The following is a 72,089-nucleotide window of genomic DNA, read 5'->3' on the forward strand; positions in this document are numbered from 1 at the left end:
TTCCGGGCAGCATTCTGGACAAAATCAAGGCTCTCACCAAGGACCCATAAGTTCAGGGCAGCATCAAGGTCAGCACCAGGGTAGTCACCAGGGGGCTGGTCAGGGATCCCATGAAAGTCAACATCAGGGATCGCATCAAGGACCAATAAGTTCGAGTGAACATCAAAATCAGCATCAATCAAGTCATCAAGGAACATCCGGTCAGCACAGTGGACAGCATCAAGGTTCTGCTCAAGGTCCAATTAGTTCAGGCCAGCATCAAGGGCAACATCAGGGCAGTCACCAGGGTGCTGGCCAGGGATCTCACGGAAGCCAACATCAAGGATCGCACCAAGGCCCGATAAGTTCGAGTGAACATCAGAATCAACATCAATCAAGCCATCAAGGAACATCTGGTGAGCACAGTGGACAGCATCAAGGCTCCGCTCAAGGTCCAATCAGTTCGGGCCAACACCAGGGACAGCATCAGGCGAGCCACCAAGGCAACCAGGGTTCGCATGAGAGCCAGCATCAGGGATCTCACCAGGGTCCAATTAGCTCCAGTGAACATCAACATCAGCACCAGGGTAGTCATCAGGGGCTGGGTCAGGGGGAACACCAGGGGCAACATCAGGGTCAGATTCAGGGACCGATAAGTTCTGGACAGCATCAAGGGGGCCACCAGAGTAGTCATCAGGGTGGTACTGGTCAACATCAAGGACAGCATCAAGGATCACACCAAGGGCCGCTGGGGACGATTGAACACAACGTACAAATATCGTGGACTCATCAGAAACCTGGTCAAAATCAAAGTAAGTTTACTTCCAATGTAGACAAGGTAATATCCATTCTCAGACCACTGCGTTTTAGCTACAGGCCAAGGTCAGGGTCAAGGTCAAGGCCAAGCACAAGGGCAAGGCCAAGGTCAAGGACAAGGCCAGGGACAAGGTCAAGGCCACGGTCAAGAACAAGGACAAAGTCAAGGTCAAGGCCAAGGACAAGGACAAGAACAAGGTCAAGGACAAACTCAAGGACAGATTCAAGGACAAGGTCAAGGACAAAGTCAAGGACAGATTCAAGGACAAGGGCAAGGTCAAGGACAAGGCCAACAACAAGGTCAATACGAAAATAAACTATTCTTTTCTGATGTACCTAGATGTATTGTATTTCAGGACAAGGACAAGGTCAGGGTTCAGGAAGCCAACCTGGCCCCGGCGTTACCCAAGGACCGGGAAATCGTCCGGGTCAAGGTCAACAACAAGGGCAAGGTGCAGGGCAGGGTCAAAATCAGAACCAACAACAAGGTCAAGGCCAACAACAAGTGACTGTACGGCCCACAGGAGGTAAGGTCACATTGTTTCATTAGATTTTGAGTAGCAGTGGAACCAGATTGACGTATCAATCCATCGATTCGTAAGTGTTGCTAACAAAACAAAATACCTTGAGGAATGTAACATAATTTTGTCATGCTAGTTGTAAGTCAGAATTATCTAATTTGTAACACGCTGTTTATGTTTCATAAAAATGGCCATTAACCTACACGCACATCTTAAACACACAAACCCACACAAACTTATGCACATCCTCATACGCACACACACACACCCACCTCACGCACATCACGCACACCAGTACACATTGGCATTGGACCACAAGTAGCGAGCAATGGGGGCCTTGGCGCATCGATTAGTATAGGTGGACCACTTGGTAAATACCAGCTCATTGTAATATTTCCAGCGATTGCTGCATCTCTAATTCTCGCTTCCTCTCTACGCTTCGTCTCGCTGCGTTCTTTTCCTTCCTCTATGGACACTATCCAGGTGGCTTCACTGTGGGAACTGACATCTCTCAGACAGGAGTAAGTGGCATGATAACAACATCCCACAACACTTCGTCCAATACGGGATCGACGAGTATCGGTGGAACTGTTGCAACTACTGGCGTTGAAGTTAGCACCAGTCATAACTCGACTGGTGATATTTTTGGTGCTTCCTTTAATCATACATCGGTAAGCAGCGGGTCTCTTGCCGGGCAAGGAGTTCAGGGCACAAACACCGGCTCAATAAATGTCAACAGTACGTATTTGACGGCTGTTGGGGAGACAAACGTAACAGGTTCAATTCAAGGAAGCCAAATCACCGTCGAGGGTATGCTGAATCATACTGAGGTTCTCACAGCTGGATCTGCAAACGTAAGTAATACTTCGGGAGGTTCGTTAGAAGGATCCACTAATACCGGAAGCATCAACGCTGAAGTGAGTGGGATGCTTGCGACGAATGTCAGTATAAATGCGCCAACCTCCGGGACCCAACAAGGTAGTGTTACAATCGGCGGTGTCGGTAGCGTAGATATTGGTAGACCCCCTCAAGGTTGAACATTAACCAAATTATACATTATTATTCAACACTATTTATTAAAATATATTTCTAGAAACTTCAACTGAGAGTCCATATGGACCCCGACCTACGCAAGCTCCAACACCGGTGTATACCACACCTCCTCAAACATATCCAACCACTGCGAGCGGAGTACAGCCACCAACACGTCCAATCGACACCGGCTCGCCTCCTTCCAGTGGGAACAACAATCAGTACCCGTCCTATCCCAATTATGCTGTTGCGGTGTCCCAGTATCCTTACTTCTTCCTCCCATATCCATACCCTCCCCCTAATATTCCTCAGGCTCCTTGTAACTGCCCTCAGGATCAGAATCGCCCAACCCAGCCAATGGGATACCTTGGATTCATCCCGGTGATCTACGTGCCGAACTGTAACAACGTTCAACGGAGTGACCTCCCCACTCACATAAACTTCCCCGTAGCATCACCACCAACGGGCACAGGACGAGCTCTAGACGAAACATCACAGCCACTACCACTGCCACTGCAGCAACTAGTCCAGAGCGAGGACGGAAGCTGGACGCTACAGCAGCCACCGGTTCGCCAGAACCGAACACGCCGATTACGGAATCGTCGTCTGCCACTTCTGAGGAAGCAGAACGTGGGCAGAGCCGAGGTCTAGCCATTTCACATACACACACACGTACATACTTTCTGTTGATAGTTGATACGCAACCTACGAGGAAAGACTGGACTGGATGGTGATAAATGCGTCTGCTCAGAGACGATGTGGACGTGAGGAGAAGAAAAAATACTCATCGATTTTAAGTATTGCGCGCCGTGAATAATAGCTGTCAGAAACGAAAAGACAATAAAAGTATCCTTTCGACTGTGATTGTGGTGTTTTATTTAATCCTGTTGATTGACTGGCCATTGTAGTTTTTTGACTCGTAATTTATTGAAAAAAAACATGGTAGATCAAAAGAATGGAGATAATCAGAAGCACTACCATGGATGTTTTACAATTGCAAACTTTTTACAATTGCTATAGTTGGAAGAGACATTACGTCAACATTTACCTATGTAATAGTTTTAGAGATCCATACCTGAAGACACAGTGTAGTATGCAATATTGTGTTTTGTTTCACAATCGACATAATTTTCAGCAAAACGCTATAATTTCGCACCAAGCTGCGCAAAAGTTTGACGTTTTGTGTTGCCGTGTCGAACTCACCAAAATTTATGAAATTTCATTACTTTGCAATATCGTAACCATTTAAGAAAAGTAATATGAAAAATAGAATCTACATACAGTTCAACATGAAAGACTATATACAACGTTTTATCCTAGGACTAGTCGTTCTCGAGATATAGCAATTTTAAACCAAAAAATCATGTTCGTGAAATATCAGAAAACGCATACTGCTGCTGTACACTACGACTGAGATTCCGACAAATTAAAAAGTTATGTCCATTATAAGAAATTGGACGAAAAAAAAATTTGTTCGTCAAAAATCAACCATTCAGACCCAAAAACGACCATTTATTGTTGTGTTCAGGCGCGAAACATTCAAAAAATAAAAATTCCAGTGTTGCATAACTATAGAACCAGTTGGAAAAACTCTCACTCCCTTACTAAATTAACGTCAATTTCACATGAATCACATTAAGTTTCTAATTCATAGATCATCTTCAGTTCCCAATCAGTTCAAATAACCCATTCGGGGTGGTTTTGACCAAGCTGCGCCATGTTGTAGGGTGTGCCTCGTTCTACGCAGAGGATACTGATCGGTTAAGCTCTTCAAATCACTCATACTGCTTGTAAGCTGCATCTACTATTCGTACAATCACTCCTCATAAGTTCTTGATAGAGTTTTGATCAGGTAAACAAGCTGACCAGTCCAGAATCTTAGGCCCCTATTCAATAAACCATGCCTTGACTTTCCGGGTTTTATGAATTGATGCTCCCGTGGCCTAGTGGCCTCCCTAGTGCTCCCGTGGCTGAGTGGTTAGCGTCATAACTAACATGCCGGGTGTTCGGGTTCGATTCCCGTTCTGGTCGGGGGAATTTTCCGTCAAAGAAATTTCCTCCGACTTGCACTGTGATCACGCGTATTCTAGAGCTTGCCATTCAGAATGCATTCAAGGCGTGTTATTTGGCATAGAAATCTCAACTAAGTACTAATAAAAAATGGCGCAAGTAATACTACGCTGAGACGGTGAAGTTCCTCTAGGAACGTTAGTGCCATTGAAGAAGAAGAAGATGAATTGATGCTAAATTACTCAATTATCACGGTGTTTTTGATGCAAAAACAAAATAAATGATTCTGTAGTACTTCATTGCCCTTCTGACTGTACATTGGCGTTGATGAAAAGCTATCTGAACCAGGTCGTTTTGAAAATATTTTCCTCAAATCATCAAACTACCGCCTGCCAAATTACGAGTTGAAAAATTACATGACAGTTCCGTAAGTCCTACTAATATGAAGGAATTCTATTAACACTTTCGACGCCCCGTCACCCAGATATGGGTGACACTTTCCTCGCTCGAATTGGGTAGTATTTTTAGAAGGTATTTGATAGAATAGGCACCTAAATGTAACTATAGGATATGAAGAAAAATAATAAATCATAACCGTAATATTATACTGTTTATACTATACTTTTTATTAATTTATAGTACGGATGGTTTGTACTGCAGTTTTTTGCAAAACCCTCATACTATGACTTTGGCATGTGTTATTGTCATCAATTCGTCTTCAATTGAAAACAAACATTGCTAGATCATGTAAAAGTTATCTATAAACTAAGTTTGATCTTCATTTAATAACTTAATCGCAAGTTGGGCTCTGCAAGAAACTCAAAAAGGTCGCGTTGGGCGTCGAACGTGTTAAAGTTGAATTTCTTTTTATCAGAGCAGTTCTCCTGAAATAGTGAAACCCATAGGATTGGCTTCCACATTTGTTTTTGAACCCGCAGCTTTGGAGATGAGATTTTTATGGTTTGGGGAGATTTTTCTCAAAAAGACCTGTTTTAGGGAGGTTACCATCAACATGAATGAACGGTTAGAAGTGCAAAAAAGTACTTCAGAATTATTTACTGCCGTTTTTACATCAAAAACAGTGTGGTAATTGGGTAATGTGGGATCAATTCATAAAATCCAAAAAGTCATGGCATGGTTTGATGAATAAGGGCGTCAGATTCTGAATTGGTCAGCTTGTTTACCAGATTAAAACCCTATCAAGAACTTATGAGGAGTGATCGTACGAATAGTAGATGCAGCTTACAAGCAGTATGAGTGATTTGAAGAGCTTAAACGAGCAGTATCCTCTGCGTAGAACGAGGCACACCCTACAACATGGCGCAGCTAAGTCAAAACCACCCCGAATGGGTTATTTGAACTGATTAGGAACTGAAGATGATCTATGAAAATTCATGAAAAATTGACGTTAATTTAGTAAAGGAGTGAGAGTTTTTTCATCTGGTTCTATAGTTATGAAACACTGGAATTTTTATTTTTTGAATGTTTCGCGCCTGAACACAACAATTAAGTTCAAATGGCTAGTATTTTAAATGAAGATAGCTGTTATGTCCTACACTATATACTTCAATTCAACCGACTTCTTACATATCTCTGGAAACTCAGAAAAATGAGTGGTTCTCTAGTAGTGAAACGCAGTGTAGTAAATGAAGTCCGATTGAGCTGATATTTTACATAGGTTAGTTTTTCGTGGGAGTCAATATTTTTAATCAAGTTCCCTTTGAAAATTCGAAGGTCAGTTTTTTCCCATTCATCCATTGGCACTTTATTGTCCACTCTCTGCCATGACAGCTTGCAGCAAAGGCATCGATGGCTGTCTTTATTGCCGTATTATATACCGGTTCAATCGTTTTTAGCGGTTTTTCGTCGCCTCGGCTTTTCTTGCTCCATAGAGGATTTTTGGTATTAACAGGGTGGCCATAGTTGACAGGGTGGCCATCAGTCACCCATTCGGGAAAAGCGGGAAAAAGTCGGGAATCAAAATCCGTCGGGAAAAATGCGAAAAAAAGTAGCGAAGTGCTTTACGAAGTCGGGATTTTTTGACGTACGGGAACATATTGGGGTACAAATTGAAAATCGAAAATCGAGTACATCGTGAAAACTGTCTAATTTCAAACGCTCATTGCTCAGTCATTTCATGATGGATTGATGAAATTTTGGCGTCAATCGATTTCGGCACTACATAACAATTTTTCATATTGAAGAAAATAATATATGTCATGAAACTAACTATCGAACAATTGAAAAATCTCAACCCTTATTCTAACGGAAATATCCACTTTTAATTGGTCGAAATTGACGACACATGCGGCTGTTCCCTAACAGAGACTTCAAAACCAAGCTGCCTGGTGGAAATCGACATTGCAAACACATGAAAGTAGGGCGAATTTTTGTTCCTACCGAAATGTGTTCCCTAACAGAGACATCTAAACTAAGGTGCCCGAAGGAAATCGGCAAAAATGCCGGGGGCATTTTTATATTGCAAGTAGGGTGAGTGATACGAATAATTCTAGCAAATATAATGTAAAATTGGAACTTAAATGTTGGTTGCCTCGTGAAATTTCATATCAATGACCGATCGTGTATTGTAAAAAATTTAGCACAAATGTAATTGTAAAATTGTATATAGTAGCAGTTGTGTTAAAAATGATTTGATTTATGAAACGATATATTTCAATTTCCATAAATAAAAACCAAGGTGTCTCGAGCGGAAACGGGAACGGGTCGTTTGGCTTAAGCTGTCTGTTTTGTTGTGTTCATTTTCACCCAAGGAAAGTTCATGCGGCGGGAAAAAATTGGAAAAGTGAAAAAATATACGAAAAAGTGATTTCCCATATGCTCTACATAATGTATTAGATGTTGTTAGTCCAATTAACATTCGCATTGGGTTGAATAAACACTCAGAAAGGTAAAATTATAAAACAAAATTACTTTTTCCATTTCAAATATGTTTTCTCTGTATTAAAATAACATGTTTTTATTGATGAGAAAAATTTATAATTGTGTTCGGTATTGGTAATTATCTTATATTACATTGGTGAGTTTTTTTTCTTTATTTCATCCATATATAACACTGGAGGCATCTCATCTAGGGTCACAGAGGGCGGTTTTCATCATATTTCATTCCATTTCGGCATCTTCTATCTCATACGCACCACCCAATGATTGCTTACCATACTTTTGTCATAATCACTCGGTAAACACTGGTGGAGTGAACAAAGAATACCCAACAACCATACAAAATTGCCCTTTTCAGGGCCACCAAATCCTTATGAAAGACTTTAACGATGTAATTCCTCAAACATATCCAAAATCAACAGATAGCCTAACGGAATCCTACGTCAACTATGCGGTCGTGTCTCGGACACAACCCTCCTGTGACTTTTTGCTCAGTGTTTTTTCTGCACTCTAAAATGGCACTGTATGTATTTTAGCGCGTTACGACCTTCTAAGCAGGGTGTATCTGTGTTTTTCGTAAACTCCTGCTCTGTTGAAGAAAGTGATTCAATGTTCCATGGATGACCCATGGATAAACTGGAAAATGTTTAATGATTTTACAAGCGAAATTCAAGAACATACATTAAACCCGTCGTAATGCCGAAAGCGAAACCTCGGAACTTTTGCTCTGTAACTGCGGAACTCTAACTAGACGCAGACTTCAACACTTTGATAAAGCTGTTCTGGAGCCCAAGGAAATTTCGTCTGCGTTGCCGATCAGGATTATAAATTTTATCAAACAGATTATTCCTGATTGGCACCTACCTCGCTATAGCTTTCAGTCTACTCTTTCATCAATAAGTAGTAGATAAGCTGAAAGTGTAATATAAAAAGGGGTATACCACAATAGTTCAAAATAATGGACACAGTGGTTCACACCCAACAGGGGGAGGAAAAACCGTCGTACGAAATTCTCAACATTGGTAGCTGCGGACTCCATACAGTTTATAATTTTCACTTCCAAGGAGGGACTGAGAAAAATCTAATGGAGTTTTAAAACAGATTCTCTTTTATGAGAAGATCAGATTATGCAGCCATAACGAGTTCAACTGCATTTCCGTTGAAGTTTTGTAATGTTCGCTGGGTGGAGAACGAAGGTGTTGCAGGACGTTCAGTTCAAATGCTACCGCATCTCAGACAAATGAACGACTGAAAGTGAAATCCAAATCACTTGTCCAACTTGAACTCACAGAAACCAATCTACTGCTATCTGGAACTATTGATCGAATGAATGAATCGAATTTACAACGAAACCCGCAATCAAGGGATTTCGCCGAAATTTACAAAAAAGATGTCTTAATATTTCGTAACAGCTGTCGTGAGTTCTACTGCGGATTTTAAAAGAAATTTTTCATATGATCACCTTTGACAAATCCCATCACTCGTTACTAAACGTGATTTAACCAGGATGTGATTTCCCGAATACAGCGAAGAAACAAATGTAGGAGTATTCATCAATGAACAACATTTGCCTGGCGCTTGTGCAGATAAAATCAAGAACGCATGGACAATTGTGTTCAACATCTTCTGCTAAAATTATATTATCTGTATATCAAAGAAAAGATCAAAGATTGGACAATTTTTGGAAGGAACTCTTCGCTCAGTGGCAGAAAGAGCTTTCAATGGGCCTGGCCGGGTATGCAAGTTAAAAGTGCCCCCAAACCAAATCACCTACTCTATGGAAAATATTGTATAGGGTACTAAATAAGAAATTTTGACGATTTTTTTGAACCCCTATGAGGTTCAACAAAGCATCTATGGTAAAAACGCACATTTCAATTTTTTGCACGCTATTCTGAATAGCTTCGAGATAAAAAATTGAAAAAATAAAACACTGGAAGTGCATCTTATAATGGTGTATCGAGAATATTACCAAAATAAAATTTCATCAAAAATTCAAGTACTAAAAGTATTCTTGAAATACTGAAAAAAATTTACGAGATTTGGAGATTCACTACTACTCTGATTCGTATTCAAATTTGATTCTGCACCTTTTCTAGATATGTGCGTTTTTTTGAGAATGTTAACAGTGTTGCGCGGAACAAAAAAAAAATATTTTCAAATTTTGATTTTTTTAGAATTTTTAGACACATTACAGGTTTAGTTTATATTTAAATACGTATATTTATTTGTTTGTGTATTTATTATATTTGTTGATATTGGTGATCTTTCTTCAGAATATTTCGAAAATTGAGCGGTACGAAAATATCCAATAAATTCTTAATATTTTTTTTATTTCCATTTTTTTGTGATTTTCTGGCATGTTTTAAATTTTCGTAAATTTTTTTTTAATTTTCTATATGATAAAATTACCATCGAAAAGTCTTTTTTTTTGCATTTCGAAGTTTTTTCATACGAAATTGGATAATTCTATAAATAGAACAGACGTTGATATGTTTAGGCTTATGAATTTAAATTTACGATTTTATTAATCATCGATTTTATAAAAAAATTAGTGGGTTATATCTATGATATAACCGCAAGGTTCACGTGGAACTACCTTAGCTGAGCAATCATTCGTTTGTATTGATTAAATTCTTGATTGAATGAAACAGTTTCCAAATTCAATTGAGTTCAATATATTTGCTCTGTGAGTGAAAAAAATGAACAAATGCCGTGTAAAGTCAATTCATTTATTGTGATTGATTGTTCTTCCTTACAAGTAAATTTAATGACGGACCTTTTACGTTTGGTATGATGACTAGAACAAAATATATGTACGGAAGAATTATCAAACGTTTGATGAACCTGCCTAAGGCTGAAAATCTTTCCAATAAAGACAAAAAAAAATTATCAAACGATTATTTTATTTTACATTTCCCTCTGAAGTTTACATCCCAAAAGTGTACATACTTCTCGAATCTCGAATTTGCTTGAAACTGGGAAGTTCATTCGCTTCTAGTGGCTGCACGATTTTCCCAGGTTCCTAAGTTTAGAAGATCATGTTAGGACAAACATATTCCACTCTGCACAAAGGCAAGCGAGGACAAAAGTACTCGCAGTTTGCATTTATTTGCAGAGCCGATTTCCCCAGAAACCACGGTTTTGAAATCTGTGTTAGGGAAACACATTTCAATCGGAACAAAAATACCCCCGATTTGTATGAATTCGCAATGCCGATTTCCCCACGCTTCATGGATTTGAAGTCTGTGTTAGGGAAACACATTCCAGTCGGAACAAAAATACCCCCGACTTGCATCAATTTGAAATACCGATTTCTCCAGGTACCTTGGTTTAGAAATCTCTATTAGGGAACACATTTCGGTGGGAACAAAAGCTCCCCCTACTTTCGTGTGTTCTTTTTCTTCTTTTTGGCTTTAAGAGGGTTTAAACTTTTCAGTTCACTCGCCTCTAGGCTCTTTCGTGTGCTTGCAATGCCGATTTCGCTGCTTGGTTTTAAAGTCTGTGTTAGGGAACATTTTTCGATGAGAACAAAAGTCCCCCTACTTTCATGTATTTGCAATGCCGATTTCCCCAAGGCTGCTTGGTTTTGATGGCTGTGTTAGGGAAACCGTAAATCGGGCCAATCAAAACGATGCAGTTAGGGCGTTTAGATAACGCCTAATATTTTACAGTTATTCAATTGTTTATCTAATGAAAAACAACATTTTGTTAGTTGCGATAGATACGTAGAAATATTCCCTATCAAGTGATGCAAACATCTCTCCTATCCAGTACGAAATGTTCGAGCTATAAGCATTCGAAATCTTTCATTTTTTCCTGCATGTTCTGTGTTTAGGTTTTCATTTTACCCTCCATATATTCCGGTTAGACGTAGTCCTACGTCAAAAAGATGCAGAGCGGTGGAATCAGTCGAAATAGTTTAGTCAATGAAATAATCGATATATCTGATCGATCTATTTGCCAATTGCTAACAAATTTGAGGCGCAACCGAGCTGTAAACCGTCAATGAACTTTCCGTCTGGCAGCTGGCGTTGTCACCGACCTGGTGGACTTTTCTGAAAATCAAAAGAAATTTCAAAGTTTGTTATTGTCATTTGCAGTACTTACACTCTCCAACTGAAAAGTCCATTAAATTGCGCCCCTCATCAATGCATCATTAGTTGTACCGGAATCTAGTACTTCTACATGTCAGTATTCAGTATAGACTGATTGCTTATATGGAGAAAGCGTGTTTACAGGCGGATAAAAAGTCTATATGTCAGTCTGGATTGAACAGTTACAAATGAAACGCTACAGATACCCAGGGTACGATTATGACAAGGTAATATGGACTCGAAGTGTGTAACGACACGATTCACTATACACTCTCAACTATGACATCTTAGCTTTGACGGAAAGCAGCGATTGCAAAGCCATTCATAACAAGTGTTTTTTCTTTGTTGCTAATATAACGTGTTTTGCTCCTTTTTTTTTTTGAAAATACGTCAATAATACGTGAGATTGTGTTAGTGAACCATTAAAGTAAAAATAACGGAATTAGTACTCAGCATGTGTTGTTTCTGTGCTGCTTTTTGAAACTGGTCTTTATACGGCGGTCTGGCTGCGAAGGAATATATATAAAATATTTCCATTTTCAGACAACTCTGTGGCTCGATGTGTGACACCCGGATGCGTAAGCTTTCGGTCATTGATCCCCGGGTTCGAGTCCAACTCGAATTATGAAAACATATCCTACAAATTATCATTTCATCGATTCCCGAGGGATATGACCATTCGAAAGAAATGGATTCGATTCTTCAGACAGGACCTAAACAGCAATACTAAAAACATGTACATTTGCTCGTTACACTTCAGTCCAGATTGTTTCATGCATATCGATGGCTTGGACGTACAATACCGTCGAAAACTTATACGAACAGGTGAATTTAAACAAATCCAGATTAAACAATAAGTACACAAAATAGTTTTTTTAACTGTTCCTACTGTCATAAAGGCCAACGATTTTCATGCCTTGGGAAATCAAAACCGGAAGGCTCGCCAAAAGGTCATGATTGACATAAAGCAAGAGTTGAATCCGTTAAAAACTTTCGTAACATCCGCAGAATCGGCACAGTTTTCTAATGGGAGGAAACATGACTATCCCGAGAGGGATATTCCGTCAAAGGAAATCGGGAGCAGCACCATCAACATCTCTAATGAGAAACCTAGCGATTCGGCCGGTTCTAATAGCACTGCGGCAAGAGGTATCGGAGAGCTACTGAAAGCTTCAGGAAGCTAAAATCCGTATTACCGAACCACAATTTCCCCTGGGCTTTGATTAGAAAGAAAACCTTATTAGATTATCTTTACAGTGCATTGAAAAAATATAAACATTAAGCTAAAATACAGTAGAAATAAATCAATTTAGACAAATTTATAATACCGTTCCATAATACTTGCAAAGCTAACACGTCACAGCCTCACTACTATTGATACACTAGTCAGTCCAAACTACCTTGTCATAAACGTACCCTGACAGATACCTATGTAATACGGGCTCATCCATACACCACGTGAACAGAAAAATCATGAACATTGTGAATATTGTACATTGATTTTTCATATTCTCTTATAACAAAAGTAACAGTTATAGTTTACAGGTACAGTTTTTATTCCAAGGAATATAAAATTAATAAGAAGAAATAGTGAAGAATTAATCGTCAGCGATGTTACAATTTCCATGTTTCTGGAGGAGTTAACTGATCTAGTAAGAGAACAAAAAAAATATATCCAATATATGAGCACCCTGCACAAAATGATTACTTCCACTTAAGAGGCAAAAAGTAATGTAAAGCGAGTAAGAATAATTTCAAAAGATAATTGAGAATATTTTTTGACTCAAAAGTCATGAAATTTTCGAACACAAGAAGACTAACAATACGGCATCATCAGTCAATAGTTTTAGTTCCAAACTACAAACTGACCTTTTTTCCCGCACTTCGCCTATATGGAATGATTGAATTGCGCCCTTAACTATGCATCGTAAGGTTATATCGAAATCTAGTACTTTCGGGTGTATATATCCAGACAGATTCATTCGTCGCGTGCTCTGAGTGAAGCGTGATTTTAGGCGGATGAAAATTCTTTATTTCAGTATGAACTAAACGGCTACAAACGAATCCATACAGAGATGAAGTAAGGAGGAAAATATAGAAAAAATAGAAAAAAAAAGAAAAAGTACGAAGTAACTCAATAAATGAAAAGTTAAAAAAGCGTTACAATAATGTACATTCTGTTAAATATTAAGCTTAAAGCCTCTTCAAAACAAAAAAGCAAGCAAGTTAAATATATACCGTGAATTCGTATGTTTCAATAAAATGCTATTTATCATATAAATTTATATTACCACCTTCAAAATAGGCCCCTTCTGAAGCAATACACTTTTTTAACGTATTCAGGAATTGCCTTCAGTTCACACAGCGAATGCATTTTTATGTCTTCGATCATGTTAAAAAAGAATTGTGTTACATTTACCCGTAAGACATTCACTCGAATTCCAATCACCCGAATGAAATATCTTCTCAAATGAACATTTAACCGAATGCAACATGCTGCTTTCTTCTCGATGCTTCTAAAACTTCGAATATTTGCGACATTATATATTATTAAAAACATGTTTTGGTACCCTTTTTCAAAATTTATGTAGAAAGTGCAATTTTTTTTTCACAAAAACAATAATAGAATTTTCCAAATTCCCAAAATCGTCTATCGTTTCGCTGTGTGATTCTTAAAGGGTATTATGATCAAAATTTGGTCGTGTGAATCGATTAAATCAAATCAAAGTATTTCTCTTTTCAAAGTTCAACTAGTATTAAAAAACGAAAAAAATACACAGATTAGCTCCCGGTTGATCGAGTCCAAATTGCCCGGAATATTGGACAACTTATCAGTCATCAGATTTTATACAGCTATCTCGTTCGCTTTGCTTACCTTGGAACGCCAGTTTCCTTGTTTCAGAAAGTTTTCGGATCTTTGGATTCCACTATATTTCTCGTTTGAGCGAATCTCTGGCGTATTGGGGAAGTTCTTGTATTTGAGTACTACCTTCACTGTGCCGGCGGTGTACCTTTTCCATGTCCAGGATGTCAATCACAAACAGCACGGAGCAATCGGGTTGCCTCAGGAAAGGCTGAAGACGTTTTTTCAAACACTCTTTCACGTAAATTTCCTGGTAGACGGTACCGGATGCAATGGAAACGTCGCTTTTCAAACCACAGGTACAGATAGCCTGTCAAACTAGATATTCGTTCTCGAACTACAACAGTTTTGCATGCTTGAAAAGGTCTGCCATAGAGGTGGGCAAAACGGTTCATTTCCGTGAGCGATTTAGACCCGAGACTCTTTTGAAAAGAGGTTCTGACGAACGCCCATCTATAGTCTGCCATCTCCCCTCTTCTTGTTACCGTATAAAGCTCCTGCTCAGGAAGCTGTTTGGAGTCTGTCATGGCGTAGGTTACGTCGTCCATCGCCATGCGTCCGAAAATCGCCATTAGCGTCGCATAATATGCGATTCACATAGAACGTGACGGAAAAGAACGTCCACGTTCCGTCAACGTCTTTATCAATTCACACATGCAGTCTATGCTTGCAGCAGCATCGTCACGCCAAATGTCAAACGAATGATTTATTTAATGTTATTCATAGTGTCGACACCTACAACAGTTTGAAATTGCAATGCCCTCTTCCGAATCAGCATGTCTAGAATCAGTTAGAATTTTTTAAAAAATCAATGAAAGTCCTTGAGTTATATTATTTAAATGTTTAAAACCTTTAGTTCCGACCCTTATTCAACAATGATAATATATAGACTCTTTTTCTCAGCTAGTCGCGAATGATTTTCACTGAGAAAATTTAAACTGGGAGATATGCTGGCATAAAGAATCCAACCAGAATCAAAACAAAAGCCGAGACATAAAGCCCAGACAAAAAATTATAGGAGGTTGTGTTCAAGACACGACCGGATTGTTGACGTAGAACTACGCTGTAGTTTAATTCAAGTCGCTTGTTTATAACTGGGTATATTATTTCATAATGCTACGAAAATTTTGAAATAACCATTCTACCAGTTTGGCCACCCTGAAATGTTTTTTTTATTGTAAAATCATTTGACGATAATTGTATGATGATTTATTCTTGTGCTCGCAGAACAATACATGCTCGAGATGAGCGCAGCTGTCCTTCTTAGTGCAGAAAGTTTTGCTACTGGCAAGTGAAACCAAATCACATACAAAATTGCAGAACGACATTTACTTTCTTGAAGACTAAATAAGCGAAATATCCTCTATCTGCTGGCGAACCCAAATAAATTAATGACTTATTACTTATTGAATAACTTTGTATTCCCCAAATAATTTTTGGTGCACCTTAACACCTGCTTCACCATAGCGTCAGTTCAATGCATTGATGCAATGTCAAAGACACCAACGAAGCCTTTATGATGACAGAAAACAAACAATGTTAACTGTTTGGGAAAAGGCTGAATATTTGCCTCAGCAGAGATTCATTACTAATACCCTAATACCCTATCACTCCTCCTAGTTTAGATTTATCATTACAAATGAGGTTTCAGAGTAGCGAAGATGCACTATTTTTACGTACGGGTTATGAAGCACGCACGTATGCACACAAATATCCATATATCGATGGCTTGAAGCAACTAAATATAGGGTAAATGATCTTGGTTTGTCCAATTTGGGGTGTTTTTACGCAACTAGTAAATGCAAATCGATTTTTCTTCATGAAAATCACACATAATCGATACGAGTTTGGGTTTTTTGAAAAGCCCCAAATCTCTAGTTGCTAATACTACCATAAGGTGTTGAAATTATTCAAATTTTTATGTTTTTTAACGATTTTCCTTAAAGAAGAATTATGATCATGGTTTGACCACCTCTGATCATGGTTTGTCAGGTTTTAGAAATATCCATTTTTGAATGAAAACATTCGAATTCTCAATTAGATGTTGCATTTATCATTGCTTGAGTTTACTGTCATCGTATTGATTCATTCATACTTTAGGCTTTCTTCAGAATATTGCCTTTTCTTGGGCATTTTAGAAGTGTTCACCTCAACACAATCAACACAGAAAAACCATACTTCTGCTATGCGCGAAGCACACCATAAACAAACATAAACAAACTGCAGCGCGCCAAGCGGTTACCATAGAAATCATGTGGACAAAACAACATTATTGAATTGGACAACTCATGATCAGAATTGAGTTCATCAAAATGCGTTAATTTAATGGTTTAGCTATGTAAATCCGGTACAAATGGTGAGCAAGCATGATGTTTACAATATTTATAAGTAATCCAGAAAAGGTCTGAATACGTGCCAAATAATCATCTGGTGATCGATTAAAAGTTAGCTCGAATGAGGGGCGCATTGACACAAATAGAAGGTGTATTTTATAATCCTTTAAAACATGTGATTTCGTAAAAATATACTATTAAATTACTATAAATCATGAAAAAGGCAATTTCATTTATATGTTTCGAAACATTCGAAGGCCTTATTTGACACAAGAGCGCTGAATTAGAGCATTCAAAAAAGTGTGCAAACCATGATCATATTTTCGACTGGACAAACCAAGATCATTTACCCTATACACACTTATCTCTGTTTTGCGCTCTTCTCAACAGAAGCCCTTTCTGGTAATATTGCCAGTTTAGATTAGCTTAGCTGTCATCCTTTGTGGAGAGAGTTTTCCTACCGTCATGCGAAACCAAATCACTGACAAAATTCCAGAACATTTATTTTCTTGGTGAGCTGACGATATCCTAGCTTGATGATTCCCCACACAATTGTGTAGCTCAAAACATTAATGGAATGGCGTCAGTTTGATGCAGCCTTCCACCCCCATTGTCTTGAGGAATTCATTCGATCCCTCGCCGTCCAACTCGCCCAGCAACGGTGTTGTCCAGTTGGTGTCCTCACGAAGAATGAAGTTTGCCTCAGCAAGATCCAATGGTTATACTCTAGGCAAATTTTCCCCTTCGTTCTTCTTCTTTTCCTTTGTTCACGGAGACTTTCCATCTTACGATTTCCCCTTCGTTGCTCGTCGATGAGTTGTTCGTTATTGACAGTTCTGTTCGGGAAAGCACATAAATGAACAGAACAGAAATGTATGCGGAAATGGGAATTCTTCCAATTTTCATCAATTTAAACTATATACAGACTATGGGATTGTAATGTATAGTATATCTAAAAAATCCAGCCGGTCGTTTTCGTTGAACGTTTACTGATGGGTTGTTACGTTGCCGGTGCATGTGAATGTTTTCATAAGAATTTCATGGTAGAATAACTGACGTAACGTGACGTGACGGAACGTGAACGTGACGTGGATGTTGTATGTGAATCGCACTCAAAGCTTCCGGGATCTTGTGTTAGTAGTATTGTTTCGTTTACCGCCGCGATTTCTCAATACCGATTTCTCAATAGTCGACAGTCTGACTTAATAAAAATACCTCTTACTTTTTACAAAACGGATGCTGAAAAATTATAAATTTAATTAGTCTACTATTTGGTATTGCAAGATCGTTCATGTATATTGAATGTATTGGAGCATGGATTTCTCATATCGAAGGCAAACGCACCTGCTGCATGCGAGTAGTTTAGAAAAATTTCTTCTCTTTACTTGAAGATCGAGTTTAAACTAAATTTCAATTATTCTCTCACAGAAAAATGACTATGTTTTGAATGTTTAACAACTCTTTAATCTTTTACAAATTTATTTACATTTAAATCCGTTCGCAAGACATTGACGTTGAAAATATTTCAAAGAAACTTTTCTTAACTGACACCTTATTAGAAAGACGAGGAACCATAGCGGTGGCATGCTAATCGACGCTCAAGCAGAATGAATAATGAACACTACACGAGTTGATTATCATGTTCATCTCGACAATAAACCCCTGTAAGAAACATCACTCTTTGATCCTCTTCCACAGCTGCGGTTGATTGCAGTTAGTTGCAAGAGTTGCATAGATTCCTTTTCTAAGTTGATGGGTACCTCGAGGTAATCATCTTCTTTTCATCTCAAACACACAGGAGAAGAATTATAAGAATCACAGATGAATCAGTTTAACCAAAGCACGGATAAGCATTACATCAAGGAAATTAAAAACTGGGGTACTTGAGATAAGAAGCATGTTATATTATGGTTTCCATTGTTCTGCTCATATTATTACCTGAATGAGGTCATATCACAACCTGAGAAAAAAATTGAACATAGCAGTCATTCTCATAACCTATCACCTTTCGATCATTTCGATGTCCAGTCGATGACGGCATGCATTGCAAGCACCAGCACTAGCACTTAGGTATGTATGTGCTCCGAACCAATATTATCCGGTGTAGTTAGCCTTCAAGAAAAAATACTATATTCCATCACTGGCCTCATCTTCCCAAAAGAAGTGTCGGCTGCATATCGCGTGGCAATTGAGTAATTCCAGTAACGGAATTCAATAAAAAAACTCGAAGTTACCCAAATGTGTTTGTCATACATTCGAAAAATATTCGCTACCATATTAATATACAGTCCTAGAATCGAAACCGTTGAAACTGAACCACGGCAACTGGTTTTTTATCTCTAATTCTATCGATTCATTTATAACCAGAGGTGTAACGGTTCCGAAGTCGTTCGCCAACTTGAGAAATTTTAGCTCGAAACTGGAGCTTGATATCGAGACAATTTCGCAGAACATTCGCAGCATATCTCCATTGTCAAGGTTACAATAACACTGTGCGCTGGTGCATTTTGAAAACCTGTTTTCCACAGCATTCTTTCCTTCTTAATTTTCGCCCAGAATCGCGGATGCTTCATGTATCATCGGAAGCCTGGCATGATTGGTGTATTTCTTTCAAGCTCGTTGTGTGCCCCTCTTTAATAGTGCTTGCAAATCGAAGCAAATGTGCCTCAAGCAGCAGCGCTTTTTTACAATGAGCTTATTTTATTTTCCGCGATCCTCATATGTTCTATCTCATCGCTCAAATATTAAGTTATACATTTCATCTACGCTTCTGTTTCAATTACTGCGAAATAAATTCAAAATCTGTCGTTCCGAGAGTTTATGATGTAACATAGCGCACAAGTTTTCCATCGTTTCTATTTCCCCCCAGACATTGTTTACAAAGAAGGTTGAGGATGATCAAAATTGTTTTTGCATTCGCTGGAATTTTAGGAGAAAGTTCTTCTTGAATGGATCTGATAATTCTATCATATTTTGTCAGGGGCAGGTTGAAATGTTTTCGGCTTGTAGCCTAGCCGAAATCGTCGTACATCGTATATGTTATTCACATGTTATTCGGAATTACGATAAAGTACCAGCTTACTTCTCAAAATAACGAAGAGAAAAACGCCCTAAGCTAAGATATCGAATTCACTAAATTTAAACCTCCGGTTTCGGCAGCAACTTTAATCTAGTCATTAAACAACTTAAATTAAGTTTCCAGCTAATTGTATTACTAATGATGCGGTGGTTTTTGGCGGTTTTGTTTACTTCTATTCAAAGTGTAGCCCCGCCATTGAAGTGGTTGACGTTTTGACGCTGGAGTGGATAGTAAACCAATTAGGATGGCATTTCAATAGAATATAAGAACAAACAGCGGTGTATTTCAGGATGGCGGAAGGACATCAGAAATAAGAGTGCAGAAGACGGATGCCATAAAAACAATCATTGTTACCATAATTATTTTGGCCTTAGATTATTCACCATGTAGCTCCATGGCGCAATGAAAAAAGTATACCAGGTTCAAAATTTTGGGCGAGGATTAGGACAGTGGATGGCCAGAGATGTGTAGAACTGTCCCTCAGTGACTAGATGAAACATGCTAGTAATTAACACATTAAGGAGCGCACGTTTTGGAGCAAACTTGAACGTTTCATTTGTTCGGATTCCATGAATGAGACCGTTTCTTTCGATGTGGATGAGACGAAGGCGGGCCATCGGTAGGCCTTGTTGGATTCTTGGCAAACCAAGGATTTAACTTTCAAGCGTGGAAAACACGGGTTATTTCGTGATCCATCCGTAACAGACGAAACGTGAAACACGAGAAAACTTGTGAGCGGTCCGCAATATGTTAAAACGCCGTCTCGATTGTCACGATTGCTTCTATTTAATTTTTACTGCTCCTACGAGAGAATAACTGGTTTCCTCGTTTCGTACAGAACGCATCTCTCTTAAAAAGCTCTATGATCGAATGAGTCTACAGTTCCTTGCTTCCGATATTCTGAGCACCGTTAGTTCCCCGACACTTCACCAACCTATTAGAATTAGACAAAAATAGTGAATTTTGTACCGCAAATGACCAGGAAGGTCCAGCAATCTATGTCCGTCCTACTTCCAGCACATGTAAAATTTCAATACTATCAGAATTCTGCGGAAGTCAACTTAGCCAAACGATACTCTGTTGACCGTTGGTTGGTTTGGATGTATATTTTTATTTAGGAATACTCGTGACGAGAGGATTTCGTGAGAGTGGGGTGACATGTGGATTATTTTTGATTTTTATTCTTGTGATCCAGCTTCACGTTTGTTTCACGTTGATATTGAAAACCGTTGTAATCTGATTCATTTCAATCCTTTTTTTTTGTTCATTGTCTTAATAATTTCATCTTTTTGACGTAGAACTACGACTTTCAGGAAGGGTGCCAAATCAGAAAACAGGTACCGTCTTTAAGTTAAGTTCATATAAAAAATAACTTGTCTAGAACCACCATTTGGAGTAGGGAATGAGCTGAATCTGCGGATTTCTGAACAATTACAAAAACATAATTCAAATGCAGATGTCCCCAATAATCAAAGTTCTACGTCAAGCTTTCGTCCGTGTTCCTAGGTATAGACCCTTCTATTTTTTCGGAATGACAATCCAATATTGTGAAGTAAGACTACATTTAACAGGGCTATATGGGGGTTAAATGGAAACCTTAACACTGAACATGTGGGAAATAACGAAACATTCCAAGCGCTCAATATATCCCAAAGATAAAGGCATCAATTGATATATTAATATATTGAAACATTTCTACGTGTCTATCATAACGAAAAAAAAATTTTTTTTTGGAGATAAACAATTGAATGATTGTTCCATGTTTTATGTTTAAGTTTAATGAGTACCGGTGAAAATTGTCCAATTTCAAACGCTTATTGCTCGGTCATTTCATGATGGATTGATGAATTTTTCGCGTTAATCGATTTCGGCACTCCATAACAATTTTTTTATATTGAAGAAAATAATATATGTCATGAAACTAACTATCGAACAATTGAAAAATCTCAACCCTTATCCTAACGGAAATACCCACTTCTAATTGGTCGAAATTGACGATACATGCGGCGGTTCCCTAACAGAGACATCAAAACCAAGCTGCCTGGGGGAAATCAACATTGCGAATACATGAAAGTAGGGGAGACTTTTGTTTCTACCGAGATGTGTTCCCTAACAGAGACATCAAAACTAAGGTGCCCAGGGGAAATCGACGTGAAAATATATGTTAGTCGGTGGCATTTTTATATTGCGAGTAAGGTGAGTGACACGATTAATTCTAGCAAATAAAATTTAAATTTGGAACTTTAACGTTGGTTGTTTCGTAAAATTTAATATCCATGACCGATCGTGTATTGTGAAAAATTTAGCTCAAGTCTAAGTGTAAAATTGTATATGGTAGCAGTTGTGTTAAAAATGACTTGATCTATGAAACAATTTATTTCTATTTTCATAAATAATGTTCCCGCTCGAGAACGGGTCGTTTGGTTTAAGCTGTCTGTTTTGTTGTGTTTATTTTCATCCAAGTAAAGTTTATACGGCGAGAAAATTTGGAAAAGTGGAGAAATATTACAAAAAGTGATTTCCCATATGCTCTACATATAGTATTAGGTTCAGTTAGTTCAATTAAAATTCACACTGGGTTGAATAAACACTCAGAAAGTAAAAGTTATAAAAGAAAATTAACTTTCTCATTTCAAATATGTTTTCTCTATATTAAAGTAACATGATTTTACTGATGAGAAAAATTGATAATTATGTACGGTATTGGTAATTATCTTATATTACATTGCACAATGGTCCAGGAGATGTATTTAAATGGAAATTAACATTTAGAGCTTGAAAGTTATTCTCTAGACAAAAAAATGTCTTCGACATAAATTGTCGATGAAATAAAAAATCTAACTTTCTTATCTTTATAGATAGAGGTAAACATAGTTCGACAATGTTGTAGTCCCAATTATTTGAAACATGTTTGTAGAACAATGTTTTTTTTCTATCTCTTGAAATAACCGATATAGCGCTTTTCGATTTTTTTAGGGTCACCATGAAAAAAACTGTTTTTTGTTCTAACTTTTAGATTTCAAGTTCTACATACAAACTGTCTTCGGAAGACTTTTAAAGCTTACTAATACAAACATTTAGGGATGCAGAACTTGTCAATATCTCAACTTCACTCAAAGTTATTGATATTTCTTCCCAAAAAATACGCTCTTTATCTAAAATCATGAGTTTTTCGGTAAAAGACATCAATAACTTTAAGTAGGATTAAGATATTGACAAGTTCTGCATCGCAAAATGTTGGAATTGATGAGTTCTAAAAGGTAAACGAAGACAGTTTTGATGTAGAATTTGAAATATTAAAATGAATGCAAAGAGCCCTATGGTCAAAGCGCTAAATCGATCGAAAATTTCGGTCACTCTGTGTTTGATTACATAAAAATGAGCGCTCTTTCGTATGTAACAACTTTGTCGAAGACAGTTTTTGTCTAGAGAATAACTGCCGAGCTCAAAATGCTAATTTCCATTTAAATACATCTCCTGGACCATTGTGCATTGGTGAGTTTTGTTTTTCTTTATTTCATCCATACATAACATAGGAGGCATCTCGTCTAGGGTCACAGAGGGTGGTTTTCATCACCACTTCAGTATCTTTTATCTGATACGCACCATCCAACGACTGTTTACCATCTTTCTATTATCATCACGCGGTAAACACTGGTGGAGTGAACAAACAATATCTAACAACCAAACCAAACGGCCACCAAAACATTATCAAGTTTAACGATGAAATTCTTCAAACATATCCAAAATCAACACACAACACACAAGTACACAACCCTCCTGTGACTTTTTTTCAAAAATTGATGCATTATTCTGAAAAAACACACAGGAGGGTTGTTTCCGAGACACGACCGCATCGTTGACGTAGGATTCCGTTAGGCTGTCTGTTGATTTTGGATATGTTTGAAGAATTACATCGTTAAACTCTTTGATAATGATTTGGTGGCCCTGAAAAGGGCTGTTTTGTTTGGTTGTTGGTTATAGTTTATTCACTCCAACAGTGTCTACCGAGTGATGATGACAGTAATGATGACAGAAGGATGGTAAACAGTCATTGGATGGTGCGTATCAGATAGAAGATGGCGAAGTGGAATGAGATATGATAAAAACCGCCATCTGTGACCCTAGACGAGATGCCTCCTGTGTTATGTACGGATGAAATAAAGAATACACGATAATTACCAATAACGAACACAATTATCAATTTTTCTCATCAATAAAAACATGTTACTTTAATATAGAGAAAACATATTTGAAATGGAAAAGGTAATTTTCTATTATAATGTTTACTTTCAACCCAATGCGAATTTTAATTGGACTGACAACATCTAATATTATATCTAGAGCATATGGGAAATCACTTTTTCGAATATTTCTTCACATTTCCAATATTGAAATTTCCTTGGGTGAAAATGAACACAACAAAACAGACAGCTTAAACCGAACGACCCGTTCTCGAGCGGGAACATATCTTGGTTTTTATTTATTGAAATAAATTGAAATAAATCGTTTCATATATCAAGTCATTTTCAACACTGCTACCATGCGAATGAACGGCGAATAAACTGAAAAGGTTAAAACCTCTTAAACACAAAGCTACCATGTACAATTTTACACTTACACTTGTGCTAAATTTTACACAATACTTGATCGGTATTTGATATGAAATTTCACAAAGCAACCAACATTGAAGTTGCAAATTCAAATTTTATTTGCTAGAATTAATCGTATCACTCACCTTACATGCAATATACAAATGCCCTTGACTTGCATATATTTGCATTATCGATTTCCTCCAGGCACCTTGGTTTTGATGTCTCTGCTAGGGAACACATTTCGGTGGGAACAAAAGCTCCCCATACTTTCATGTATTTGCAATGCCGATTTCCCCCAGGCAGATTGGTTTTGATGTCTTTGTTAGGGAATCGCCGCATGTGTCGTCAATTTCGACCAATCAGAAGTGGGTATTTCCGTTAGTACAGGGGTTGAGATTTTTCAATTGTTCGATAGTTAGTTTCATGACATATATTATTTTATTCAATATAAAAAATTGTTATGGAGTGCCGAAATCGACTGACGTAAAAAATTCATCAATCCATCATGAAATGACTCAGCAATAAAGGGTGTGTCACATCAAATTGCATCACGGAAAAAACGCTGTAGAAATTCGCCCAGTAGACCGATCCTTTTGAAAACTTTAGACAGTAAAATAAAAACTATTAAACAACTTTTGGCATTTTCTTTTTATTCATACTTCGAGCCCAAGCCCGTATGCTCGCACCTTCCTCTTTACCCCGTCCATAAGTTTCTGTACAACGTAAGGTTGTAGTTTTTTGACGTAGGACTACGTCTTTCATTTCTATACCGGGGTGTAAAATCAAAGTTTCGAAAACGAAAGCGTTACGCCGGAGACCGAGATTTTGAGCGTTAATAGCTCCTAAACAACTGAACGAAATGGTATGATAAACACTTCATTCGAAAGATAAAATGTCTACGCGTTATATACTTGTTACTTTTTGATCCAAAAACTTGTTTCAATAGTCTTAAAATTGCTTTCAAAACAGGCTATTGAAATCACCAATCGGTATATAAGCGAGCGGCGCTCGGAAATCCACTCAGTTCTAACTGAACAGCGATTGGAGCATGTTGTCGCTGTTACGGTGAAGCTCTTTATTTATCATGAAAGCGCGGATGAACGGTGTCACCAAGAGCCTGTTTGTGCACCCTAGGCCAGAAGGGAATCTATCAGGAGGAGAATGATGCCACAAACGGTTCCCTGGGAAGACATCGCTACACACACATACACGCGCGGCTATTAACAGGTGGTTATCGAGTTGGCATTAACCACTGGTGGGCTTCCAGTATCGAGGAAAATGTGGAAATATCTAATCGTTACTGAAAATAATCTGCCAGTTCCTTTGGGAATTTCCAAAATATATTCATGTGAAAGAGTTTAATTGAATGTTTTCTATCCATGTAACACTGTGACCAAATACATTTGGTTTTGTGGTTTTTCAATCAATCGCAATTAACAGGATAGCTTCAGAAGATTATTCTTCCCCATCAGTAGGATATTTCCGTATCCAATATTGTATGCGCCCGCAATCGATTATTGCTCATTCGCCGAAAGTTCCGAGCTCAGAGATTTCATTCCCCTCTAGTTTGCCTTCCAAATTGCCATCGTAAACCACAGCTTCTCTCGATTCAATCACACACAAAAAGCATACTTAAGCGATATTATGGTGGTGAGACACATTCATTTTTCGTGAGGACATCGACAAGACAACATCGTTGCTGAGGATGCTGGACGGCGAAGGGTCGAGATCTGCCCTGAAACGCAAGCAGTTTGTTTGAAACTGTGAGGGAGCACAGAGAAGCCGATCCTTCAGGAGAAGAGAAGGTGACCATCGAAGCAGCCGCTACACACACATACAGGCACGGAATTCTTTCCGTTTAGATGCCATTCAGCATCGAGAATGATCCGGAAAATAATCGGCCAGTTCCTCTGGGAATTTAAAAATACATTCATGTGAAAGAGTTTATTTGAATGTTTTCTATCCATAAAATATCCATATAATACATTTGGGTTTGTGATTTGTCAATCAAGTACAGTTAGTAGGAAAGCTTCTGAAGATTATTCTTCAGAACAAGGTTTTTCGTACCCTATATTGGATGCATAAAACCTTGTGCATCCAACGAAACGCTCTCGTTTTCGAAGTCCACCAAATATTCATTTATTCATTCATTCAGAATGGATTTAGATTCAACTTCAAACAAATGATCTCTAAATCAACGATAGTCCTACGTCACCCTTGCGGTTATACCATAGATATAACCCACTTCCTGTTTTTTGAATAGAAATCCATTTTCTCTTGAAGTCCGCCTCCGATTTGACAACTTTTGGGTTCTTCCGGAGGGCCTGCTTCATAATCGCCCAATATTTCTCTATTGGGCGAAGCTCCGGCGCGTTGGGCGGGTTCATTTCTTTTGGCACGAAGGTGACCCCGTTGGCTTCGTACCACTCCAACACGTCCTTTGAATAGTGGCACGAAGCGAGATCCGGCCAGAAGATGGTCGGGCCCTCGTGCTGCTTCAATAGTGGTAGTAAGCGCTTCTGTAGGCACTCCTTAAGGTAAACCTGCCCGTTTACCGTGCCGGTCATCACGAAGGGGGCGCTCCGCTTTCCGCAAGAGCAGATCGCTTGCCTCACCATGTAGTTTTTGGCAAACTTGGATAGTTTCTGCTTGCGAATCTCCTCCGGAACGCTGAATTTGTCCTCTGCGGAGAAGAACAACAGGCCCGGCAGCTGACGAAAGTCCGCTTTGACGTAGGTTTCGTCGTCCATTACCAGGCAATGCGGCTTCGTCAGCATTTCGGTGTACAGCTTCCGGGCTCGCGTCTTCCCCACCATGTTTTGCCTTTCGTCGCGGTTAGGAGCCTTCTGAACCTTTTATGTACGCAGGCCCTCCCGCTGCTTGGTTCGCTGGACGAATGAACTTGACAAATTCAGCTTATTGGCGACATCCCGGACCGAACTTCTCGGATCACGTCTAAACTGCTTAACTACGCGCTTGTGATCTTTTTCACTGACGGAGCATCCATTTTTGCAGTTCTTCACCTTCCGGTCGATGGTTAGGTTCTCGAAGTATCGTTTTAGTACTCTGCTGACCGTGGATTGGACGATTCCCAGCATCTTACCGATGTCCCGATGTGACAACTCCGGATTCTCGAAATGAGTGCACAGGATTAATTCACGACGCTCTTTTTCGTTCGACGATATTTTTCCAAATTGACGAAAAATTGACAGTGAAGCATGGCCAACGTGATCTATACACTCTTATCTGATTATAAGCGAAAGCTGAAGATATAATTCCTAAAAATAAAATTTCTACAGCGTTTTTTCCGTGATGCAATTTGATGTGACACACCCTTTAAGCGTTTGAAATTGGACAATTTTCACGATGTACTCGATTTTCGATTTTCAATTTGTACCCCAATTTGTTCCCGAAAGATGTAATCCTACGTCAAAATGGTTACAAATTTAATATTCAAAGTATTGCCCATCGCTAGTCACAACTTTTTCCCATCTTTCTGGCAATTCACGGATCCTTTTGCGGAAATAATCGGCCGGTTTGGTGGCTAACCACGAATGGATCCAATTTTTGACTTCATCAAAATTGGAGAAGTGATGTTGCATCGATCGAAAAAGGTAGTAATCGGACGGAGCAATGTCTGAAGAATACAGCGGGTGGGATAGGACTTCCCATTTCAGCGTTTCCGAGTATGTTTTGACCGGTTTTGCGACATGCGGCTGAGCATTGTCGGGCTGCAAAATAACTTTATCGTGTCATTGCTCGTGTTGTGGTCGTTTTTCCTTCAGTACACGACTCAAACGCATCAACTGTCGTCGGTAGAGGTCCCCCGTAATGGTTTCATTCGGTTTTAGTAGCTCATAGTACACCACACCCGGCTTGTTCCACCAAATAGACAGCATAACCTTCTGGCCGTGAATATTCCGCGCGGCCGTCGATGTTGATGTATGGCCGGGGTATATATACGTTGCCCGACGTTTAAACGTTTAGATATCCGAAATAATGAAATAAGTAAACTGATTACTGTTTGCTTAGGTTTTGTTAATTAAGAAGTGGAGTTTATTGGTGGTTGAGGACTTCCGATAGATCACTCTGTTTTCACGAATACGTGCATTGATTCCGAACTAAAGGTAGCTTCAAAGTACAACACACTACAAGCCGAATAGGATGAATAAATTTTACAAAAGTGAGAACTGTGTTCATTGCTATAATTACCACTAACACAACCGATTTCGGATTTTTTGATCAAGATCTGCGAAACATGCTGAATAGTATAATTTGTGGATTTTTGTTTGGGAATGTTGTTTTTTGCTAATGGGTACAGAAAAACTGCTCGGATATCCGTTATGTTATTTGAATTGACAGCCCTTGGTGTAGTACTACGTCTCTCCGGTTATGTCCTTGACATTACCCGCCCGTCTTTTTTTAAGGTGTAGGTGCAGATTCAAAACAAAATGATTTTACCTCTCAATTATGTTATATGAATACAATATTTTAATTTTCAAATTTTTTGGGAAACCCAGTGATCAAACATTTCAAGTCTATTGGTTGGGATCACCCATGATTTAGCACTGACAACCAGATTTCTAGAATTTCAAAGTTTCCAAACAAATCTAAGAAAATGAAATTTCAAACTCTGCAGAAATCTCGTCTAGCTTAACGACTTGGTTTATTGGTTCTTTGCCCCGCGGAATAGTAGGTACTGTCTTCAGAATTTTGCATTCGAAATCAGACACTCGCCCATTCTCTGCTCCCCTTTTCTCCCTGACAATTCCGCTTTCATCTTCTTGTTTGTTTTGCTCGACTCCTTTCGACTCGTCTGCCTCATTTTTTTTTCGTTTTCTTTGCTTCTCTCCACAGCCGATATGATAATACTTTTGCAACCCGGCTGAAGTTTCGCGTTTAAATTCTTTCTTTTTTTCGCTTTATTTTTTTGAGAAATTAAATAAATTATCTCCTCTTGGGGACGAACGCATCATCACACACGGTGGCGGGGTTTTCGATGCTACCTCGCGCGCCAAGAACAGGTTGTTGGGTCTGTTGTTCGATCACCCGCTTGAAATATTGTGAAGCTTTTAGCGGTGGCTTTCAGTTTTTCGACAAGCATCGGTAAGAGTGGAGCTAAATCTCAGAACTTTCTCGGCCAAGGGTGCTACCGCTAGTGGTTGAGTGCTGTAGTGTTTCTAAAAAAGTGTAGTTTCCGGATGTTTAGTGAAGTTTGATTGGAGTGAAATTTTGCGCACATTGTGTGTGATTATTGGGAATGAGGCAGATTAGTTTATTGGTAAGTTGTGTGGGCGTTTGTGTCAGTGAGAGTTATGTGTAAAAAGTTTACTTCATTATCCTTTTGAGGAATGGGTGCTCCAGTATTTAGCAAATTTTTAAGAGTCCTTGTTTGTTCAGTTTCCAGTCAGAGGTACGCTCTGCAGAAATGAATTATAGAACTCAAGAGAACAGTTTGTGATTTCTCTTATTGATGGTATTTTCTAATGCATGTTGTTTCCGTTAATGTGTTGATTTTTTAAAAATCAACGGAAAAGGGTGGCCTTGCTTCGTCCTGAAGGAACGAAAAAAACCTCTTATGTTGGCTAATTTTGAACGTTTCTGGTCAATTACAAGCTTCAAACGGTCTATTTTTTAACAGTAGAGATCTTAATTTAGTGTACTGTAATTAAATAAAAAAATTAAAAATAAATAAGACAAAAATTAAATTAAGTTGCACGTATTCTACTGTTGTAGTATCGGCAACATAAACATCATTCACAATTTCAGCGGCCTAGCTTGCATTTTCGCATTTATAAAAGAAGAAGTGTAAAATGTACCGAATTTTCTTTTTGTTGACCTCCATTGTTAACACCCTGTAACTCACAATTGAATGGATCAACCCAAAAACAGCAAAAGAATTTTTTTAATGTGAAATGTCACCTTTACAACGAGCCCATACTTTAAATTGTATGATCGATATTACGTGAGATATTGATCACTAAAGCCAGCTATCGAGAAAATAATAGATAACTTTTCCCAACCTAATATATTCATTTTTTCCATACCATTTCTCTCGTCCAAATTCATTCTAAGTAATTAATATCGTACTAAATTCAGCACGTCATGCGTTCACTCACTTGCAGGTGAGTGAACTTATCCTTGTCAGTGATCATCATTTTAATTGTTCATCCGCTTGTTCATTTGTGTTTGCTTCACGTACTTTTGAACAACCACTTGCCGAATCCACTTCCGCTTTGCTTAAGCGCTAACATCCATTATCACCGAGAATAATCTCCAAACAGCTCTTACTTTCAATCCTGATTGCGACACTCGGCGAAACTTAAACTTAAATGTAGTTTAAAGTTTTCCGACTCGTCACTGTTCATTCCCATTCGGGGGCTGACCATGGCCTAAGAATATTTGATGATCAAACAAATCGCATGAATCAGGCAGATGCTTTGCGTCATTAAGGCCGAAAGAGCACCTCACGAACGACCGGTCTCCTAGTAGAGCACCATTCGGGGATTGAGTCATCGTAGGAGTTTGGCTCACACACAATATATTCATCCTTGACTTCGTGAATTTTGGAATCAGGTCCAGTTTCGGTATGAGCAATATGAATACAATTAATAACACAAATAAATGTAGCAGCGACTAACGGTTTCGCGGTTTTCGGGTTGACGCCATGCGTTACATGTATTGTAGCAGGGCTGGGACAACTTGTGTCGGCTTGGAATTCCCTAAATGTAGGCAGGCGAAACAACCTTCATTGTAACATGCTCATAGTGTAACGTATTCTATCGACAGTGTTATCAGATTTCAGAATTTTTGATCATGAGTCTGAAAACATTTTTGTATAAGACTGGTTCCAGCGCGACGTGACATTTTGACTTATCACAAACTCGTTTTGTTTATTTCCATGTATAAATTTCGTGATCTCCCAGAAATAAATGACGAAACTCAGAAAATTTCCCACGACAATCGGTAGTAAGCGAATGTTTGGTAGTTTAATTCGTTTATTGGCAATCAGGATTTTTTTGGCCTTTTTTACTTTTTGCGGTTTCCGATTCAAATTATGGAACAATTCCACGTCAAATCAATCGGCCTCTGCCCGACCCTTTCGTTTTTCAACTTTGTGCATAAGTTGGCAGCACCATAAAATTACAATTTTCATTATTATATGATCAAATTTAACTACGACTGATTTTATAAGGGGTTCATTGGTCAATCGTTCACCTCTATTTCTCCAAAAATTGTAACATGAAATCCAGAGACGATCAAAACGTGTTGTTCTACAAAGTTGTTGGGAAGTTAAAATATTTTCTAGGAAAAACAACATGTTAAAACACTGTTAATAAAAATGAAAATAAATATGATAAATGGTAAATACTTTCATATTTTAATATATTTTAATTTTAATTTTAATAGCCCATATTTAGATTATTTTTGAATAAGTTTTTATTAACATTAACAAACAGCAAAATTCGTATTAATGTTCGTCATTGTTCACAAGTTTGTTGAACACCGCATTTCAATCCGACGTATGATTTTCGATGATTTGCACATCTCTTGTAATACAATCACTGGTAATTAAAACTAGTTAAATTAATTATCATTTGATCAATTTTAATTAATCAGTTTATAGTTTTGGGTAGCTGTCACCTCATGTAGACGGTTTTAAAAAATCGGAGATGATCGAATCAGAATCGGCTGTTTTTCGGCTACTTCGACGTGGAATTGTACCCTAGAACCTCTACATGTCAAATTTCGTTCCAGCAATTGTTTGCTTGAAACACAAACAGAAAATATAGTGAAAAAAATTTGACGATTAGAATGGGTATGTTTTTTCCGAATGCACTAACATGCATTTTTGACGTGGTCACTCTACGGAAAATGTAACGATTCATTAAGAGTTTCCAAACGCATGTTACTCAAAATCGTTATTGCGATATATGTCGTGTTGTATACCATTGGAAATTTATCCAGCAATTGTTTGCTTGAAACACAAACAGAAAATATAGTGAAAAAAATTTGACGATTAGAATGGGTATGTTTTTTCCGAATGCACTAACATTACTCAAGAATTAATCAAGCAAGTGAAAACAAATTAGCCATATGGAGGTTTTAGGGTGCAATAAATGTTTCTATGGTAGCTAGACACTCCACCCCCTTCTCTAAAGGGGGGCTGCCATACAAATGAAACACAAATTTCTGCATTACTCGAAAATCATCAAGCAAATGGAACGAAATTTGACATGTAGAGGTTCTAGGGTGCAATAAATGTTTCTATGGAGGTTAGACACTCCACCCCCTCTCTAAGGGGAGGGGGGGGGGCTGCCATACAAATGAAATACAAATTTCTGCATTACTCGAGAATTAATCAAGCAAATGAAACGAAATTTGGCATGTAGAGGTTTTAGGGTGCAATTAATGTTTCTATGGTGGTTAGACACTCCACCCCCTTCTCTTAGGCGGAGGGAGGGGGACTGACATACAAATGAAACACAAATTTCTACATTACTCGAGAATTGATCAAGCAAATGCAACCAAATTAGGCATCTGGAGTTTTTAGGGTGCAATAAATGATTCTATGGTGGTTAGATAATCCTCCCCCTCTTTTAGTGGGGAGGCTGCCATACAAATGAAACACAAATTTTTGCATTACTCAAGAATAATTTAAGCAAATGAAGCCAAATTAGGCATATTGAGGTTTTAGGGTGCAATAAATGTTTCTTTGGTGGTTAGATACTCCACGCCCTCTCTGCTAAACTTAGACTAAACACCCCCATTGTGGTATTCTAGATTTAGAGTGTAATTGGTATGACAGCACGAGTGTGTTGATTATTACATTTAGAGGGAAATGGATGTCGGTTTTTGAATAATTGATAGTGTTGTGTGTTGTTGATTGTGGGAATATCACATTGGCGATCCTGCCATACTAGATTCGCTGGATAGGAGAATGATTTTATTCAAATTCTCAGATTGGTAAGTGATAAAAAAGAGAAACGATAAATAATAATTTTGTTTCTAGTTTGGACGGGGAAACAGATGAAAACAATGAGTTAGAAATCGAGGTGGAGTAGTAGAAGAAGTATATCAGTATTGGTAAGCAAAATGTGATGGCGTCATTGTGAATATGGCATTCTATGTGAATATGGAAGAAACAGACACAAGTATTGACGTTGCGATGTGAAAGGTGGTTATGGCAGTGCATGCGATATCGCTCGTTACTCCACTATCTTCATTACCTTCATTTGTTTCGAAATGATTACCAGTGTTTCGAAATGAAACTGACGAGAAGGGATGCCAGAAAAATGATTTTACTGAGATCAAAACAGTTGAGTCGGGTCAAGCCCAAGGCCATCTTATAAATAAAAAGCATCACACTGAATATAAATCACGGTCAGAACAGTTGAGTCGGGTTAAGCCCAAGGTCAACTTATGCAGAAAAGTTATACATCGAGTTTCGGTTACAGTTGAGTCGGGTCAAGCCCAAGGCCAACTTGTACTAAAAGTTTTGAGTCGAGTATAGCTCTAGGCCAAAACAGTTGAGTCGGCTTTGAGGTCAACTTGTACAGAAAAATTATACATCGGTTATAGTTGAGTCGGGTCAAGCCCAAGGCCAACTTGTTTACAACAAAACAGCTGAGTCGGGTAATGCACAATAGCAGCATATACAAGTGAATGGATAAAAGAAATGAACAAACATTAAAAATAAATTAATTGAAATAATTATATAATTACAGAAAACAGCCACACTGCCGCTAATGAAATGAAACAAAAGAAAATAAGCAGCGTTGACGTTCAACCTAATTTCAAAATTGCTTGCACTGATACCAGTCGCAGTTTGCGAACGCGAATATTTCCAATGTTTAATGTTAATTTTCTGTAAATATGAGCGGATTTTGGCGGGTGAGTGATATTTCGTCTTCGGGGGAATCAAGTGAAGAACTGGAAAGTGTTGAGAATGGAGAAAGGCCAGGATCACTTTAGTAGAGATCGGTATATCGCGTAGGGTTTTGGAAGAAACAAAAGTGATAGAGGTTAAGCAGGGAAAATCGGCATCAAAAGTGCTATCGGGTTCGTGGCGGTTCAAGCCTTTCTAAGAGAATTCGCCCCTCAATGTACACAAAGCGGAATCAGAGCAACGTAAGGAAGAATTTATTCAAACGCTGATCAGATGTTCTGCCTGGGAGATCGCGACGAAACTTTAAGATGAGCGATTTAGTTAAGAATGATTCGGAACGGATTACGGCGAATGGTAACACCTTTTATTGTATTCGGATAGAAGTTATCGAGAGAAATCAAGCGATTCGGCGGATTAGGTTAATTAAAAAAAAAAGATTTTGACGTAGGACTACGTCTTTTATTTCTATACCGGGGTGTAAAATCAAAGTTTCGAAAACGAAAGCGTTAGGCCGGAGACCGAGATTTTGAGTGTTAATAGCTCCTAAACAACTGAACGAAATGGTATGATAAACACTTCATTCGAAAGATAAAATGTCTACGCGTTCTATACTTGTTATTTTCTGATCCAAAAACATGTTTCAATAGTCTTAAATTTGCTTTCAAAATAGGCTATTGAAATCACCAATCGGTATATAAGCGCCACTTCCTGTTTTTTTTTAAAGAAAACATGCTAGCGAATGCACTATGTGCCCATTTTTGATTGGTCCATTTTGTGCTCCTCAAATCGTACCGACCAAAACGGGCAACCAGAGCAGCAGCGAAATAGAATGAAGCACGATTGGAAAGGAAAAAGAAAAAAATGAACGAAACATTGGTCGCAGTCTCACACATGCGTAATTCTCGAGCCAGCCAGTCAGCTTAAAAATCCCCGCTCCGCTGCCGTAACGATCATTCTCATTCAAACTGTTCACCACATCGGTTCGCATCACAACACATCAACAAACCAACCCAAGCGGCCATGTCTGGACATGGTAAAGGGGGAAAAGTGAAGGGAAAGGCAAAATCCCGCTCGAACCGTGTTGATCTGGAGTACCCCGCAAGGGTAGCTAGGCCGAGCGCGTTAGTACCAGTGCACCAGTCCACCTAGCCGGCGTTATATAGTTTCGGCCGCCGAAGTGATCGAGTTAGCTGGTAAAGCTGCTCGCGACGATAAGAAAACCCGCATTCGGAACAGAACACATTCGGTTCGGTGAACATCAAGACAACAGGCAGTTGCAGCGAGTGGCGAGTGGCAAACGCAATCGCAAAACGGCATCAGGTAGCAGAAGAAAAAAGTTTGTTCTTTATACAAACTGCTTTGGTGGCAAATCCAGAACAAGGCGGCATGGAGGGCGTTCGAAATGGTTTTTTTCAAAACCACGAGTACTAAAGGCTGATTTAGACGATGCCAGTCAGCGCTCTAGTTGAGGTATCCAGTGAACAGAGAACAGACACTCTGTCCAAGTTACTTGTACCAGTATCGAACAAGTAATTGGGCTCTAACTTGAACAGAGTGTCTGTTCTCTATTCACTGGATACTTCAACTAGAGCGCTGACAGGCATCGTCTAAATCAGCCTTAAGTTTTCTAAATTGGAATCATTCCATAAAACAAGGCGCTTTTCAGGGCCATTAAACCTTCCAAAAAAGAGTTTAGGAAATACAGTTCAATGCTTTCTAAAACAATATCCAAAATAATAATAAAACACAAATTGATTTTTTCATAATTTGTTTGCCAGGATATGATGAATATGTGAATTTGGCAGTTGTTCTGAGCTTATTGATTTTCACCAATTCTTAAATTGCTTCCAGATTGAAAGTACATTAATTTACACTTATCTCGACATTTAGCTAATTGGACGGACCTGTAATGCGACATATTTAGTTGGACATTTTTGTAAACATAGAGTTCGGGGTCCAAATTATGACCCCACATTGAAAGTCGACATTGTACCACTGTCATCGCAAATGTTCAATTACAGGTTAAAATTACCTCCAATCCGATACTGAGTGGTGGTAATGCGACGTGTCATTGAATGTAATTTACTGTAAAATATGTCACAAGCTGGATGGGAAGAAATTTTCCAACTGTGAAAGCTGTGGCGAGTGGCAAATGCAATCGCTAAACAGAAAGGTTTAGCCGAACAAGATGGGGATATCGAGTGATAACAAAACAATAAACTCTTTAGATTGAAGATAATTTTGTGATCCTGAAAAGGACCCTTTTAGCCTGCATGTGAATCCAACGAGTGAACAAATCGTAATGAATGTATTTTTTTGCCATCGCTCCCTTTTAACGCTTATTCGTTCGTCTCGTTGGACTCGCCCCTCTGGCTGAGTCTGCTGATTTGTCTCTATCCTGTGAGTGTGTACCGCTAGAGTATAAAACACGCGGACCCCAAAAAAATATCTTATTTTCTTTCGAACCGTAAACCCGTGTGGTTGTACGGCATCGGCATCGTGAACGTAACAAAGGAGGACAAGTTAAGGGAAAGGCAAAGTCTCACTCGAACCGTGCAGGTTTCCAGTTCCCTGTTGGTCGCATTCACTGATTGCTCCGCAAGGGTAACTAGGCCGAACGGATTGGTGCCGGAGCACCAGTATACCTAACAGCGATTATAGAGTTTCGGCCGTCGGAGTGCTCGAGTTGGCTTGCAAAGCTGCTCACGACAATCAGAAACCCCGCATCAAGAAAAGAGCAGCTTCGGTTCGGCGCTCGTCAACAATTAGTTTCAGTGAGTGGCAAAGTGTTTCTCCGGCACGTCGCATTAAATGTAATTTACTGAACAACATGTCACAAGCTGGGTGGTAAGAAATTTTCCAACTGTGAAAGCTGTGGCGAGTGGCAAACGCAATAGCAACACAGGAAGGTTTAACCGAACAAGATGGGAATATCGAGTGATAACAAAAACACAACACCAAAGGTTCTTTTCAAAACCATCAACATATTCATAAAGAGTAAACAGTAAACTAATCCATTTTTCAGGTAGATTTTCAGGTTCACGTAGGAGAAGAAAATAAAACAACATATTTAAAATATATCTTTAACAAAAGCTGTCCCCTTTGTATAGTCCTACGTCACTCCGGTTATGTCCCCGACATTACCCACCCGTCTTTTTATTTGTTGTTTCTCCTCGATTTATTCTTTGCTGGTTACGAATTCAGATTAATTCTTTCATCCATCTTCCCGCTGCTGATTTCGGTTCAATATTCCTGATTTGCTGAGATGAGCTTTCCCCGCCAGCATGATCCCGAAATCAATCGGGTCTCACGTTGAGAGCCGATGAGCTCAAGGAAGAAAGATTAGGATTGAAATTTAATTTATGCAAATCCCTTATTATGAGTAGCTCAACAAATGTAACAAAAACAAGAGGTTAATCTGTTCTGAAGAGTTTTCCACCCGGAGGAGATTGGATGGAAGAGGGGCGGCTATTTAGGAAGATTACATACCGTCGCTCTACACTCGTTATAATGTTTATTAGGAAAACAAAACAAGTTTTCAAACTTAACCCCAAAATCGTAAACATATTTTAGTCTCCCTATTGAAAAAGGATTCCAGGTTCTATTGGGACGAAATTTCTGAGTTGAGAATTAATCGAATGTGTGTTTTGTTTCAATGATTGCAGGTTTATTGTTTTCTCGCCATCTCGGGAACCGCGGCTACCGAATCACGTCAGCAGCTTCGCTCTGAACTTGTGTATCATGAGAGAAACCATAAAGAGGGTGAGTGTCGTATGATGGATTGAAAAAGGAAATCGATTGATTTTCTGTTATTTTTCATCGTTTTAGGACGATACAAGTATGGGTATGCCGTGAGGCGAGGCGAGAGCCAGTTCCATCACCAGAGATCGCTGGATGGGGCAATGTATGGATGCTATGGTTACGTGGACCCTAAGGGAAAGCTCTTCATCACGCACTACCTGGCCGATATGGCAGGCTATCAGTTAGTCAATATGGCGAGCCCTGATAAAAAATTGATTGAAAAGATTCAGAATCGAAGGTAAGCGAGATCAGAGATTTTTCGATCACTATTAAATGTACTAATATTGTTCGGCTATAATTTATCCGAGGGCTGTAAGCCATATTATATATCGCCATATTACATCATAATAGGAATTTGACTTATCAAGATCCGCGATGTCATATGTACAGTGTCGACCTCTTGTGGTGATATATTATTTAAAACACGTAGCACTGAACCTTACTTGATCATTTCCGTTTGAATTTCAAGACATTTTCACTAAAATACAATCGACATTCAGGAATGACGTATACGATTGTATCTTTTTTGTATTATATGTACAAGTTTTTAACTGCCCTTTGAAAAGGGTCAAACATTATTTCTTAACTTTTCACAATAAATTATAATTCAAAAAATATGATACCTACAACATTCTGATTAAAAGATAAAGTGTAGAAAATTGTTTAAATTTCCATAGAAAGGAAATTAAAATAAATCACACAGCAAAACAGTAAAAATTAAAATTAATTTTTTCTCAAAAGCATATATTTTTCAAATTCTAAAAAAAATAATATGAATAGCCCTTACAATTTCCAACAAATCGTCCATACATCGGAAGATGCGCACTTTTACAGGGAAAAAGTTTATCTAGCCCACTCTGAAATCCATTCATTTGTAATTGCAGTGATAGGGAAATGATTTCGCTCTCTCGCTCGATCGCTCGCTTCCCTAAAAACTGTGCTCGTTTCTCCCAATCCCATTTTTTTTCTGCCACCGGACTGAACGGATTGAACACTATGCTCGTCTCTCCCAATCCCATTTCTTTTCTGCCGCAGGAAGGCTTATAAACCGGTGCCCACTCTGAAATTCATTCAGTTGTAATTGCAAAGTGATAGGGAAATGATTTCACTATGCTCTTCTCTCTCAATTCTATTTCCTTGCTGCCACCGGACTGAACGGATTGAACACTATGCTCTTCTCTCCCAATCCCATTTCTTCTCTGTCGCTGGACTGAACGAAATGGAAACGATACTCTTTTCTCCCAATCCCATTTCTTTTATGCCACCGGACTGAACGGATTGAACACTATGCTCTTCTTTCCCAATCCCACTTCTTTTCTGCCGCAGGAAGGCTTATAAACCGGTGGCCACTCTGAAATCCATTCAGTTGTAATTGCTCTTCTCTCCCAATCCCATTTTTTCTCTATCGCCGAACTAAACGAAATGGACACGATGATCTTCTCTCCTAATCTCATTTTATTTCTGTCACCGGACTGAAAGGATTGAACTATGCTCGTCTCTCCCAATCCCATTTCTTTTCTGCCGCAGGAAGGCTTATAAATCGAAGCCCACTCTGAAATTCATTCAGTTGTAATTGCAAAGTGATTGGGAAATAATTTCGTTCTCTCGTTCGCTCGGTCGCTCGCTTCCCTAAACACTATGCTCGTTTCTCCTAATCCCATTTCTTTTCTGCCACCGGACTGAACGGATTGAACATTATGCTCTACTCTCATAATCCCATTTCTTTTCAGTCACCGGACTGAACGAAATGTACATGATACTCTTCTCTCCCAATCTCATTTGGACACTATGCCCTTCTCTCCTAATCCCGCTTCTTCTCTGCCACCGGACTGAACGGATTGAACATTATGCTCGTCTCTCCCAATCCCATCTCAGTTGTAATTGCAAAGTGATAGAGAAATGATTTCGCACTCCCGCTCGCCCGCTTCCCTAAACACTATGCTCTTGTTTCCCAATCCCATTTCTTTTCTGCCACAGGACTGAACGCGTTTTAAGTTCTCTGCTGACTTTTTTCTATTCAGAAACATGGCAAGAACATTTCAAAAGTGAGAATTTACACACGACAATATTACGATAGAACATTATTTTTTCAAATAAGGCATTTTTGAATGGAGACATGTCTTATATTCCAGAAACTTTTAAATATAGAAAGTTCACGTCTTCGACTCAAGTTCATAATTTAATAAGATCTAAAACTTTGTCGAATACATTATATCGCTATCCTCACTTTCAGCAAAATTAGGCTTAGTTGTATTTTTTCAAAGAGTGCGTAAAAGTTGTAAGAGTGCCCATCTTCCGATGTAAGGACGACTTGTTGGAAATTGTAGGGGCTATTCATATATTTTGTTTTTGAACTTGAAAAAATTTATACTTTTGAGGAAAATGAATTTTAATTTTTAAAATACTTTTTTCTTCATCGAAATTTTTTTCAAAAAAACGACAAGAAAAATTATGCAGTGGGCAAAGTTGCATTGATACTTTTTTATTCAGTCAACGTTATTACGTTATTTTATTATAAAAGCTATCTAAGAATATTTCTTCCTTTTTTTATTCCATTCTCAGCTCCCCGGAACATCCCATCGACCTGCACGATCTCTTCCCGCTGGAGTGTCACGAAGATGGCGACATCAAAATGCTCCAGCAAACGGCGAACGAGATGCAAGCCTACTTCTCCAGCCAGGAAGCGCCATCGACTCCAGAAAGTAGACAAGCCCCGCCACCTGTCCATCGTCCCGATATCGGTAAACCGGTTGATGGTAATCATGTTTCCGAGGGCGATTCCACCAAAGATCAGCTCTACGCGGCATCTGATTGGCATCCATCTCCACGGAAAGCCTTCAGGGCATCCGTACGGGGTGATTCTGAGGATAAAACGAACACAAGGGTGCAAGGTGCGTCCCATGTAGCCAGGGGGAACGGACGCTATCAGCCAAACTATATCAGATCTTCACCTAGCAAAAGTACAGAAACAACTGTGTCCGGGCTCAATGAAAATCTGATGAAATCCAGTACTACAAATACTGTCGCTCAAAATTCAGGAGATGTGATTGCTGAGAAGACTAATAAACAGGATGTTGCCGATTCTGTACGAAGAACGACACTGGGAGGAAGTAAAAATGACAATATGGATGCCCAAGTTTTGCTTACCAAGGGCAAGAGCACAGAAGGAACTGTGTATGTGGTCAATGAAAATCAGAAATCTAGTACTACAAATACTGTCGCTCAAAATTCAGGGGATGCGATTTTGATTCCTGAGAAGACTGATGAACACCATGTTGTCGATGCTGTGCAAAGTAAGACACTGGGAGGAAGTAAAAATTACAATAAGGATGCCCAAATTTTGCCTACCAAGAGCAAGAGCACAGAAGGAACTATGTCTATGGTCAATGAAAATGTGGTGAAATCTAGTACTATAAATACTGTCGCTCAAAATTCAGGGGATGATCTGATGAAATCTAGTACTATAAATACTGTCGCTCAAAATTCAGGGGATGCGTTTGTGATTCCTGAGATGACTGATAAGCAAGAAGTTGTCCATGATGTCCAAAGTACGTCATTGGGAGGAAGAAAAAATGACAATATGGATGCGCAAATTTTGCGTACCAAAACTGCATCTGAATCGAAGAAATACGAGTCACCACAAGTATTTGTAGAAAAACCTGACGAGAGCCAAATTAATCTCGATGGTGGCGAAAAGCTAGAAGAGATTTCAAAAGTTCAAAACATTCCAGTGCCAATAATGATGGATGTCATCAATTCTGAATCTTCCAACGATCAAGACTTGTCATCTAGCAGTATTAAGGATGAAGATCACATTGAGCAGATAACTGAGAAGGCTGATTCTGGCCTATCTGTATTGATAGTACAAACAATCAACAATTTGCAGGAAAAACATGTTCCTGCTGTTGAATTAGCTGGAGATGAACAAGAACCAACGCTTTCAATCGAAGTGACAGCTGATGCGGTCCAACGTTCGGATGATCAAACCGCAGATGTGGCGGAATCCGGCAACGAAGTTAAAGCGACTACGCAAGGTGTTGACGAGAATGCGACCGAGCAAACAATTAAAAAAGACGATTCAATGTCTGAGATATTAACAGTTAGTAAAACTGATCAATTGGATGCAAGTACCATAGGTATCACTGAGACTGACGAAATAGAATCACCTCTAAAGAACCTTGAACAAAGTGTAACTGAACACGGAATTGAAGCCGATTCTATACATGAGGACCTACTTAAATCTATCCCGGAGATATCGGAGCAAGCAGGAGTGGCGATGGTTGAAAGTCAACTACCCATTGAACAAAAGTTAGAGGAAGACACACCTGCCCTCGAAGTAACTACGGTGAATATAAATTCAAGTCCGGTTCTTCCCCCCTCTGGAGTCATCGGGGTTAGGGATGAGGTAAAGATCACTCCGCCACCGAGTACTGAGACTTCATCAAAACCTTCATTCGAGATTGTGAAAAGTATTCTCGTTTACGAGTACACTGAGGATGGAGACTTCACTTTCACGGATCCCACAAAGTCCAGTGTGAATGGAGAGGAGAAGGTCACCGAATCTGCACAACAAACGACTTCCCAGATACCAGACAAGGTACGGTCCGTTGTGGTAATTAGTAATCCAGCACCAGAAACAAAAGATAATGCGGAATCCGTTGGAGAAAGGAGGGAGAGTGTCACAGAAATTTTGCACCCAAAGGTCGCTGTTTCGTCAAATGGGACTGTTCAGGGGACACATATAGAATCCGGTGCGATCTTCGGACTTCCTAAACCTGATCATATGGAGAGCTTTGGAGAAAGGAAGGATTCGGTCGTTGAAAATTTGCATTCCAAGACTGTTATGGCATCAAATGCCATCGTTAGGGAAGCTCTTGCTCATTCTATCGCGAAGTTTGATCGTACAGAGCTCCTCGGAGAAAAGAGGGAGTCGGGTGGCGCTGAGATTCTGCATACAAAGATCCCTATGTTATTGAATGGAGTTGGGCTGGGTACAATTACCGAATCAAGCGCGAGCTTCAAACTTCCAAAGTCTGATAGTACGGAGTCCGCTGGAGAGAGGAGGGAGTCTGTCTCAATGGCCCCTTTGGCAGCAAACAATATTGTGCTAGGATCCATAGCCATCTCCGGGTCTGAACATAAACCATTACCCGTTGTTAGCTTGCCCGCTTTCCGAGTACCGAACCCAGTTCAAAAGATTGCAGACAACTCATCTCCGAAACGAGCTGATAAACCATTCTTTAATCGCCACCCGATAGGCGAGGCCAAAGTGACTGTCACGCAGAGCTCTATGCTGACTGAGAAACAAACGAAAGCTTCTGTCGATTCCGGTAAAACTCGAAAGGGTTCGGTTAGCCGTGGTCGGGTAAGGTATGCAGACTACGCGAATGGTCAGAAAAAAGCAACGACAGGGGACGATAGTAAGAGCGTAACACGCGGAGAGGTACGTAGGACCAAAGTTCAAGATGCTACGATCAGCAAAGCAAAGGAGGAACAGCCCAAAGCTGTTGCTCAGAGGGTCGAAGTGAATAAATGGCAAAATACGGGAATTCATATTGGTCAAATCAGTAATCTAGTAGCGAAGGGGGAACATGGTTCAGCACCCAAAGAACTACCCAAGACTGATATCCAAAAGGTTGAGAAGAACATAGTAGCGGAAGAGACTGAGGTCAAAGTGATTAGTGGGGAAATTGGTAAGAATGAAATCGATAGTGATTCAATAAGACAAACTACAGAAGCGAAAGAACACGAAACAGTTCGTCAAGATCTGCCTCAGACCGATGAGATGACTAAAACTGTAGAAGGGAACGACAATAAAGTAATAACAACTGAAAACCTGTTAAAAACTAATGAACAGGAAGAAGAAATCATCGAAGCGATGGAAAAGGTACAGAATGAACCGCAGATCAGTACGTCGCAAGTCAAATCTGAATCAGTTAACAGACCGGAGTCTGGCGAAACAGTTGTTTCGGGTAGCCGGAGGATCGATATCAGAAAAGGCGATTTCAGAGATTATTTCGTACGCAAACAGGAGGTTTCGGTGATCACAGATGCGTTCAAAGCGAGTCAACTGGAAGCTGACAGTTCTGGAGCTCACAATGATTCTCTCGAAAGAGCAGAAACTGACCGAAGCCATCTTGTTGAATTCGCGAAGACTTCCCTAGGACCGAACACAGTAGAAACATCGTCTGGTGTCACCAAATTGGGCACAATTGTTGTTCCTGAAGAATATAGCTTAGCATCTTCGGTTGTTGTCAATGAGGTAAAAAACAATGACGAAACAAAGGAAAGTGTGACAGAACCTTCTAAAAACGATCTGCATTCTGAACCTGCACCTGGAACTGAAAATCGTCCGGTACCTGTTAAGATCCCAGAATACGTAATCGGAGCTACAGTTGGGAAGAAATTGACTCTGCAGGATGAAAGCTCAAATCTTTTGACAAATCAGGGAAAGGGCACATTCAAAAAGCTTGCGATTGAAAGCGATTCTGTCAAGTCACCTATACGCCTCGTCATCCCTCTGATCAACCATCAAGACTCGTCCCCACAAGGCATACGTAAGTCGAGCAAATTAGAAAATACCAAACTAGGAACCGCCGAAAAGGTACAGTCCGCAAATGCAGGTGACTCAATGATAACAAGAATCGTTACGCTTTCGAAAACTCCATATCCGCAAGGCAGTGAAACGATTGCAGATGATATCCAAAATGATCAACGAGCAATGAGTCCGAAGTTGCCGGCGACTCCTCGAACTACGACGGAGAGTGACGCAGAGCCCACCACCGTAAACTATCAACTAGCTATCGCAACGGATAGGATTCCGGTGACTCCCCACCCAGCAACCCTAGTGCGTCCGGTCACCTCAGGTTACTTACTGCAAGCTACCACCCCGGAGATACCGAGCAACCGTGCGGGAACAACTATCGGACCCAACGGTGACATTTACGACGAGGTTGAGGAAGACAATGAAACAGAAAGTAGACCTGCCGCATCATCGAGCACTTCAACCACACCATTTCCACCCCTGCTGGGGATCGGTCCGGGTGTAACCATTCAACCATCGGCGTCCTGCTATGAGATAACTCTCAACATTCCCATCGATGCCAAACAAGTACTCATCCGAACCGATTCCGCAATGTTCCAGGTGGCCGGCGATGGGGATCCAAAGGAACGAATCAAACTGATCGAACCAGGGGTTTACGAGGTTAATGTTGGCGCCACCAGTGCTATTAATTTTAAGCAGTATCAAGGTGCTTACCGGAAGCCATTACACGCTGATCCCATCAACACTCCTGTACCAACCAGAAGTACCGACTCCGAAGACGACGAAACATTTTCGAAAAACCAGCAGGCACTGTTGGATCTGATACCGACGTGGAAAAAAGTGCTCTTTTATTACTGATTCTCTTTCATCAAACCTACGATGATAATCTTCCCCGGTGGAAGATTGCGAACGATTTGCTAATGGAAGCGAAGCTACGACAACTGCTCAAAAGTACAGTCATCGAATACATTTGATTAGCATACTAATAAGGTAGATTACTGCTGCGTGTATGAGAATGTTTGTGAGGTCGCGTGAGTGAAATAAATTTTTGGAAAAACAATCTCCCAGATCATTTCTGGATCAATCCGAAATAATTCCCATCAATGGAAGAAATGGCACCAAGGGAGCGCGAAAAAATCCCGAATGGTATGCGATTGTGGTCGTAAAGTGTGATTCTGAGTGATCTAGCCTGGTGTCGCCACGATCCGTGAGATCGTTCACTCCGATGAAAGACGTGTCAGAATTGGGCATCGATGGTGGTCTTAATTGGGGTTGTTTGTGCAAGAATTGGTGGGGTGGTATCGCGCTACGAAACGCCGGCTGCTCTTTATTATGATTGGATTTGTATTTCGAGATTTAGCTTAATCAGCTATAAATTTCGGTTTTATGATGGTTTTATATTTCACGCATTAGGATATCAATATCGCGGAACTGCCAATCAGGATGATTAGGTTGTCGAGATATTTATGTGTTTCAAATCATGTCGTGTTTTGTGAAACTGATGGATTCCAAAATCCGCGAGGAGACTTTTTGTTTGTTGGTGTTTTATCGGCTTTTGTTTATTCAAGATAACGTTATGATTTTTTTTCTGTTATTGAAGATTCGATGCGAATTACCAACCCATTTTGAATGAGTATTACAACATATGGTTACATAGAAGCTTCTCTTCATTGCCTATCATATTCCAGATGTACTTGTTATTTACACCAAGGCGTCGAATCAAATAATTATTGACGAATTTGCGCAAAGCTGAATCAGCTCATGCGACATCTACATTAGAGCTCAGAACCACAAAAGTGAGGGTGTTTGTTTATTTACGCACTGAAAAGCAAGATTCGGTGGTGATTTTTTTTTTCAATTTAGATTCATTTCAGCCATTGAATGTCGTCAGTATATGGTAAGAAAGTTGGAGTTTTGTATATTTACGATGGTTTCAACACGCGATTTAACCAAAGTCATAGATAATCTTCGAAAATTTTAAGTTTGATAATGCATACCGGTTATTGACACTTCGGATAATTGCGATGAAATCGATATCATATCGAATTGGCTGATATCATTGATTATGTAGGGGTAGATACGAGAAGGATTTGGAGTATTTTTAGCGCAAAACACCCTATTCATCTTTTACTTAGTTGAAAAAAAACTATGTTACAATACTTATAACAAGCCATTCCTCGTAATATACATAGCACATTGTAAAATGACGATTTTCTAACCTTTTCAGCGTGGAAAGAATACATGAAACCGGGAAATTTGAAGATAAATTCTGATTTGTCTAGAAAATTTGAACGAATTTCATACCAAAAAAAAAACATCCTCATTTTACTCGCTGCGCCATCTGATTGTAAATCCAACGTAAATTCGTCAATTCTGTTGAGAGAAATTTAATGTAGGATGTCTATATTGTTATGACATGCAGATGGCACGTTCGAGTATTCGAGTGAGTGAATGAAAGTTCAATTGTTCTAATCAATCATCGCAAGTGAAGTAAAATCGTATTCTATAAAAAACTATTGGGGAGCCATAAACTATTTTTGATACCTATCATTTTTGGACATTGATAGTTAAATACCAGGTATGTAGGCATTTATTGAATGGAAATGAAACAATTTAATGCAATTAAAGTGTTGCATCATCGTATTGCTAGTTATACACTTTTTACTATCTCCCTGGAAATTTGTTCTGTTCATTTTCAACAATTCTGAAGCAATTTACATACGTTCCTGTAAAAACTGGAGCGCTGCTCAGCTAGTGTGAGTTCTTTAGAAGTGGATAGATAGTAATCGGATGAAGCTGGGACTTTTGAGTAAGCCAAATGCGAAAGAAGTTCCCAAACAAAAGCCTCAATCGTATCTTCACCTGTTTTACATTGTGTGGTGGTGAATTATTATAAAATAATATAATCTTAGTTGCTTTTTATAACATTCTGGTCGTTTTTTACGCAAATTGGAACCCGAATTGATCGTTTGCGAGGGATAGCGTTCAGTAGAAGCTCTGATCCTATCAAATACACAAATAGTCTTCCGTCCATAGCGATTTGGCCGCGCATCCGAAAATGTCGATCTTTTTACGTAGATTCTCCAGATTTTTGTTTGTATCGTGCTGAATGGACATGCAAAGTTGTTAGCTTCAGAATACATTCTTAAAATATACATAAAGAAAACTGCACAGTACTGAGCTTGCACTGGCGTGCGGAAGCAAAGCAGAAAGGAAATGTGAAATTAGCTATCACCCTAAACTTCACTTTTGCATGGATTTTAATTCTAGTCTCGGTTCAGCAAGTGAGCCGACTTGAGAGATAAGCTGATAACTTTAAAATTTTCAAACTGATTCATAGGCACTATAGGTTTTTATCTCCTAACTGTTTGGATGTACGTGTGTGTATTTTTACGTTTTGTGTGTCGATGCATATATTTTTTTATATGCGCAGGATTGCCATTTTTTTATCTCATTTATTTATTTTATTTTGGCTCATTAGCATTTCATCCGTAACAGAGCCGGATTTTAATCGTGTACATGTCACATCTCTATAAATCTATCTAGAAATAGCTCATTACACAGTTGCCATACTAGGCGTAAGAGTATTTCTTCTGTTTTTGCAGCGGACAGCGGAGACAGTTGATATGATCATTGATGTGTTATTAATAGAACAACAGCCCCATGTTTCTTGCAGAGCAGAGCAGTTGTATGGATGAAACGATCTTATTTCGACCGTGGATCGATCTCCATCACTGATGATTGTTGCGTGGATGTAGTTATTCCCTAATAACACAAATATGATTAATTGAGGGCTCTGAGTTTTGAACTCACGACCAATCGCTTACTGAGCGAACGCGCAACCAATGTGGCTACGAATACCCCCTGTTGCCACATTGAATTTTTTTGAAAAAATATGTATACAGGGAAACTTCGATATAACGTCACTCGATATAACGTACACTTTACCTCGATATAACGTACACAATTCCAAAGTGTAAAGGAAAAAAAAATTCAATATTTTTTTCCTGATAAAACAATGAATTATCTGTATTGTGGTGCTAAAACAAGTATTGTACCTTCAATCAATCCAGAAATACAGCTGATTTTGTGATTCCGGATTCAAAATGAATCTAGTTTCAATCAACAGTACGGAGGGAAATATCATGAGAAAGGCTGGCTTCGTTTTCTGATTGAAGTTATTCATTAACTTTACTAAAACAGCAACACAATAATGTATTATAGACTACGTTTGTGAGTACTTTATTATGCTTCGATATAACGTACAATTCGATACAACGTACAATATTGAAAGTGAAATGTACGTTATATCGAAGTTTACCTGTATCTGTATTTTTAGCAAAAAAATAAAACTGTACCGAAAAATAAAGAGAAAGAAAAAAAAAATTATTTAATTTTCTTATTTATGGGTTGTTATATTCGTATCAATTGAACAAAATAAATCATAGACGGTTTTCTCAAAATGCTCTGAATTGTATGATTTTTATACATGCTTTTTTTCCCTTAAATTTTTCGTCAATTTCATCCTTGAAGCTCCTCTTTGAGTCGATACATAGTTCTATAACTGCGGATTCCAACCGATTTCCGGACTTCATTTTGTTGGCATTGTAAAGCGAAAATATTTGCTCAACACACGCTGATGGATGTTATCGAACAATGTGTTATACAAACGACCTTAGCAATGGATACAAAACATTCTCATCACGACATCCAACAGTTGGGACCAAGTTATATCTGAGTCACTCAATTTTGCCCAATAAGATTCGTCTTGAGTATCTTGAATTCGTTTTCCAAATCGTGTCTATTATCTGCTTCAACGAATTGAGGAAATTGGTGCATCAAATCATTAGGGTTTGGTAGCTTGACGAAATTTTGAGGGCTTATCAAGGCCACTGTTCAGATAACCGGACCTCTGAAATCAAATCGCTTTGCAATCTATTTCACTAGTTCAATATAGAAGTCACGACGAATCGATTTGAAGGTCAGTTTCCTAGCTGCATCCAATCCTTTTTCATCTTCTTTTGCATCGATAACAACGTAAACATCCTCAGGCTTCTTCAGAAAGTCTTCAAAATCTTTCACATCAAGGTCACCATCAGCGAATCTTTGCACGTAGCTCTCAAAACCTAAGGTACCCAACATGATCAACAATAACAATAACTTGTCTGATTATTAAGTTCGCAAAATTGAGAACATTCTGATTGAAAAGTACACTCGATGTTATGCGGTAGAACATGATTTGGGAACAGCATAATCGGTTTAGTCATAGGATCATTTAAATGAGTAAATATACGATTGATGGATTGATCATGGCCATACTTAACTTAAAACGAAAAGAATAGTTTAAGCTCTTCAAATCGCTCAAAATTTTGCTTAACAACTGACTGCAACGAAAGCCATCTCGTTGTGTTACGTTCAACATTTTTATAAATCAAGATACTGTATGTATGTAAGTATGCACAGAAATTCAATATTTAAAATTGAGTTTAAACAAAAACTGTAAATTCTGTATCTTTGCTGAAAATCTGTAACTTTGTACAACAGGTTCTGTATCTGAAATTTGGAGAAAAAATTGAAAAATACAGACTATTCTGAATATGGGGCAACCCTGAAATGGATCGTGTACTTATGAAATATCGAGCCAGGATCCATGGTAAGAAGAAAGACTAAAATAATAGCCCATAATCATAGTACATAACGGGTTGTTTTTCTGTTAAATTTTTTGGCACACTGTTTTTGACAATGGTAATATACCTGGATCATAATGGGTTGACGGTGCGTTGGAGTGGGACGAAAACAACAACCTAATATGTGATTCAAATGAGATGAATCCTTGGTGGACGAAATGAAAATTTTTGGGCTTCGACATCAATAAAACATATAAAACCAACAGACAGCTTCAAAAAACACTCTGGTAAGATTGTCCAAAAACTGTAAAAATGGTTCAATAAGGATCTTTATTGATGCTTATGAGCAGTGTTGCCACACGTACAGATTTATCTGGAAAGGTACAGTTTTTTTCGTTATTTTTGCTACAGATTCTGTACGGTACAGAGTACAGATTTTCTTCAAAAAGTACAGATTGATACAGATTTTTTCCGCGGGTGAAATTTCTTACATTTGAACAAACCTACATTAAGGTACATGATTCCTTTTACGCCGTAGTATCGCTTGGTGTGGCAGCTTAAAACTTTAAAAAAAAGAAACATTCAGAAAAAAAACTATGTATAAGCATCATCAAACACACGAATGGCGAATTAAATTTAAATGCTATATTTGTGGTAATTAACTGAGTATTTTTTATGCTAATAAAATGGATTTTTCTCTAAAACGAATATCTTCGATGGTACAGATTTTCTCAAGAAAAAGTACAGATGAGTAAGATGTTTAACCCCTCTTATGAGCAGTGTTTAGAGAAAATTTAGAGAGCTCGTCTACCCTATGAAAAAATGCAACTTGAATAAAAAGTGGAAAGAAAAACAAATACAATCAAATACAAATAACACAAATCGAAACAGTCTATAGGTAAAAACTGTGGGAATAGATCAGGCAAGAACGGATTACTAATTATTTGATTATTAATATAATGGTCAGCTGGCGAATTAATGGTCAGCTGCATCCCAAAAGGAAGTAACCCGTGTCGGGCACACGTACAGAGCATCGAAGACTGCGACATACCAATTATGAGAACACTTGTAATACTAACCTCGAGTCAACCGCCAGTAATCGGTTACATATTACTAACATAGTCTAAGCAAACATTGTCAAAATATTGAACTCCCGGCCCCGTTAGGCTGACGCCATATGAGCCTTCATAAAATATATATTTTGGATAAAAAAAAAATTAATATAATCGATGATTTCGCACGATTGAATGAGTGCATCATCATGCAATTATTTAAAATCGTCCGGTTCTCGGAATACAGAACAAACACGACGAATGATACAACACTTGGAAATAAAAGGGTTGCGGTATGGTCAATTCCATTTCCATGAATCGAACTAAATACTTCTAGGAAATTTAACGTAATCGCGTAGTTCATCGATTTTCCCCCGATAATCACATAAGATGAATTACCTGAACATATAATACATGTATTCGTCACTTATCCTTAATCAATAAATATCACCACATACTTTTTCCATCAGTTCATGCATTTTGTGTTTTGGCAAATTTAAAAAAAACATAATTTAATAGCAGTAAATAGATCGACGCAATGAAATATTGTCACAATCTAGAGGATATACGAGGGCTGTCCGATAAGTACTTAGCCTCATCGTCCGATGGTGTCAGTATCGCAAGAGAGATTACTTATCGAGTAGTACATTCTCGTAAACGGCTACTGTCAAAATTTCAGCCGAATCGGACTCGTAGTTTTGTTTTAATCGTGTGCGGAAGCGGGCGTGTCCTCGAATTCTAGAAAAATGGAAAAAAATGGAAATCCCACCGTCGTCACGGGCAAATTAGTCGAATTGCACTACGAACTGCTGTCCCATCCACTGTATGGTCCAGATTTGGTCCCGTGTGACTTTTTTTTTGTTTCCAAACTTGAAAAAGCCTCTCGCCGGACAGAAATTTGAGCCGAATGAGGAGGTCATCGTCGCCACGTCACCATCGACTCTCTCTTTTGATCATAACTTAGCTACAAACACATTCCAAGCTGTATTTGAAAATTTGGAAGGTGGGTCAGAGCCTCATCTATCGGATTCTATAGCAAACTCAAATTGGAACTTTTTTGCAGTTAAGTTATTAACTGAAGAAAAAGGTGATGAAGAGAAATCGATCAAATTACTTACACCCCTTTCCTTCTAAGCCCATCATATAAATAAGAGAATAATACAGGAAGACAATATATAAGACGAATTTCATGCCAACTCGACTGGCCGTTGGCGGCACCATCTCAGATAGCAGTGAAACGTTGTGGGTGTAAACACATGGGTCTTTTAAGCAACTTTGCATACTTGAAATATTCAAAAATGAATTAGACTACTTTTTGAAAACGGTCAAAAAAGGGCCTGGCCGGGTAAGGGACTAAAAAGTGCCCCCAAATATGTCAAATATTGTATAGTATATCAAATAAGAAATTTTGGCGGTTTTTTTGAACCCCTGTGTGGTTTAACATAGGATCTATAGTAAACTGACCAGACGTCCCGCGTTACGCGGGACAGTCCCGCATTTCAACAGAATGTCCCGCGTAGGATTACGTCCCGCGAAACGTCCCGCATTTGACAAAAGGAACGAAGATGTCCCGCGATATCAATATATTTCAATATTACAATTTGATCATGTTGATTTTATTAAATGGATGAACCTCAAAATAAAACTTTTATTTGTCAGACTGTTCAAGAGCGCTTCCAATGCATTCAACGATTAATACGTTGAGCAGTTTATAATGATTTTTATAAAAGTCCTCTATTGATCCGCAGAGACCAACGTGAGTCAAACGAAAAGTTCATCTTTGGTCCTCTAGCTCGGTCAAGGCTTAACGTGTTAAATGATACGGAAGAACTAGTGTATGCTGGACAGGAAGAGGCAGGATTGTTTGATGAAGTATCGCAAATGAAGCAAATGTTCACCGGAACCTCAATCATGGCTGATGAAAAGATGTATGTCGACATGTTCTTTTATCTTTCCGTGGCTTTGGTAGTCAGATATCTCTCCATTTTGGCCATTCGCTTAAAAGTTTTCTATAGGCCGCAGCTGGGGTATGTTGGAAGGTTGGCAGTCTACGCGACAATGTTTATCTTCAGCCGATCTATTATCCATTCTCCAGTGATCTTTTGACATAATGGGCTGATCCCCGTTTCGGTATAAAGACCACATCACCTTCGCAAGTTTAAGCAAGCACTTCGTACTCGTCCCCCGTTCACCATATGACTCGAAAGAAGAGCGGTTTGGACATTCCCTTCTCGTCTTTCAGAGAAGGACCTTCTTCGAGAACTTGATGTGGATGATATATTCGACGTCATCGCTTACATGGAGAACGTAAAGTACCCGGTCCCCGAACATTCGTTGAATTCTAGCATCAAGCACGTCTCGTCTTCCATTATGAGCATGAAAAGAAGTTTTTCACTTCTTTCGCCGGAAAGAAGTTTTTCACCAGCACCTGAAGCTACTCCTTCTGTGTGATTGCCTGCTGCTCAGATACTGCCGGTCTCGTCTGCCGCTTCCGCATTAAAATATCCATTTTGGCCAGATTCTCCTTCACCGTTTGGCCGGTTGTTTCGATCTCCCGGCTTAAGGAGCGCCAGGAAGAGGATGTTGTAAATACCTGATCGGCTATGTCTGGCAGACACAAAGAGTCTCAGGATGTCCAACTCCTTTGCTGTGGGGTGAAGCTGATAGTATGAAAAAAATCATGAAGTTACTAGTGCTGCTGCTGCTTATCAACAGACTTGAATAATTTTTGTTGTAGGATTAATAAATGTAATATTTAAGGAAAATTGGTTCCATTAAATTATTTTTTGTAGTTTTTTTTCATCGCCATTCGAAAATAGTAGAAAATAGTAACTGGGTATAGACCATAAAACCGTTTGGAACCATTTGCAGAAGATTGGATTCCAATAAAAGCTGGATGTATGGGTGCCACACGAGTTGACGCAAAAAAATCTTTTAGACCGAATCAACGCATGCGATGCTGAAACGGAACGAACTCGATCCATTTTTGAAGAAGATGGTGACTGGTGATGAAAAGTGGATCACGTACGACAACCTAAAGCGAAAAAAAGTCGTGGTCGAAGCGCGGTGAGCCGGCCCAAACCATCGCTAAGCCCGGATTAACGGCCAGGAAGGTTTTGCTGTGTGTTTGGTGGGATTGGAAGGGAATCATCCACTATGAGCTACTCAACTATGGCCAGACCCTCAACTCGGTTCTCTACTGTGAGCAGCTTGACCGTTTGAAGCAGGCGATTGACCAGAAGCGGTCAGAAATGATCAATAGGAATGGTGTTGTTTTCCACCAGGACAACGCTCGGCTTTTGTATCGATCAATATTTTCAAACAATTTTTTCATCAAAAAATCAAATACTAAAAAATTAAATTATTTTTTTTATTTTGAATTGAATTTTAATTTTTTTTTATTTTTATATTCATTACTACTCTGTATTCTAATTTCTTCCTACGTTTTTAGATTGGTTTTCGCTGTACAAGAAAATAATTTAAAAATGAAAAATTATATATATTTTCAGGCATTTCGAAATTTTGTAAAAAAATGAGACCCACTTTTGCTCTAATTTTTTTTAAATGCGTTCGTGTGTTGTTTTTCCACATTAAGCGTAATTTTTTCTTGAAATTTCAAGAGGATTGCGCGAAAAAAAAACTTTTTTGGTCCTATACAATATTTTCTATACCCGGCAAGGCCCTTTGGAAATATAAAAAAATTGTATTTGTACCGCCCAACACTGAAAACAATCACACCTACAAGAAAAGCCGTAGGAACACATTCAAATATGAATTAGAGTAGTACTAAAACTCTAAATCCCAAAAAAAATGTTTTCAAAATTCAATATTTTTTAGTACTTAAATTTTTGGTGAAATTTTTTTGATATTTTTTCTCGATACACCTTAGTGAGATGCACATTCAGTATTTTTCTTTCAAATTTTTATCTCGAAGCTGGCGTGTTAAGCCACATAGGGGTTCCAAAAAAAAAACTGCCAAAATTGCTTATTTAATATCCTATACAATAGTTGCCATACGGCTAGTGATTTGTTTTGAGGGCACTTTTTACTCCCTTACCCGGCCAGGCCCTTTGCACGATTTTTTACTAAAATTATGACTCAAAAACTATAATACCTACAAAATTGTAAACGAAGGATGAAATGAAGGAAATTGTAAAAATTTTCATTTAAAAAAACCAAACATTTTTTTGAAAAATCGCTAAAAAACAGAATTAGGATTAGTTGCAATTTTTCCAAAGAAAACATGAAAAAGTTGTTGTCAGAAAACCTTTTTTCCTGTAAAAGTGCCCATCTTCTGATGTATGGACGACTTTTTTTTTATCCAAAATATATATTTTTATTAAGGCTCATATGGCGTCAACCTGACGGGGCCGGGAGTTCAATATTTCGACAATGTTTGCCTTATAACTATGTTAGTAATATGTAACCGATTACTCGCGGTTGGCTCGAGGTTAGTATTACAAGTGTTTTCGTTATTGTGATGTTGCTGTCTCCAATGCTCTGTACCTGTGCCCGACACGGGATACTTCCTTTTGGGATGCAGCTGACCATTAATCAGCAACGCCCTCTAGTCTGTACCCCATATCTAGCGTGGTGCGTCTTCTCGACTCGAGGAATCTAGGATAGAATGGTCACTAGCCGGCGCAAACATCAGCTCGTGTAGAGTTGTCATGAGCGGTACAACCTTTGGCTACTATGGCTTTAGTATGGACGACTTGTTGGAAATTGAAATGGCTATTCATATTCATATTCTAAAAATTGCGCTTTAGAAAATACGTTTACGTTTACGATATTACGATACAATACTTTTAGAAAAATGAATTCTTATTCTTAAAATATTTTTTTTTCAGCGAAATTTTTTTTCTTAAAAAATTTGATATTTTTTATTTAAATTCAAACAACTTGCTACATTTCATCCTTTGACCAGAATTTATTATTATAAAAAATCAACACCTTTTTTTGGCCCTTTTCAAAAAGTAGTCTTATTCTTTTTTTAATATTTCAAGTATGCAAAGTTGCTTAAAAAACCCATGTGTTTACACCCACAATGTTCCACTGCTATCTGAAATGGTACTGAAACCAGAATCAGCAGTAGGGTGTCTTCGTGGCCAGAGAGTTGCAAAATAATGCAAAATAACTGAAAAACTAAAAAAAACGCCTTTTGTATAATTTCGGAAGCTTTTGTGTCCATGAAAGAAATTTAATAACTTAGCAAGTCTTAGGAATTGACGAGTTGGGATGAAATTCATCATGAGTTACTTTCATGAACACAAAACTTCCGAAATTATACAAAAGCGTTTTTTTTGGTTTTTCAGTTATTTTGCAAAATATGTTTGTTCCAATACCATTTGTGAGATCAATATCCTCTATTTTCAAAGCACATGACTTTTTAAAAAGTCTATTCAATGTTATCTTCCCTCGCATCTGCCTATAACATTATTTACGATAACTTTGCGTTGTTCTGAAATGCGGCGCTATATCAGATGAACGATTTACATAATTTGATTATCTAATAAAATCTAATGTTGCATTTTTTTGTTCATCTACTGCATCCAGCGCGTCTATAATGAAATTCATATGAATTTATTTAGATCGATCGCGCCGGCGAAAATCGATGCCACATTTTTCCACTCCACCAACAATCGTTCCACAAATCAGAGCTTGTTCTAATTTGAGACGTGGCGGCGTTGAAAAGTGGCTAATCAGAAAGTCCTTCGCATTAACCATTCATGCATTCATTCACGAAAATGAGAAGTTCCTCATTCCACAGCAACAAATTTTTAATTAGTGCGCTCAATCGAATCCATCCGAATTGCCCGAATTAACTTTTTGGCGGAATATTCCGAATAACTCGACACGCAAAACACACAGATTTCAGCTTTTAAACACACCTCGTTACGATTTGCTGTCAATGAGCTGCTGGTGGTTTGATTTACGCATCTGTTGTCACCAAATAACACAAGAATTTAAGCTTCGAGGAGATAAAAAACCGTGTCCCCGAGGTAACGCGGGCTAAGGAACCGATGAAAGGCCGCTACCGAAATGAAAAAAAAAAAGAATAAAAAATTTATTGCTTCACTTTGTGTTTTGATGGCGAAAAGTGTTTGTGGTTATGTTTATTCGGCTTGAATGTTCGCCGTTTAAGCTCAAAAAGCACTGGATGTGTGATCTGAGAATGCGTTGTCATCGACAACGAATCAATGCTGCAAATTTCAACCTGACAGGATAATCATCTATCCGATGGCTGTCATAATTCATGGAAACGTGCGGTGGACCATTGCCTAATGTTTTTGATGTCATAGGTAAATTCTGCGTATCCTAAACTCCCGCGGATCGCACACGTAATGTTATGCTGTCCCTACTCAAGAAAATTCCTTCGAGCATTCCCGTTCTGTTTGTGTAAACGTAATTGGACTTGTTTACCAAATTGTGGAATAATTAATTAGATCACGTAGAGCTGTTTTGCCCAATCAGGCAAACAAAATAAAATACGTCGGACTAAAACAAATCGTTTTGTGTGTTTTTGATCCCAACGTTTGAGCCCAAACTGGTAGCTAAATTCCGCGGACTCTGTGGACTATCAATTAATCGAGGGAGCACGTGCAACGTGTTTCATTGCAATTTTCTGGATAACATATTTTCAGTACACTGCTGATATATTGTATGTTGCCTTTTAGAATAAGAATTGGGAATTAGGAATTCATTGGATCAATCAATATGGTTTTCACTCCAAAATATCTACAATCAGAATCAACACAATCAAGCTCCACTCGCCGCTCTTGAATATTAATCGCGAAATATTATTAGTCAGCAAATGAGAAATTAACCCACGCGTTCACGTTATTGTTTCTCGCCCACGACACGGTTCGAAAAAGCCTAAATCGCCTAATTTAGTATTACATCTGTGATCGAATACATCACACTTCGAGTGGCGACAGCATCACTTAACGATAAATCCCTACAATGATTACCTGAGAATCGAGAGATCTGGAATTCGCACACTTAAGCCAAAGACGTCATCCTCAATTAGCCAATAAAGGACGCAGGTCACGTTTCTATAGGCAATTCGAGAGTATAGTGAGACTTTGTTCGATGTATTGGGAACACGAAGGGAATGTAAGACATTTTCCCGAACGTGGAACACAGAGCCTGTGTAATTTGGAAAGAGCTCAGAGCATTATTTTATCGGTTCAGAGAAGACATGGGGCCTGATTCTCGAATACACTGAACTACGTTTTACGAGTTAGTGAAGTGTCGAAGATAATAATGAGTTTTCAGGCAGAATGTGCACTTTTCAAATGAAAATCATTAATGAAAATTAACTTCTTCGTATCAAACTGGTGTTCAATGTGAATGGAAAACTTTGTTTTCTTCATGTGGTATAGAAATTTTATACAAAAATTTGCTCTGAAGATAATTTGATATTATAATGATAAGTTTTAGTGGGAAACTAATTTCATATCCAGATGTCGACACCGTACCGTTGTCATCGCGGATACAATTCCTTCCGTTTCCACCGCGAAGTGTATTCGAAGTGTATTCGAGAATCAGGCCCATGGAAATGGAAATATGGTTAAACATACTGTTATTCTTTAATGTTTTAATGTTAGTTCTTTTTGTTACGGTAATAATGATTAGATATGTGTATTTATCGTGCATGCCTTCAGAATCATAGCAATTATAGATTTCTCACCATGAACCTGGTCTGTTATCCGGTGATGACTGAACGGATCAACGTCGAAAAAAAAGCTGGAAACAATGCTCAGAACCAGGGCTCGGCAAAATCATATTCAACTGAAAATCGCCAAGGGAATATGAAACCATCAACTTTCCCAATCAATTGGAAATGTATTTTTTTGACGTAGGACTACGTCTTTCATTTCTATGCTGGGGTGGAAGTTCAAACTTTCGAAAACGAAAGCGTTACGCCGGAGAACGAGATTTTGAGCGTTAATAGTTCCTAAACAACTAAACGAAATAGTATGTTAAACATTTCATTCGAAAGATAAAATGTCCACGCGTTATATGCTTGTTACTTTTTGATCTAAAAATTTGTTTCAATAGCCCTAAAATTTCTTTCAAAACAGGCTATTGAAATCACACCAATCGGTATATAAGCGAGTGCCGCTCGGAAATCCACTCAGTTATAATTGCGCAATGATTGAGGTACGATCGCTGGAATGGATGGATGTTTCCCTAACACAGATTTCAAAACCATGGAGCCAGAGGAAACCGGTATTGCAAAATAGATGTGAGCAGTGGATACTTTTGTACTCGCTTGCGTGTCAGGAAATTGGAATGTTTCCCTAGCACAGACTTCGATACCATGGAGCCTGAGGGAAATCAACATTGCAAAACAGTTTCAAGCTGCGGGTACTTTTGTACTCGCTTGCGTTTCTGGAAATCGGAATGCTTCCCTAACACAGACTTCAAAATCATGGAGCCAAGGGAAATTGGTATAGCAAATTAGATGCAAGCAGCGGGTATTTTGTATTCGTTTGCATTTTTGCAAATTGGAATGTTTCCCTAACACAGACATATTTGTTTACGAATGCTGCAATCGATCGTCGTTATTGGGAAGCTTGAATTGTTGGGAAGGTGGTCTTATTTTCGCTGTGTAATTCCGAGGAGGAATCCATTCCTTCTCAAGCGTTAATAATCCTGCTCCGGTTCAACGATGATTCCAATTGTCGAGGCTTGGGGAGTGGGTACTATTTGTGCTGGGTATTTCCGAGGAGGAATCGATTCCCCCTTTGAACGTTAAAAATTCTTCTCCGGCTAAACGAAGTGGTATGATAATCACTTTATTTGAAAGATGAAATATTTAGGATTTATATACTTGTTACTTATTGATTGTCATTGAAGCCAACGTTACTCCTACGTCCACCTTGCGGTTATACCAAAGATATAACCCACTTCTAGTTTTTTTACTTAGAACTACGTCTTTCATTGAGGGTGCCAAATCAGAAAACAGGTCACGTTTTTATGAAATAAAGTTAACGTTAATAACTGTTTTTGCCGCGAACGGATTTGGACGATTTACATACCAAACGAATCGGAAATTTCGGAAAGATTTATTTGATATGCTATAAATTACAATAGTCTGGTGTGTAAATGCTTAAAATTCATGAAAACTATAAACGTTTCCATTTTCCCATACATTTGTTCTGCTGATTTGTGAGCTTTTCTACCCGTGTCGTCAATAACGAGCAACTTATGGACGAGCAACGAAGGGGAAATCGTACGATTTAAAGTCTCCATGAACAAAGGAAAAGAAGAAGAACGAAGGTGAATATTTGCCTAGAGTATAAACGTTGGATCTCTCTGAGGCAATCTTAGAGACGAATGAACTCTCAGAGTTTAAAGTCTCTCTAATTCAATATCATCATCAGGCAAACTTTCAGTACCGTTAGAGACGAAGCAATGAACATCGCTTGTTCTACCTTGTTTTGCACTATCACATTTCTTCGATTAGGATTGAGCTGTGAACGCGACAAAACTACTCCCTCGTTTCTGGCATTGCAATCATTGCATCAAACTGACGCCATTGCATTAATATTCTGAGCAACTCAATTGTGTGGGAAATCATCAAGATAGATTATCGTCAGCTCACCAAGAAAATAAATTTTCTGGAATTTTGCCTGTGATTTGGTTTCGCATGACGGTAACAAAACTATCTCCACCAAGGATGACAGCTAAGCTAACCCACGGCTTACAGAGACAAGGCTAGCTACTCCGGATCAGTCATTTTGACGTAGAACTACGTCTTTCATTAAGGGTGCCAAATCAGAAAACAGGTCACGTTTTTATGAAATAAAGTTAACGTTAATAACTATTTTTGCCGCGAACGGATTTTGGCGATTCACATACTAAACGAATCGGAAATTCCGTAAGATTTGTTTAATATGCTATACATTAGAATCCCCTGGTTTGTAAATGGTTAAAATTCATGAAAACTTGAGGCGTTTCCATTTTCCCATACATTCTGTCCATTTGTGTGCTTTCCCGAACAGACCTGTCAATAACGAGCAACTTATCGATGACCAACGGAGGGGAAATCGTAGGATTCAAAGTCCCCATGAACAAAGGAAAAGTAGAAGAATGAAGAGGAATACTTGCCTAGAGTATAAACAGTGGATCTCGCTGAGGCAAACTTTCATTCGGCATCGGACTGTTGAGCAATCCAGTTCACATTGCTTTCGCTGCGCTTCGATCTAAGATTGGACCCCACCAGTGGTAATCCAACTTGGATATCGTCGTTTGGTTTTTCTGTTCGTTTTTCGCGTTATTCGTATCGTGTGTTCTTCTTTCCGCGTCATAAGCGTCATCCAATGATGCACCCGATGTTGGTGCAGTGAAAAGCGCTCGCACTGAACCGAGCCTTCGTGAGTGTGACACCGCATCGCACAACAGCGAAGTAGGCGATTTCGGCGCGTCGGTCGAAAATGTAAACGCCGTTACCCAGGCAGCAACCAAAATCAAGCTCTCCCCGCTTGTGGTGAAGGCGGTCGCTCTTCACAAACTCATCAGCGAATTCACATCGATGGGTGTTACAGCAGAGTACAAGCTTAGTAGCATAATTCAGTCTTTTCCAAGCAGTTAACATTGTTTGTTTTCCGTCATCATAAGGTTGTGCGTCAAAAAAATATTTGGGGAATACCAAGCATCTTGAATGTCTTACTGGAATGTTATTTGGGTTCGCGTGCCAGTTGCAAAACTGCCTTCAGCTAGGATTGCATTAGCGCTATGAAGCATTGCTACTGTTTTCGAGGTTGTTATTAACAAAAAGAGTATATTTCGCTTGTTTAGTCATCGAGAAAGTAAATGTCGTTCTGGAATTTTGTATGTGGTTTCGCTTGCCAGTAGCAAAATTTCCTCCACTAAGGGTGATAGCTGCGCTTCTCTCGAGCATGAGAAAGAAATACAACTTTTTTCGAGGCCAGTAATATTAACAGAAGCGTTTCTTTTGAGAATAGCGCAGAATGATGAGAAGTGTTTTATATTCCTAGTAGTTTCAAGCCACCAATGTATGGCTCTGTATGCATGCTATGGCGAACGCTTGTTTGGCGCTTGGTTTGCGTTGTACGAATGATGCCTAGCGGTGCGATTCCTTTAAGGCAATACTAAATAACATGTAGCATGATATTTGATACTTGCAAGTGTTGTCATTGTTATTGTTTCCATGCGGTGCCAAAGATATATTGATGTAGCTATGAGATGTGGAATAATGGTGCTGGTGCAACATGTATATAATCTAGTCTAGCCGAGTCTATGTCAATTGCGAAAAAGGCAAAAAAAAAGAAAAGCGTTCGAGGTAAATTTTCATTGCATTGACATGAAATAAATTACGTCTTACGATCAGCTGTGTTGTTTTGCGAGGGCAAGAATGAATCATCAATTAATTATCGTCAACATTCTACAATGAAAAAACCATTTCAGAGATTATTCTACTAAGCAGTTGTTTCTAAAATTTCACAGCATTATAGAATAATATCCGAAGGTATGAATAAGCGACTTATATAGAATAACAGCGTTGTTCTACGTCAACAATGCGGTCGTATCTTGGACACAACCTCCTATAATTTTTTTAGTGACGTCATCTGAGTCGTTGAAGTAAACAATGTTTTCTTATTTTTTATTTTTCGTGCTTTGTAAGTTTGTGCGTTGATAATATAGTTGATTATATTTAACACCATGAATAATTTGATAAAACATTTATCCACAAAGAACATAATTCTCGGTTTTTCGGAAAGCGAAAGAATCTTTTTTTTGGTCCGATAATGTCATTTTCATAATTTATACACCCGCTCACAGCGCATTGAACCATTTTCGATTTTCAGGAACCATTTTCAGACATTTCAGGAACATTTACGCGTAAGTCGGAAAACAAAATACAACTGGCGACTGTTTACACTGACAATTCGGATGACGTCATCAAAAAAAAAAAAATTAGTGGGTTATATCTATGATATAACCGCAAGGTTGACGTGGAACTACCTTAGCTTAGCAATCATTCGTTTGTATTGATTAAATTCTTGATTGAATGAAACAGTTTCCAAATTCAATTGAGTTCAATATATTTGCTCTGCGAGTGAAAAAAATGAACAAATGCCGTGTAAAGTCAATTCATTTATTGTGATTGATTGTTCTTCGTTACAAGTAAATTTAATGACGGACCTTTTACGTTTGGTATGATGACTAGAACAAAATATATGTACGGAAGAATTATCAAACGTTTGATGAACCAGCCTAAGGCTGAAAATCTTTCCAATAAAGACAACAAAAAAAAAATTATCAAACGATTATTTTATTTTACATTTCCCTCTGAAGTTTACATCCCAAAAGTGTACATACTTCTCGAATCTCGAATTTGCTTGAAACTGGGAAGTTCATTCGCTTCTAGTGTCTGCACGATTTTCCCAGGTTACTATGTTTAGAAGATCATGTTAGGACAGACATATTCCACTCTGCACAAAGGCAAGCGAGGACAAAAGTACTCGCAGTTTGCATTTATTTGCAGAGCCGATTTCTCCAGAAACCTCGGTTTTGAAGTCTGTGTTAGGGAAACACATTTCAATCGGAACAAAAATACCCCCGATTTGTATGAATTCGCAATGCCGATTTCCCCACGCTCCATGGATTTGAAGTCTGTGTTAGGGAAACACATTCCAGTCGGAACAAAAATACCCCCGACATGCATGAATTCGAAATACCGATTTCTCCAGCCACCTTGGTTTAGAAATCTCTATTAGGGAACACATTTCGGTGGGAACAAAAGGTCCCCTACTTTCGTGTGTTCTTCTTCTTCTTTTTGGCTTAAGGGGTTTAAACTTTTCAGTTCACTCGCCTCTGGGCTCTTTCGTGTGTTTGCAATGCCGATTTCGCTGCTTGGTTTTAAAGTCTGTGTTAGGGAACATTTTTCGATGAGAACAAAAGTCCCCCTACTTTCATGTATTTGCAATGACGATTTCCCCAAGGCTGCTTGGTTTTGATGGCTGTGTTAGGGAAACCGTAAATCGGGCCAATCAAAACGATGCAGTTAGGGCGTTTAGATAACGCCTAATATTTTACAGTTATTCAATTGTTTATCTAATGAAAAACAACATTTTGTTAGTTGCGATAGATGCGTAGAAATATTCCCTATCAAGTGATGCAAACATCTCTCCTATCCAGTACGAAATGTTCGAGCTATAAGCATTCGAAATCTTTCATTTTTTCCTGTATGTTCTGTGTTTAGGTTTTCATTTTACCCTCCATATATTCCGGTTAGACGTAGTCCCACGTCAAAATGTTTACTCGCTAAAGAACTAGCCTTGTCTCTGTAAGCCGTGAGCTAACCGCCAATATTAACACAATATTACAGAACGTGTGTGTAATATCGATATATGGTTATTTGTGTGCGTACGTGGGTGATATGATGTGATAAGATACTCCTTCCCCCTCTCTTAGAGGGGGCTGCCATTCAAATGAAACACAATTTTTTGCATTACTCGGAAATTAATCAATCAAACGAAACCAAAGTTGGCATGTGAAAGTTTTAGGGTGCAATAAATGTTTCTATGATGGTTAGACAGTCCTTCCCCCACTCAAAGGGGGGGCTGCCATACAAATGAAACACAAATTTCTGCATTACTCGAGAATTAATCAAGCAAATGAAACCAAATTTGGCATGTGGAGGTTTTAGGATGCAATAAATGTTTCTATGGTGTTAAGATACTCCTTCCCCCTCTCTTAGAGGGGGCTGCCGTACAAATGAAACACAAATTTTTGCATAACCCGAGAATTAATCAAGCAAATTAAACCAAATTAGGCATATGGAAACTTTAGGTTTCAATGAATGTTTTTATGGTGGTTAGATACCCCTCCCCCTCTTTTAGGGGTGGCTGCCATACAAATAAAACACAAATTTCTGCATTACTCGAGAATTAATCAAGTAAATGGGCGGGACGAAGTTTGCCGGGTTAGCTAGTATATATATATATATATATATATATATATATATATATATATATATATATATATATATATATATATATATATATATATATATATATATATATATATATATATATATATATATATATATAAAAGAATTTATGTCTGTCTGTCTGATTCTTATGGTCGGAAACTACTGAACCGATCGACATGAAAATTTGTATGTAGGAGTTTTTGGGGTCGAGGAAGGTTATAATCAAGGAAATGAAACGAAATTTGGCATGTGAAGGTTTTAGAGTGCAATACATGTTCTTGCTGTGGTTAGACACTCCACCCCTTTCTCTAAAGGGGAGCTGCCATACAAATGAGCTTGAGCTTGAGCTTGGGTAGACTGTACAATTCGTAGTTGCTCTCCGTGATTGACAGGAACCAACCAAACTGCACAACGAACACACAGAATGACGTTTAGGACTAGCATATCATTCTCGTTGTGCAATTTTCGGTGATCCAAGCTTTAAATTGTCAATAACGACGCCGGCCATGTCCTTACAGGCACCAGGGGAAGGGAAGGAATGTTAGTATGATATTCGCCGTCCGAAGACCAGAAGGGTCGCCTCTACAGCGTGTTTCCCAAGCGTTTATCATGGAAGGGATAGTTGTTAGTGGGAAGAGGTAAGAATCTGGATCTACTGTGGTATGTGGTGTTATTAGATATAGGCGAACTATCGACCATTCGACGAAGAAAAAAATGAAAATCTTATAGATCATAACACGCGGCAGAGATTATCTTTAGGAATCCTTTAGGTAGAAAGGAAAACCTGTTAATATGATTGGACTGGCTATATGTTTTGTTATTTTATCACATGTACGTATCTAAATTCAATCGCAACTGCGAAAACTTATTATTGATACACCTGAAAAGGTTATCGAGAGAATTCCTGTGGAACCAATAAAACGGGCGATATATTTCATTATTCATACTGCGTACTCTATCGAACTCTAATAACGATGGCGGGGAGTTATGTTTCGGAAACTTGAGAAGGTAACCGAGAGTACTACATGGATGCAGAACCTGTAATCTGTGCTTATAAACTCAATCTAGTAGCTATACAGAACTCCAATCGTGACAGCATAGATTTATATTTAGGAAACCTGAGAAGGTAACCCAGAAATCTCTTCTAAGACCAATCGATCTGGCGATGTTTCGTTATTTGACGCGCATATGCTTATTGGCTGCCATAGAAATGAAATACAAATTTCTGCATAACTCGAGAACTATTCAAGCAAATGGAACCAAATTTTACATATGGAGGTTTTAGGGAGCAATAAATGTTTTAATAGTGGTTCGACACTCCTCCCCCTCTCTAAAGGGGGGCTCTCATACAAATGTAACACAAATTTCTGCATAACTCGAGAACTAATCAAGCAAATGGAGCCAAATTTGGGATGTGAGGGTTTTTGGGTACAAGAAATGTTTTTATGATGGTATGACATCCCATCCTCCTCTGGAAAGGAAATGGGATCCCACAAAAATAATGCACATTTTTCAGCCAAACATTCCAACCAAACATGACAATTGAAAATTTTCGGAAAACTCTGAAGGAAAATCGAGTTTTCTGTATCAAACATTTATTCCAAGTAACGGAGAAACATGTTATTTGCAAGTAGATGAAAAATCTTGCACGAGAATTGTATCTGAAAATAATCTGATATTATTATGTCAAGTTTTGGTTGAAGTACTGAAATTATAGTAAAATATAGTAAAAAATAGTTTCAAAGAGTACATTAGAGGATCGATCAATGAACGTGCGCTTAGTAAGAAAACGTGGATGTGATAACGAAAAATAAATTTTGGGCGGGACGAAGTTTGCCGGGTCAGCTAGTATTATTATAAAAAAAAATATGGATGGGTTACACCTATGATATAACCGCAAGGTTGACGTAGGACTGCCGTTGGCTTATTAATCAATTGTATTTCTTCAATTAGCAATAATCCCACCTCGGATGATCCTCATTGGGTACGATATCGCCGCTGCGCAGATTGAAATACTGAATGAATGTGATTTACGAATTCAATTGCAAACAAATCTCAATTTAAGCCAATTCATGCATTATGGTAGTAGTTATCGGCAGCAAATAGTTATCAACATTTTGACTAATCATCAAACGGTATGCGTAGAAGTTGAATGAGCTGGCGACATGAAGGGCTATCTTCCAATGCAGTCTTGGATAATCGAGCAAAAGCGTTGCATTTGTACCCACTTTTGTAGACCGTGATAGCAAAACAAATTCTGGACTGTAAAAATGTTTGGGGGTATAAAAGTATTGCCGACTTGAATGTATCTGCAATGCCGATTTTCCCAACTTCTTGGTTTCGGCATCTTTATTGGGAAAACACATTCCGGTTTGCAAAAATGCAAGCGAGTACAAAAGTACTCGTAGTTTGCATCTAATTTGCTATGCCAACATCCCTGGCTACATGGTTTTGAAGTGTGTGTTAGGGAAACATTCCGATTTCCGAAAACGCAAGCGAGTACAAAAGTACCCGCAGCTTGCCTCTATGTTGCAATGTCGTTTTGCCCAGGCTCCATGTTTTTGAAGTATGTGTTAGGGAAACATTCCGATTTCCAGAAACGAAAGCGAGTACAAAAGTACCCGCAGCTTGTCTCTATTTTGCAATGTCGTTTTCCCCAGGCTCCATGGTTTTGAAGTCTGTGTTAGGGAAACATCCATCCATTCCAGCGATCGTACCTCAATCGTTGCGCTATCGTAACTGTGTGGATTTCCGAGCGGCACTCACTTATATACCGATTGGTGTCATTTCAATAACCTGTTTTGAAAGCAATTTTAGGGCTATTGAAACAAGTTTCTGGATCAAAATGTAACAAGCATATAACACGTAGACATTTTATCTTTCTAATGAAGTGTTTATCATACCATTTTGTTCAGTTGTTTAGGAGCTATTAACGCTCAAAATCTCGTTCTCCGGCGTAACGCTTTCGTTTTCGAAACTATGAACTTGCACCCCAGTATAGAAATGAAAGACGTAGTCCTACGTCAAAACCGCAGACAAAAAAAACTTACTAGAGAGAAAACTGATGATCCAAGGAAGTTTTCTATTCGAATGCAAAAGCGTCAAGTAAAGTGACACAGCAGAACCCACACAAACGGCCGCGGGAAATCATGAATTGAAACAACTCTCTGGAAACCATGAATGCAAATATCGATACACAACTGAATCCAAAAAAGTCAAGTTCACGAAAAGTCAATTTTCTCGCCACATATCGAGCTTCGACTGGCTCGACGGGGATCGCCGATAACAATCGGAGTCAACAATGTATCAAGCATTGACAAATTGTGTGCATTTTGAATTCCAGAATGTTAACCAAAACAGGGTTATTAGATACAGAATGATGTTCGCCTTATCACCAGGTGAAGCCGGTTAAATCCAGAAAGCGAAATTCAAAATGTTGCAAATCCTGGAATGTGGCGAATAAACGTGTGATATACCATAACAACGAACACGAGCAGGGGATGAGTCTGAAGCATTTGATTTGCTCTATATCGCCGTTATGAATTGCCTGCGACAAATAGTTTCCTCGCACACGCAACCATTCCCCATCGAACAACACGGATTGGCCACTTTCGAGGTGGAAGACATGGTGTTTTGTCAACATTGTATGGAAGATCCCAAACGTGCGTAAACTCATCGTGTTTGTACCTGAAAACCGAATCGAATCAATTTGAATCAAAATTCAATTGATAGTGTTCGAACGCGTGCCACCCCAATCAACACCCCATAGAGATGACTGAATCGCGTGCTCAATTAATAAAAACACGTTGACCCATCCGCTATCCCCTGTTTTATCATCCACCGGATACAACCAATTTCTGAAAGCGTTATTTTCGCAGCCAACTTCCTGCCACCTGAAATTCTAGGCGCTAACAATGGCTGTAACCCGAACAACCTCGCGCGGCGCTAAATTTGATAACTAATGATCTTTGGACTACGTGACAGCTCCGCAGATTGACTCATCATTCGATTAATAGGATTGGACGCGAGGATGGCACCAATACCGGGCCCCGAGGGTAAATAGTCGATGATGGCGAAAACGTGGGATCCGTTAGCGCATCATTTATCTTTCATGTTGTCTTATTTTTCTCTCCTTTTTTTTTTTCTTGGGTTTCTCATTCGTTTGCATAATATTGATCAATCAATCTACAAAGAAAAAGGATAGGTGGTATGAATTTGTTTCTCCCCCGACCAAACTGCAAGCAAGTCAATGATAGGCGAGCAAATTTATGCGAAGAAAACAAAGTGGAGTGTATACCGAGAAGGTCTCCCACCTTGTTCAAACTGGATGTTTATGTAATTTACAGGGTACTTTGAATCAGAACTTCAAATAAAGCGTAACTTCACTTGAAGCTACGTAGTTTGTTGACAGTCCCGCATATTTAAACACAAAATATAATATTGGTTCACAATTCTTCTGGAACATGGTCGCTATTTATTGAAAAGCAAGCTGCTTGTTTCCAAATCAAAAAGTCTTTGAAATACTGAACATTCTGAACTACCGTTCTGAATCATATTTCGGACACTATGTTCTCATATCTTGAATTGCTTGATGCACTGATGATATAACTATAAAATTAATACCACAATTGCTTCTTTAAAATAATCCCTTGGTTTCACTATCACTTCATTTAAGAATTACATTTGAATTATTTCATAGTAGGAAAAAAATCCATTCAAATTCCAAAATCCACTCATTATCGTTTGTGTTTGACGTTTGCTTAGCGTGAGCACGTAGAATTTACCCCTTCGCCAATATTAAAATTTCTCCCGTGTTTCATCAGTTCTTATCATCGTTAACAGTTTACTGTGACTGCTTGGTAAGTGTTTCGCAGTTGTGTAGCATACTAATTAACCCTAATTCCACATTAACACAAAACATCCTGACCCTCATTCTTCCTCATCCTCAATTCCGCATTCTAACTTATTTCCCATAACCACTTTCCGAATACCATATCTAACAACATATACATTTATGTTGTTATTTTATTTTTTATTTTTTTTTGTTATTTTATTTTTTCAGACAGTCTCAGCTCAATAGAGGCAATCCGCTCAATGAAAGTTGATAAACGCTCATCTTATTTCCTAACAAGAATAAGACATCTATTGAGTGTTTTGGTCGAAAAATTATTCAAGATTACCTTAGCATGGGTTCCCTCTCATTGCTCGATTCCGGGGAATGAGAAAGCGGACTCGCTAGCTAAGGTGGGCGCTTCAGAAGGCTCACTTTTTGAAAGGCAAATTGCTTATAACGATTTTTTTCACATTCCTCGTCAGGACACACTCGTTAGTTGGCAGCGCATGTGGAGTGAAGATGAGTTCGGTCGTTGGTTACACACGATTATCCCTAAGGTTTCGACGAAAGCTTGGTTTAAGGGATTGAATGTCGGTCGTGATTTCATTCGCGTGATATCTCGGCTTATGTCCAATCACTACAACCTAAACGCGCATCTCTATCGCATTGGGCTCGCAGCAAACAATCTTTGTGATTGTGGCGATGGCTACCACGACATCGAGCATATTGTCTGGTCGTGTATCCGGTTCCATGCTGCTCGCTCTCAGCTCTCTAGAGCACTGAGAGCAAAAAGCAGACAATCGGATATCCCCGTCCGGGATATCTTAGGTAGCCGTGATCCTGATCTTCTGCTTCATCTATACCTGTTCCTCAGAAACGCCGATGTCAACGTTTAATGAATTTTCCTTCGTTGTGTCCCTGTTTCGTATCCCTCCTATCCGATCTATAAACTTTTACTTAGTCGCGGCAATACATACACACACTCTTTACAGATACACGGGCCATAGGTTGTGCAGTCCACTGATGATTCAACAAAAGCCAAAGGTTGTACCGCTCATGACAACTCTACACGAGCTGATGATTACGCCGGCTAGTGACCATTCTATCCTGGATTCCTCGAGTCGAGAAAGACGCACCACGCTAGATATGGGGTACAGACTAGGGGGGCGTTGCTGATTAATGGTCAGCTGCATCCCAATAGGAAGTATCCCGTGTCGGGCACAGGTACAGATCATTGAAGACAGCAACATCACAATTACGAAAACACTTGTAATACTAACCTCGAGTCAACCGCGAGTAATCGGTTACATATTACTAACATAGTTATAAGGCAAACATTGTCGAAATATTAAACTCCCGGCCCCGTCAGGTTGACGCCATATGAGCCTTAATAAAAATATATATTTTGGATAAAAAAAAAACCTTTACAGTGACTCAAATCCGTAATCGTACTTCACCATGCAGATCCCTTTTCCCTTCTTTTGAAAGCCGAAACCAAGCTTTCGGAACATTCTATTTAGATAACATAATAGTGTCATATGAGAGTTAAAAGGTTTGCTATCTGTTTTCAGAATAATGGTTTTTATTCCTTTAAAAATGGCGAATGTATGTGCTAATGTAAGAAAATTGACTCAAACTCATAATCGTACGCTGGTTGAAATCTCTACTCGATTTCGAATGCGTTGGCCAATTTCCGAATTCCATCATTAGTATTTTATCCCTTGTTCATTGCAACTATCTTTAGCTGTCTTTAGCCTTATCTACGAGTTTTTTGGTGTATTCAGAAGGTATATTTATCAATTTTTTCATTATGTGGTTTTTCAAATCGTTATTTTCAGAAATTTAATGGTTTCTAAATTTCCTACACATATAACTTCCTTAGTTTTTTACTGTGATAGATGTCGGCAGATTGTGCAGGAATATCAATAGCTTTTGAGTAATTGTAATGTAACCATGTGCGAATGCATATGTCTTGAGCTCTGGGTCATTGTCTTGGCAAAATTTGAATCCTCAATTCTATCCCATTTTGTTGACACTTTGCTTCATGTTTTCCTTCAGGATGATCGAGTTAACATTCTGACCCAATATACCATCGATGAAAACCAAATTCCTCATACATGCACCCTCATATCATCCCTCCACCACCACCA

At 38.8% G+C, this 72,089-nt stretch overlaps 2 protein-coding genes across 4 annotated transcripts in view; both read left to right on the plus strand.

The window, feature by feature from the left end:
- The window catches only part of LOC129768090 (fibroin heavy chain-like), a 102,668-nt gene extending 99,456 nt beyond the window's left edge, over positions 1-3,212 (plus strand). For 2 of the 3 annotated variants that reach the window (XM_055769505.1, XM_055769506.1), the window contains 6 exons: positions 1-791; positions 850-1,095; positions 1,152-1,322; positions 1,612-1,686; positions 1,800-2,348; positions 2,410-3,212. The exon at positions 1-791 is cut by the window's left edge. In XM_055769505.1, the coding sequence (XP_055625480.1) occupies positions 1-791; positions 850-1,095; positions 1,152-1,322; positions 1,612-1,686; positions 1,800-2,348; positions 2,410-2,999 (2,422 nt within the window). In that variant the 3' untranslated portion in view covers positions 3,000-3,212. The remainder of the gene's footprint in view (positions 792-849; positions 1,096-1,151; positions 1,323-1,611; positions 1,687-1,799; positions 2,349-2,409) is intronic. The other variant, XM_055769507.1, reaches the window with a different exon arrangement.
- Positions 3,213-29,327: 26,115 nt separating this feature from the next.
- On the plus strand, positions 29,328-45,489 carry LOC129768089 (uncharacterized). The gene is made up of 4 exons (XM_055769504.1): positions 29,328-29,504; positions 37,778-37,874; positions 37,941-38,151; positions 40,476-45,489. Exons 1-4 carry the CDS (start codon positions 29,484-29,486, stop codon positions 45,313-45,315), a joined length of 5,169 nt encoding a protein of 1,722 aa, XP_055625479.1. The 5' UTR covers positions 29,328-29,483; the 3' UTR covers positions 45,316-45,489.
- The last annotated feature ends 26,600 nt before the right edge of the window (positions 45,490-72,089 follow it).

This window comes from Toxorhynchites rutilus, chromosome 2 (genome assembly GCF_029784135.1).
Source record: "Toxorhynchites rutilus septentrionalis strain SRP chromosome 2, ASM2978413v1, whole genome shotgun sequence".
NCBI classification, from domain to species: domain Eukaryota; kingdom Metazoa; phylum Arthropoda; class Insecta; order Diptera; family Culicidae; genus Toxorhynchites; species Toxorhynchites rutilus.

Bases quoted from the DNA above. Each gene is read 5' to 3' on its own strand.
- LOC129768089 (XM_055769504.1), top strand. From the start codon at position 29,484: ATGAGGCAGATTAGTTTATTG. The intron at 37,875-37,940 runs GTGAGTGTCGTA...TCATCGTTTTAG, and splicing joins TGAGAGAAACCATAAAGAGG to GACGATACAAGTATGGGTAT. The intron at 38,152-40,475 runs GTAAGCGAGATC...TTCCATTCTCAG, and splicing joins GAAAAGATTCAGAATCGAAG to CTCCCCGGAACATCCCATCG.